The sequence below is a fragment of the Saccostrea cucullata genome, unplaced genomic scaffold, assembly GCF_032062105.1.
Source record: "Saccostrea cucullata isolate Sc308-1 unplaced genomic scaffold, CSIRO_AGI_Scuc_v1 ctg1043, whole genome shotgun sequence".
In the NCBI taxonomy this organism is placed as follows: domain Eukaryota; kingdom Metazoa; phylum Mollusca; class Bivalvia; order Ostreida; family Ostreidae; genus Saccostrea; species Saccostrea cuccullata.
This window is the reverse complement of record NW_026938107.1, coordinates 5,060-77,148: the sequence shown is the minus strand read 5'-3', so window position 1 is coordinate 77,148 and position 72,089 is coordinate 5,060. Positions and strand designations below refer to the sequence as shown.

Below are 72,089 nucleotides of genomic sequence, written 5' to 3'. Positions count from 1 at the left end.
AGTTTTTTTTTGTGTGAAGAATTTTAAGAGATCTATAAAAATGGTTATAGTTGTGGCAAATGGTAAGGAATCCAGTGGAAATCTTGGAGTATAGTTTTGCTAACATCGCATGACAACTATAAATTGTCCGCTCCAGGCATATTTCTCGCAATGTTTGTTAAGTGCAACAGTCCTTCAGTAATTATTACAAGTGACCTTTTATGCATGCAATCTTAGTTATAGATATGCACATGTTAAGGAAGAGCATTTGCATTCAAAGTACAGTCGTCCGACATCTAAGGTTGCATTTGCCTGAACATCTTGTCCCAAATTAAGAAAACAAGACCGACGTCCCTTTAGTAATTAGGTGTGTGGCGCTGAAACAAACGACAGAGGGCAATAATTCTATACGTCTGCGACATTTTCCTAATTGAAAACGAGACTTTATCACTTCCTACATTGATTTACATTTGACAGATTTCACCAAATCAACGTAAAGCATGACTGTCAATTTTACATCAATTTCAGGACTAACTACACATCGGGTCAAAAAATTCAAATTGTCCTTAACGTCTCAGTCAACAATAAGAAATAGTAGAGAGATTTACAAACACCTGCTCATTTTCTTGTTATTTATAAACGCTTTTAATTTTGTATTATTTATTCGAAAAGTTTTATTTTCCTCTAAACCCCCTTTTTATTACGAACACAGATGTCACGTCCTACACGAAAGACAAAACTGTGTTTTCAGAGGGTTTTTTTTTTCAAAGAAAAAACAACAACAAATAATAAAAAAAATAACTTTCCGCTGATAACCAAAAAATATATTTCCCGGCTTTTACCATCACATAACTTTTTGAGACGTGTAAGAAATGTATCGACTTACCACTAAAAATTTTCTTTTATCGATAGAAACAGTTTATTTCTCAGCTCACACACGAAAATACAGTAAAAGGAATGTAACAAGCAAGTTTAAATGATATTTGTTGAGAATCTGATGCTAAGACCCCTTATTATGAATACTATTTCTTGATCGTAAAATCATGTCCTTTTCCGTATCTATTATATCATGCATTCTGTCAGGTCTCAAGGAAACTGCGTTAAAGCAAGGCATATTAATTGCAGTGACGCCTAAAAAATCTCTTTAATACAGATCGGAAGATCAGTTCATCATCTTTGCTTGTTAGAAGATAGGAAAGAGCTCGAGTTTGTCTGAAATTTCCATTCCTGTAGATATCCTCTAATTTAACGGAACAGTCTTATTAGTCATTTCCAGTAGATTTACATGTATCTAGATCTATCATCATTAATTTTCTTTGAATAATTGAGATGATAATCTTTGAAAAACACAAGTCCCACTATTTTTCATCAACAATGTCTTCATAGCTAATCCAACAAATTGTTGTCCTTTCAATGAATCGGCCTTGACAGGTGAATAGCCTATGTTTTCTTTATCAAGGTTTTGCAGAAGAGGTTTATGCGTGTAGACTTTAGCTCTACTGGTTTGTACTTTAAAAATAAAAAAGAAGGGAAAAGTAGCCATTGGGACTTGAAACTTTACAATAGCATTGAGTAGAATAACGGTCCTTCATTAAGTCTCTTTTTCGAGCAACTTGTGTGCCAAATTATACTGAAATCAGACCAAAACTGTGGGAGAAGTAGTATTTTGGAAGTACTTCACAGAAATTTCTATTTTTAGTAACCACGGCAACACCGTTCATCGAAATCAAAAACCGATATTCAGAATTATGTCATTGTATCTTAGTGAAGTCTACTCGTGTGCCAAGTTATATTGAAATCCGACACATCTGCAAGAGGAGTAGCATTTTGAAATATTGTTTACAGACAGACAGACGGACGGACGACGTACACATTACTATCGCACAAGCTCATCTGGTTTCTGACAAAGAGAACTAAACACAATCAGACGAGTCAAAAAAGAAACTCTGTCTGGATAAAATGTCATCAGCATGGCCGTGCAAATTTAGATATTTTACAAAACTAATTTCGGACTCATTTCTTACCTCACTATATAACAGGGAATGTACATTGTAAGCCCGTCTTTCACTCTGCAACTTCCACGCAGTCTTATACTTACTTACTAACCAACCAATCAAAACGAGCTGAGTTTGATATTTACAGAAGATCTCATGATATACTAAAAACTCTGCAGAAAGGCTACATGTACACTTAACAAAACTTCTAAGTGTTCACTTTTATAAATGTATTTATTTAAAAACTACTTTATGGAATGGTATGATATTTTCAAATTATTACAACAAATGAGTCCTCTCAACAATTGTAGCAAGAAAAATTAAATATCACCGATGAAAACCAATGATCCATGACGAACCTTAAAAACAATAAATCCGTACTTTGTGGAACGTGTTTTGTGTAATTAGTAATTTTTTGTGATTATTATCAAATTTTAAAAACAGGTTTCACAAAAAAACACAAAATATTGGCAAAATGACCATTGTGAAAGAAGGGAGAGCCGTTAGAATGTTGATATCTAGACCATCTTTGCACCACGTTTTACTAACTTTTATTTCAGTTTTTTAATTGTCCTTGATATTACTTTTAAAAATTAACAACCGGTATCAAAACCCATTTAAAAACATTTTTTGATAGGCTGTGCGTCTTTTTCATCGTCAATTTATCACAATTTGAATGTTTTTGACAAAATTTAACCAATCCGGAAGTGACTTTGTTCTTCGTCTGAGGCCAAAATTTTGAGTCACACCAGATTTAAAGACAGTTACATTGTCCTGAAACAATCTTAGAAACATGAAAACATATCGTATGAAAAAGAAATCGGTGCTTGTGACAGTCTAATATCAGCTCATGTAGTCTGAATCATCCTTAAAGCGGTGTATACGTGATAAACGTCCAAGGATATTGACCATTTGTGTGATGATGCATCTTCAGATCTCCAGATCTGAATCCCATTGAACACACTTTTGACTTTTATAAGAAATTTTATGCCCCCCCCCCTTTTCTACTTAATTTCAACGGTTTGGAAAAATCTAGGCAGTAGGTGTGGCAGCAGATGGGTCAATCTCATATTCAGGGGTACATTGTATCCAACAGTAAAGTATGTCTTGCAGTTAAAGAGCGCATGGTGGTCTTACTCCAAAAAATATCTTTGTGTGAGTTTTCATTTTGAGGGTACATAATTTCCCTGACACTTTGCTAAAAATTCTGACGAGATACTTTCATGATATTTACGCAACATCGAACTGAAATAAGCATCATTAAGCATGAATTAACGAAATTATTAATTGTTTGCATTTGTTCTTTAGAACTTAAAAAATGTTAGGTGAACACTTAGAAGTTTGGTTCAGTGTATATAGGAAAATGTCAATCTAATAGCAATTTTCTACGAAAGAGGTGAACAAGTTTTTGGGTATTGCTTATCATTACTCTCTATATATTTTAAAATTAGTTTGACTTGTGACTATATCTGTGCAAACTAATAGATTATTTTTGCTATAAAATGTGTATTTGGGGTTTATCTTATTGCAATTCGTCTATATAGCAACTTAACCTCTTTTTCGTCCACAATTATTGAACTAAACGAGGAAAAAAATGTTATCATTGGTATTTATGGCCATTTCAGTGAACTTGGTGAACGCGTTTCGTTTGTGAGGATGCCCATTTTTTTTACTGTCTTATATAGATTATATTAAATACGCTTTACTGAGGTGATTGTACAGGATTTTTTTTATACTGAAACTCGCACCCCTCTGATTTTGAACTATTGTAAAAGATACGTTTAAATGCCTACTGGCGTATAAAATAATGATTTCCTCTGGTCAAAGTAAATAAGGTAGGCGTATTTTTGTGCATCTAAGTATCTATTTCTCTCTAGGAAACTTTTAATGGATAGATAAAATAGAAATGCTAACATAGGTATTTAAACTAACATTACGCGACCGACGAATTCTACTAATTGAAATATTTGCTCACCATTTTCCACTTGGGAAAAATGCATTTAGAACTGGCATTTAGATTACCGATTTGAAATACGACTTCCATATTTTTATCAAGATAGCTTTCTTTCAGGTCATGATAAATGCTCTCGGTAACACAAATGCTTGCATGACATTCCAACATTTAGTGCAAAAAAATGTGAACCAGGATCATAACTTTTTTTCCTGCGGGACACTTTTTTCAATTTTCTGGTTCCTGATGATTAAAATTATTGAAAATTCACTAATATGCATGGACGCTGTATTTAAAGTAAATATTACCATATGGAGATGGTCTCAGAGATATAAATTTGTGTTGGGATGTTAGCCAACTTGGTTGTGTTTGCCTCAAACGTAAATTTGTACTCGCAAAAGGGATTCGAAATTTGTTTTGAATGTAACAGTCTTTTACAAACATAAGGAAGACTAGATTTTTCAAGCAGCAAAGTTATAAGCAATATTAAAATTAAATGTTCACCCTACATGTATATGTTGTGGCCCTTTCACAATATATATTTTATAAGGAATCAACAAAAACCATCCTCAGAAGTCAATAACATGTTCCTCCCAGTCCACTTTTTTCAACAAGAAATGTTTTTAAATCGAAGATGCGATCATATCCTTTTGAATCGTGTACAGTAACGAATAAGGATAGGTTTAGAGTACGTATAATAAATTGCAAAGGTATAATTTCGTCTTATTTATGACACTTTAACAGCCAGTTTTTTAAATAATTTTGTAAATTGGGTTTTGTATCCGTCAGTTTTGTGCAATTATAAGAATTCCAAATAAGTTACTCCGTGAAGAGAAGAGACAGAGTAATAAACATATGTTTTTTTTTTTAAATTCCAAAAGCCACCGAACGTAATATTGAAAAACTTTTTTTTCTTCAAAATATGAAGAAAATATATGATATCATTGGAAATGAAAAAGAAAAGATATTGGCTTTGCTGAGCAATGATATGGGGTGTAATAGTTGTTTTAGGTAATGAAATACTGTTTACAGAACGTGAGCAGGTTTAATTTTAACGCACAACTAATAATAGAAAAATTTCTTACCTTTCAGATAGGTAAATACGAGACAAGCTTAAGATCCGCCCGATGAGGAAGTATTTTTTGTCCCTGATTAAATGTTCCTCGTACTCATTCCCACTGCAGTAGCATCTGTAAAGTCAGATGTCAAAGGCTTAAATTTGTCAAAACATTGGTCTGCACTGAGTCGTTACAATAACAGGAAGTTAACCACAGTAAAAGGGAAAATCATGCATGTGTTTAATGAAAAACATAACAAGATGTAATGATAATGAAAATGACTGCTGGTGTGCTTTGATCTTGAACTAAATAAGAATAAGATTCAGAAATAACAAACCATTGATCTAGGTTGTAAAAAAATGAAAGAAGTCGATAAAGTTGCCAATACATTAACTTAAAAATCTTTAATTATTTGCAATCAAAAAACATTAATGACTATAAAATTACGTAAACTGCATCAACATCTGAGGCTAGTTAACGATAGAATTTCCGAACAAAGTATAGCAAAATCCCAATTAGTAGTCTGACATAATATTAATAAGATCTCAAATACCTTTTATTTAACGTAAAAATAGATATCGAATCCCCTACTGCCCTTGTCTATGGCAATGCGGGACGATAAGAGAAATTGTGCTTATCTATCATACTTCTGTTCAGATCCCTTTTTATTGAGACCGGAGAATGCAAATTGAAAATTTTGCATAAGAATCTGGTACTATCTTCCGAATATTTTGCGTCCTTTTTGCAGATTTCCTGAATTGTTATAGGTGATAATAGCTAGGTCTCATGAAGTAACTGTGTTTCTTGCCCTGATTATCCCACTCATAACCTGAAATCTATGTAACAATCGGCGAATAAAGTACATTAACAACTCATTTCAGTCGTGAATATTCATCAGGGTATGGCATAAACGGATGGTGCTTTTGTCAACGAATCATAATTAACTCAGAGAATTATTCCTGTATTTACAGTGGAATGCAGAATCAAAATGTGCGCGCATATGTCTGTGACCTTTAAAGTGGTACGGTGTCACACAGACAGACTGACAGATCAACGACAAAACGTTTCGATTTCATGGGCATTTTAGTTAATATTTTGAAGACGCTCTCAGTAAATAATAGAAATCTGTAATTATTGGTAGCTCTACAAGTTCCAAGAACATTTACATGTTAACGTACTATTCATTTGAAAGCAATTGACTTCACTCAAAAGTTCATAGAGAATTCGTTAATTTGAATTTTTTTCAGATGTGTAAATTAAGGTGAAATTTCAGCCAAAGTAACAGCATGGCCTAGCATTTTTAACGGTATACCGCGCAATATCTGGTTTATCTTTTGACAAGATTTAGTCTTTATCACCAAGGTTTTCCAGGGATTGCACGTAAAACGTTGCTATATTCGATAACCTTGTGTATATTCAAAATCATGTGATGTATATTCAAAATCTTGTGATGTATGTTCAAAATCTTGTGATGTATATGCGATATCTTGTGATGTATATGCAATGCAATATCTTGTGATGTATGTTCTGTAATCTTGTGATGTATATTCAAAATATTGTGATGTATGTTCAACACCTTGTTTTACATATTCAAAATATTGTGATGTATGTTCTATAGTCTTGTGATGTATGTGCAATATATTGTGATGTATATGCAGAATCTTGTGATGTATATGCAAAATCTTGTTATGTATGTTCTATAATCTTGTGATGTATATTCGATAATCCTGTGATGTATATTCAATAAACTTGTGATGTATGTGCAATAATGGGATTGTGGGTAATATGACGCATTAGTATTCTAGTAAAGTAAGGACAGTTTTCATTGGTTGGAAATAACGAAAGTAGCGCGGGGTGATGCATACATAGAGCAATTGGACTTTGATACAAAGAAGAGAGACAAAAGATATGGATTATATATTAAGATACATTGAGGAAGATGTAAATGTAATAAATAGAGTGAAGTCCTCTAATCATCGACTCTCCTTTTCACAGCGTTCTGGTCTAATTCTGCTTTCACTTTGTAGAACCATGAAAAAAGTCCTTACAAAGGTTATCGAAATAAATCGAATATTACCCACAATACACCTATTGCATATACATCACAAGATTTATAGAACATACATCACAAGATTATAAAACATACATCACAAGATTTTGCATATACAGTGTATATCACAAGATTATAAAACATACATCACAAGATTTTGAACGAACATCACAAGATTTTGAATATACATCACAAGATTTTACACATACATCACAAGATTATAGAACATCACAAGATTTTGAACATACATCACAAGATTTAGAACATATATCACAAGATTTTGAATATACATCACAAGATGATCGAATAAAGCAACGTTTTACACGCCATATAAAATCTCACCACTCAGGTTTAATGTACATTCTTCGTGAAAAACAACATTGTTCATCGATATATGATTCGATTACTTTTTTTTTGTTTTAAGTTCGAGTGATATATTTTAGTTCTGAACTCAGACTTTTCGATCATATATTTTGCATGGAGATCTTTTGATTAGGGATTTCTACCCGCTGGCATAGCTTTGAGTAAAGTAAATATAGAAATATCAAATGTTTCACTTAACTTTAGTCGGTTAACCAGACGAAACTTAACTCATAAACACTGGGTCAATTATACAATATAAAGATGATATTACGGAATCGAATATTAGCTGAATTAAATGGTTGAAGGAAATCTAGATAAAGTCGATTGATGTTCCATTATTCTTTATCATTTACAAGATATTTTTTATTAACACTTATATTTCCAATATAATGGCGGTAAACCTGGGATATGTAATTTTGTAAACGGCTTTTAAAACTTGATTCTCTTCAGACGCAAGGAAATAAATTACGCCACTAGAAATTCAACTGACTCTCTGTTAAGTGAATTTGATTATTTATTTTTTGTTGAAGTATCATTCAATAACCATTTACACAGTAAACAGTGCTTGTTTGCTGTTTATTATTGCCTTATTACACCCTTGTGCATCTGGTACCTGCCGATCATAATTATTTTTTACGTGCTAATTGCGCAAGTGCACTGGTTAAACCATCTGTCATTTAGAATACCTGCAATTCGAGATACGGACTTTCGACATCTTGTGTTACAGCTTCTTTTTAATTACTAAATAATCAGATAACCAGAATAGATTTCTTTTTAATCTATTTTGGAATAAAGACATATAATGTCAATTCTACGAAGAAATTTCAACCCAACACTATCTGTACGTGTAAATTGTCGAGGTACATGTACCCCCAATACATGTAACACCAGTTAAGTTCTTGAGTTTTTTTAGGAGAACAAAATAGGACTTGATCCTTCCCTGATTATTCCATTGTATAATCCTCAGATCAACCAGAAACCATTTTTATGCCCCCGTAAACGAAGTTTGGGGTATATAGTTTTTGTCGTGTCCGTCCGTCTGTCTGTCTGTCTCTCTGTTTTCTGTTTGTCCGCAAAAACTTTAACCTTGCCCATAACTTTTGATTTAGTGGAGCTATGACTTTCATTGTTCACATGTTTATTCCTTGTGACAAGACCCTTCTTTTGGTACCACCAAATTTGACCTTTTGACCTTGACCTTGGAGTTTGACCCATTTTTACACTACAATTCCAAACTTTTACTTTGGCCATATCTTTTGAAAAGTAGATACCAAGACATATATCTTCACATATCTATTCTTTGTTACAAGACCTTTCCTTGGATATCAACATCCTTGACCTTTTGATCTTCACCTTGGAGATTTCCCTACTTGTGAAAAACCTTTAACCTTGGCCATAACTTTTGAACGGTAAGGGATGGGGCTTTTATACTTCACATATATAATCCATGTGAAAAGACTCTTTTTGACACCAGAACTTTGACCTTGACCTTGGAGTTTGACCTACTTTTAAAAAGCAACCTTGACCATAACTTTTGAAGGGTAAGGGCTAGTGCTTTCATACTTTACATATGTATTCCTTGTGACAAGACCTTTCATTTGATATTGAGAGCTTGACCCTTTGACCTTGGAGTTTGACCTATTTTAAATTTTTTTTAACCTTGGCCATAACTTTTGAACGCTACGGGATAGTGATCTCATACTTCACTTATGTGATCTTAGTGAGAAGACCCTTCATTGAATACCAAGAACTTTTGACCTTGACCTTGGAGTTTGACCTACTTTTAAAAGGCAAACCTTGACCATTACTTTTAAAGGGTTAGGTCTAGTGCTTTCATACTTTACATATTTAATCCTTGTGACAAGACCTTTTATTTGAAAGCAAGACCTTTGACCTTGACCTTGGAGTTACCTTTTAAAAATTGGTAACCTTGGCCATAACTTCTGAACGGTTACAGCTAGGGCTTCCATACTTTACATATGAATTTTTTAGTGACAAGACCTTTCATTGGATACTAATGACCTTGAAAATTTCCGTACTTACGAAAAAACTTTAACCTTGGCCTATTTTCATATTTCACAATTGTATTTCCAGTGAGAATACCCTGCTTTTAACTTTTAACTGTTAAAAAGGTGTAATATTTCACTGTACTTAGTTTAACAATCGTAACTGGGATTAGGAAGCGAGCTATTGAAAAAAACTCCATTTTAGTGATATATCTTAAACGCCCACACGGAGCCAGGTTTTGTTTCATCCAAAATGTACGAAATTTAAGGTAGACAGCTGGTATTGGAATAAATATGTCGATACTTTCAATTGTGTCTCTACAACAATGTTAATTTGTATCTAAACAGCCACAAGGATGTAATAACTACAGTGTAGTATGTCTTGGCAATCCAGAGCACAATGAATTACAAGACAAACTGCGTCTGGTGTACGATTTCAATTACAGATTCAAATAAAAACCTGTACATTCACATGTAATTAATTAGTATCTCTCCGCCATAAATATATTGTGTCTACAAGACGTAATTTTGGGGATAGATTAAAATTAAAATTTGATCCATCTTGTCCCAAGCGTTCATTACCATCGCGGAATCAATTCAAAAGCATTCACAGAAATGAGAAAGCCCTAACTTCATTTTTAATTTCTCAAATTGACAAATTAAGATAATTCCAAATTCTGCTGTAAGAAACCAATGATTTAAGTTAACCATGCTTCTCCCATCTTTAAATTTCACTCACCTTTAATACGTTTACAGGTGACGACCACGAATTGTTGTATTTTTCGATAAACTCAACAGATATACACATATCTGTGAATTCTTCCTTGTCAAACGCTGCTATACACCAGGTATTTTTCATTGCATTCAGTAGAGTATATGATGTAACTGTTATCAATCTATGAACATATGGTGGGATTTTAAGATAGGACAGCTTTTGTGACGAGTATTGAAACATGATACCTGAGTCCCGTCTACCAAACAGCTATTCATCCTTACGGTTTATTACATCGAAATAATATAATTGTGTAATATGAATAACTTCTATGTATAGACATTTCTATTTTTAATCATATTGGACATTTTAAAAATTAAAATTGAGGTTGTTCAACTACTGTGTTAAAAATTTCTTGTTTCATCATAATTTATTTCGTCTAATTGTGATTTTTGTAGTTATAATAGGTGGTTAAATACACTACACCATTACCTTCTTAAACTAGAGTTAACAATACATCGTGCAGGGAGGTGAGAATTTACCTAAAATGTACTGTATGAAATATTACGCCTCGCCAAGTATGAAATTTACTAACCAGGTATCATTCCATACCCTGACACTAAAAGATTATGTAACTAATAATATATGTGTTTTAAATATTGCTTGAATACAGGTGAAGGATTTTACAGTCGCCGTATGTACTTTTCAAGTAGGCTTCAAGATTCTCCATCTGTTTTGAGTCCTGTGCAAAAACAAATTCTCTTTTTATCAAACAAATGATAATCTATATAATAAAGTTCAGTTTTTGTAAATTTTCATTTGTTGCTCATTAAGTTCTATGCTTTATGATGTTTAGTGAGGTACGTCAGATAGCATGTTTATCTTTGCTTCATGGTTTAGATGCACCTTAAACCAAAACATCTGCTAGGTTTCATATTATTTTCATATTCATCTTTTTAATAACAATTTATTCCCGGTTAGAGTATTGCATTCTTCTAGACAATAGAGAAGTATACAATCGAAATCATTCAAACGTTACCTCCAAGTTACCATACTCTCAAATATACTTAATCTTCTACATATTTTTTCTTTGCAATGTTTCATTGCCATTTAACACAGAGAAATTACCTTTCCTCTCCACATAATCAAACAGGTTGTGTATAAAAGTTTGTAATAAAACACATAAATTACTACCTAGTTTTCATATTTTTGCCACCTTTGAAAAGAATATAATTACCTCTTTACGATTCTCGATCAATAATAAAAAAGAGAACCTTTAATCATACAGGAATTTCTTTATTTATTTTTGTTGGTAAAAATGAAGAAAAAAATGGGCTTCCTACAGATGTATATTGGCAGGTAATATGTTTACATACATGTGCAAGTGATCTTCCGCCACGTGCTTATGTGAACTTTTTTAGATCGACTTCAAAATGGATTAGAACGAAAAACAATAGATATTGACGTAAAGAGAAGTCAGAAAATGCTAATTGGGATTATGGACGATATGTATCGAGTGACAAAATGGGCTTATATTGTTAACATCAGTTTGTAAAAGACATATCATTATGTGGGATCACAGATGTAGTTTTATACCTATCATAATTGTGGTACGGTCCCATTAACAATCAAAAGAAGCTAGTCTAATAAGTACAAATTTATGGCATAATACCCTGAATCAATAATATTCATAACCTCAAAAATGCTGAAATCATGTTTATAAAGTGAGTGAACTTCACATTTGAGCAAGCTACAAATAAGAATCATTTCCGTTTCTTTTTTCTTACCCAATGATAGAAATTCATAATACATTTGATTTACAATTAGTTAATCTCAAACTTTGATCATCCATTTGCTCTGCATATATGTATATCCTTTTATTTGTTCCAGGTAAATCAATCAAGCTGTGTTTATATGAATTTATTTGTATTTTGGGTAAGGTTTTACATTGCTTAATATCTGTACAATATAATTGTTATAGTTTAAAAATCATACGCGTGGCCATTGCGCCTGGTCTGGTTCAAATGATTGTAATGATTTAACAAGGAGATAAACATGTTCGGTTCAAATTGGTCTAGTGGGTCTGAAGAAAAAATTGAAAGTTTACGACGATAACGACAGACAGCGGACGAATAAACTCAATTGAGCTATGGCTCAGGTGCTAACAAGCACACAGCTGAGGTTCTTATTGACAATTTCTCAAAACATCAACTGTAAACTATGCATAATACATTTGTATTTGTTTGTTTCTTAACCGCACTAAGAATTGCAAGGTACGGTGTAATTGTGTAAAAAAAATAATGAAATAAAACTCACACAAGTAAAAAAATCAAAACAACAACAAAATTAAACAAAAAATCTGCTTTCATATGCATTATTTTCAATTTAAGAATTCTGCAGTCATGGTACATAGGTACAGTGTAACAGAATTTTACCGAAAATTAAAAACAAACATTCAAACAAACCTAAAAACATAGTAACTGTGCTTTATAAGACTTTTGCTTTATTTTTAAAACTTTGCAAACCAGCTAGAATAATACAAATGTTTAAATATTAATATCTTAAATGTTCACAGAATCGTTCTGTGATTCTGTATCTGATTTGTTAGTTTCGAATTAAATACTCACCAAGCCACCGATAATCTCCAACTAAAAACTGCCGGCTGATAAGGAATCCACGATAAGACTCAAAATGTGGGATAGTAAACGCAGTGGAATGGGCTCATTTTGATGTTTATCATTTCCTACTGTATAATAATAAAGCAGCCCTCGTTTGGGCTTGTTTATTGATGCAGACTTCGAAGGAAATGAACCTATATGAATTGTCTGTCGCCTTTCGTCATGTCTTCGCCTGGCATCCCGCCAACAAAATTTGAATATAGTGGAATATTACAACACTTTCTGTGATACAAGAATTTTAGGAGTTACTAATAGTTATTTTTTTTCTTTTTTACAAATATTTTATATTGATCGAGGCTCCATGGCTTTCTAATCGTATACTGTGTATTGCTCGGTTCACTTAAATAGTGACAAAATCTGGTTACCATTAAATGATGTGTGACAGTAGCTGAAATAATTGCCTGCTAATGTGGACGATTACATAATTATCATAACTTGCAAAATGTCTGTGTTTAGTAATAACCTTGTTGTAAATGTACATATAATGCAAGTATTAATCTACAGACAACATGATTGAAATACATAAAGCCTATATTTCCAACTTTCTATGCTAAAGACGAAATATGGAGAAAACGAACAGTTTTCAAAATCGTAAGTCTATTATTAAGAAAAACAAACAAATCAGAAGTAGAGAAAACACATCAGAGGGGGGATCAGGTGCCATGGAGGAGTGAGCAGCTAACCGGTCACACCCGCCGCCTGCACATTGTCAATTAAATTCAATTTATTCACTCAAAACCATGTAAATGGTACATAAGGTACAAAAACATATATAACATATATACATATAATACAATGGGTCAAGCAGAAGGTGATAACTAAGGAGAACAGACAATATTATTAATTTTAGAACTGAATGTTCATAATTTTTTCAAAGAATCAACATCATTTTGTTACATGACTTCACAAAACTTGAAAATATTTGGATTAGAACAAAATTTTTGGTTCAAATAAACTTTCCTCAGTTGGTTTAAAGCAATACATTCTAAGATATAATGATATTCATCTCCTATCTGGTTACTACTGCATAAGTTACAAACTCTTTCATTTCTCTGAGTACCATTCCATCTACCTGTTTCAATTGGATGGTGGTGATTTGTGGTTCAAAAGTTTTTTCTAAATTTAAATGATAACAGTGTTAAATATTTTTCGCACTCAAAATTGGTTTTATAAATTCTATAATTTAAACTTTTTGAAGATTGTCACGATCGGGAAATAACAGGAAAATCCATCAACGATTTAGCGTGTAATTAATGGCCTAACATGAGTATGAAAAACGTCAGTCAGCATTGAACTTAATGATAGTTTAATTTGTACATGTATTTGCAATTGCGGACAAGGTTATTGCATCGACTATGGAACTTGCTTTAAACAATACTTTCGATATTTTTGTTTCATCAACTTGTTTTCCTATGCTTTCCTCGTTTGCGAAATTGTTCATACTTAGAACATGCTCTTGCATATCGAATCAACTGAGATTGAACATAAACCCAAAATGCAAGTAAAAATATGCATTTCTAGTACTTAACACAGATATACCTGGAATAGAACGAATCAGATTTCAGATTTTAATTGTTTTGAAAAAAAGATGTATAATTACATGTAAACAGTAGTTTATTCTAACAAATTTCTGTGTGTAATTAATAAGTTTCATTTTCTATAAATGATGATTAAAAGCAATATCTTAAAAGATGAACAGAAAAGAAGGAATATACTCACTGTTAGTTATGTAAGGTGCCAGGAACAACGCAGATGAAAGATGCATTATTAAACTAGTACATATGTGAAGACCGCACCACATATACTATAAAATTACTCGTTTTCTTATTTCAAAATTTCTTGATTCAAGAAAATTTATCGATTTTTGGAGGTTGATTGTGTCCAGAGAAATGTACATGTAGCTTTGTTACTGTGACTGCATGTATTTCAATTTAAATTTCTTTTTTTTTTTCAAAAATGAGCAAACACACAAATCAGGAGCAGAGAAAACAAGTATCTCTAAAACATCAGAGGTTGGATCAGGTGCAAAGGAGGAGTGAGCATTCCCTTCCCCTGCGAGTGTATTTGAATTTTCAAATTTCTTATTATTGATTTATGGGTCTATTCATACCACAAAAACAACAGCAAAAAAAAATCGAAAATGACTTATTAAAGCATTTTATACAATGATAAAAAGACAATAGAAGGAAATGTAAAAAAAAAAACAACAAAAAAAAAAAAACAAAAAACACTAACCATACATGTATTTGAAGAAAAGTTTAATTTACATGTACACTGTATATCAAAGATGAAAATGATATAAACGAAAGACGACCATGTATTCATCCTAGTGTTCCAATAAATAGCAATAGGTGTGTTTGATTGATCATTTATAAAATATATGCTCAAAAGGCTTTCAACAGAGAATTTCAATACATTAAAATTTAATATCTATATAAAGCTATCGATCATCTACTTCAATTTATACATTTCTTCCCAACTTCTTTAACTACAGATTTTATAAACCCTTGACCACTTTATTTAAATTTGCTCTCTATATATATTTCTTTTCCCAGAGGCATCCAATATGGTGCCCTTTTTTGATTTTACAAAAACCCCTCCCCTACAATTAAAGCAGAATGAGACAGTTTGTATTGGAGAGGGGGTTAAACAAACTAATTACACAACACATCAAAAACTACTGCTACAAGCTTACCTCCTCATTTTCCTCATCTTAGAAGCAATATACTGTTATTACTTGATTATAATTAGGGCTACTTGAACTCGGTATAATAATGAACCAATTACATACATGTTGCATCCAGTGGTATTCCAAGCATGCAGTTGATTAATATGCTCTTCGTTTCTTTACTTTCTTGTCCGACTTTTAACATGCAAGATAAAAGACATGACTTGAGTCGATTCGACAATCTGCAAAAATCTTCTTTTAGACAATGTGTCTCTTCAGTCAGATTAAACCACTTTTTTGTACTACGTCAATCTCTTTGGCCAATAATTTAGTTTTTTTATCTGGGAAAATTTCACTTGGTTAGGTCTCATTATCCAAGACTGAGTGTCAACATGTCGCAAAACAAGGTCATTTGCTTGCCATTTCTATTCATAAAATAGAGATGTGGACACATGCCATTATTGACACTTTAAATAATTATTGCAGCGCAAGTCGGAACAAAATATCCGTCAAAACTCATTTCTTGAGACTAATCTTAACAACAAAGCCAAGAACACGTACAGCCAGGCTTTACTAATGGATTCAGAGCAGTTAAAAGAACCTCTTTTATAATGACCCTACCGAACCCTCTTCGTTTACGTTAAATGATCATAACTTGTAATGTTTGGTGAATGGTTTTTTTAAATTGTAATTTTTATCAACTCATTCAAGCAAAAAAAAATTCTGCAGTACAATTTTAAGCATTCATTGTTTATTATTGATAGCGTTTTAAATATGACCAGGCGCTATGAATATAAAATTTTGCCATTCTCAACAAATACTTTGTATACATATACGAGGGACTAGGGCTGGGCAATAATATCGATATTTCAATATATTGCAATACAAATACTTTGTTTTGTAATATCGATATATTGGCAATATGCTTAGATTAAGGAATTTTGTCATTATACATGTATATAAATATAAAATTGGACTAATGAAGAATGTTATTAAGCCAAACCGTAAGTCAGATGTTGTTTTGTGGGACATTTCACAACATAGTAGTCATATGACATAAAGCTTGACTTTCTCTCATTATTGAATCTCTAATGAATTGATAACAGTTTGTGTGACCACTTTTAATCAAATTATTTCATCGTGGAAAGCTGGAAAACAATGGCTTTTCGAGACACTTCATTAAAAATGAATGGTCAAGAATCATTAAACTAGAGTAAAATCAAACGCTTCATTAAAGCAGCTGTAAAACTTGTTAATATCCCAAAAATACATTAACTGAAATATGTGAAATTAACATCAACCAATGCATTTCATCTTACCTTTATGTCAGTGCTTTATTACGTGGTGTAAAAAGTGTATAACTGTGTATCTTTATATTATATCAACACTTTATTACATTATGTCAAAACTCCATACCGTGATGTGGATATATTATAACGTTATGCCAACTCTTTCTTATGTGATTTAAAAATATCTTTATATTGTGTTAACTCTTTATCATGTGGATTTATAGACAGGTGAATACGTAGATTTCAATATAAACAAAAATTATATAATGGGCATCAAAAATAGGTACCATCCTTGGCAACAATGACTTACAACAACCGATGTAAATTTGCGAAATTTCAACAAATTATCACTGATTATGTTTTATTAACTTTAAGACATATAGCAAAATTGATAGAAATCATTTTGGGGATAGTTCATACTGTTTTATAGAAACATTTTACAGTAAAAAAGTTTAATACTCAAAGGTCACCCTATATTTTGAAAAATAAGTGAAATTGACAGCGTGTAGGAATATCCAAACAATTACTTTAAAAAAATCAAAAATTGTACTTATCCACGTTTGTCTGAAATTCTAACAGATAATGAAACTTGAATCCATTTTGCTTTAAGCTCTCAAAACAAATTTACAATAAGATGCACTTGACAAAAGTGCAAAGGCCTAAGAAGAGCAAAGAAATTGCAAGAGCATAGAACAGTTTAATATGCTACTTTCTTAAATATTAGCGGTCTTGTTGTTCAAATTCATATTAGGGGAGGAAGTTCAATTTCTGGAGGAATCTAGAAAACAATTTTTTTGCGAAAAAATTGAAAGGTTTATGAGAGGAAGGAAACAGAATGAGGAATTCACTACATTAAATGTCTTCATGAAACTGTACAAACCCACAGGCCATGAAGAGTCAAGGATTTTTGGGGATAAACAGAAAGTTAATGTTTTGTCACACCAACAAAATTTGCCAGATTTTTCCACCTTTGACTTGTTTCATTTCCTAAACTTAGAAAACATCTATCAGAGAGAAAAAAAAGTACAGCAAATCATAGGATCTGCCATATTCCAGTATACGAAGGGTCATACTTAAAAATGTGTTCGAAAAACAATTAGAAATTGATTGAAAATGTTACGGATATGCGTTTTAATTGTAAGAGAATATTTTAATTAAATCATTAAGACTAAGTCATAGAAAAGCGTTTTTTGTTTCTTTCCGAGCCCCAATGACATTATTTATTGAACATTCTTTTTTTAGGACTTGTTTATCACTGGAATTCGAAAGTGAAGAATGCAACTTGTATTCACTCTGTATAACTAATTTTTAATGATTACAATTAAATTTGATAATAAACTGGTTGTATCCATTTTTAAACAAACACAGGGAAAATAATTTATGATTTTACTCACTTAAAAGTCACATTCACGTGTGATCTAAATATTGATTGCAAAGTATTTTTTGTCCTCAGGTAAACTCTTCTTTCATGTAATACCTAATGAGGGCATCCGCATCATACAATCCATAAAAAAAGAAGAAAACGAAGATAAATCATACCAGCTGAGAAATCCATTACAAGTAGTGAGCAGAACAGCCCCATGTCCTGGATGGATCACAGACTGGATAAGCTGCCATGCAGGACCAATCAAATCCGTTACAAGCATTCGTCTTGATTGAGTAAGCGGATGAATACAATTTTCTAACAATTGATAATTTAAAAAGGCATCAGTCAAATTTCAACAAAACACTAGGTTATATTTACAAACTACATATCGGTCATTTTATGACCCATGGAGTTCTCACAATGTTGGAATTAATCGTGATTGGTGATACCATTTTAACATCAACTTATTTATCGGTAGGCTGCCTTGCTTTCGAAGATCTTCCTATGTAAAACTTTGATCGTCCATTGTGACCCCGCCCTACCCTGGTTGTCATGATTTGAACAAATTTTGATTCTACACTACCTGAGGATGCTTCCATATAAATATGGTTAATAATGGCTTTGTGGTTCTTGAGAAAAAGATTTTTCCTATATATTCCTATGTAAAACTTTGATCATCCATTGTGGAACTACCCTACAAAAGGGGGGGGGGCGGGGGTCATGTTTTGAAAAAAAACCCAAAACTACGCTACCTGGGGATGCTTCCATATAAATATGATTAATCATGGCTTTGTTGTTCTTGTGAAGGAGATGTTAAAAGATTTTTTCTTATATTCCTATGTAAAACTTTTGACTGTCCATTGTGGCTCCACCTATCCCCGGGGGTCATGATTTTGAACAAAATTTTATCTTCCCTATCTGAGAATGATTCTATATAAATATAGCTAATAATCATGGCTTTGTTGTTCTTCAGAAGAAGATTTTAAAAGATTTTTCCTATATTCCTTTGTAAACTTTTGACTGTCCATTGTGGCCCCACCTTACCCCCTGGGGTCATGATTTGAATAAATTTGAATCTACACACCTGAGGATGCTTCCAAATGACTTTTATCTTTCCTGGCCAAGTGGTTCTTGAGAAGAAGATTTTTCAAAGATGCCACAAAATATTCACTATTTCTGAATCATCTCCCCTTGAAAGAGGATAGGCCCTTCATTTGAAAAAACTTAAATCCCCTTCACCCAAGGATGCTTTGTGGCAAGTTTGGTTGAATTTGTCCTGTTGGTTCTGGAGAAGAAGTCGAAAATATGAAAAGTTTACAGACGGACAGACAGCCAGACGGACGCCGAACAAAAGCTTTCAGCTCAGGTGAGCTAACAAACGAGCTGATTTCAGTTATCGCCTCAACATTTCTTATTTATGTAGTAATATTCCACTATCACCCGCAAATGGTAACGTTTAATCAGAAATGTTAAGGACAGATGATACAAACAAATTTTTTTTCTTTGGAATAGATTTAATATCATGTCATAAGATTAGAAAAGTGGATAATTCATAGCATTTTTTCTCCTAAGAACTGGAAAATGAAATAGACTTGAAAATATTGCTAATATTTCAATTAAAAAATACATATAGACAAATAACACTCAGTAAAGGTTTACAGGTGAAAACAAATTTCAGAATATGTTACCTTGGTGCTAAAAGTGAAATATACTGACACGCAAAAGAAACGCAACAAGCAGTAATCTACAAATGTTTGATTTTTTATCTTATGATTTTCAAAAGTGAATAATGTAAGGCTAAACTCACTTTTCAAAACATCAGAGATTTGATAAAAATGTTATATGATTATCTTTTTACTTTACTAAGAAACAATTATGACTGTTAAAACACCACCTCCCAGCCATTCAAGTAAAACGTGCAAGACTGCCCTAAACAACAATTGCAGCTTAATTTCTACGATACAGTAGGTTCACTATTATCGAGATCTGAGCGTAGGAATTATTCTTTGACATTTTAAATGCCCGTTTTTCAGATGATTATGTCGAATTTTTTCTAACTTAGAGCAGTGTAGTCACCCTTGGACTTCCGGTACAAGGACTGTCCTTAATGCAGATGATACGTAAGACCATGTCGAGGCGTAATGTAGTGAAATTTCGCATCAGCAACTCTCCATCACCTTTACATTGAAATTTTCCAGCTAGAGCAATGGAAATGCGTACATAAGCCATTTTCAAGTAGCCTTAGCATCGTTACGGGAAACGAAAGGAGAGGTTATTCTTTGAAATATTGCTGCATTACTTATGATGAACAGTAAAAAACCCTTAAAACTCCATAATAATGCCAAATGTTTTGTTAAACATGCAATTTTTTATTTATATTAAGCAGACTTAAACTTGACTTCCGGTTATGGTATTGAAATCGTTCAACCGATAAATTAAAATGTTTACCAAATTGAAAATATTGCATAATTTTCAATTAAAAAATTCTTTACTTTACAAATAACCCTCAGTAAAGTAGGGTGTTGCGTTTCTTTTGCGTGTCAGTATATAAACTTTAGAAAAATATACCAAGCCAGGTGAATTTTATGAGGAAATACAAAATATGACAAAAAATCAGCAATAAAACATAGGCTGATTTTTACCATTTTGCTTTTCTTAATAAAATTCATCCGGCTTGGTATATTTTTCTAAAGTTTAAATTACACTTTTTGCACCAAGGTAACATATTCTCAAATTTGTTTTCGTCTGTAAACCTTTACTGAGTGTGTTTTGTCCATATTTGTAATTATATTGAAATATTACTAATATTTTCCAAGTCTATTTCATTTTCCAGTTCTTAGGAGAAAAAATTCTAAGAATTATCCACTTTTCTAAACTTGTGATATGATATTAAGTCTCTTTCAAAGAAAAAATTTGTTTTTATCATCTGTCCTTAAATGTTGAGATCGGATAAATGAATATTGCTGACAATTCAGCCAACATCAGATGTTACCATTCTTTCTTAACAAGAGTAGGCTACTAACAAACAAGTTGGTAATACAGAAATTTCAACAACTGTGTTTAAAATCCACATTTCTCTAATTTTATGGTCGTTATTATGACATTGTTTGCACAATGGAAATGTGAACCTAAATGTACTGCTTAGGCAATTAGTATGATGGTGATTTTTCTTCATACTTTCTAACTTTTAAAGACAAATTGGAATAGTCAGGAGAATAGTATTGCTGGTAGAGAATCAGTTATCTTCCGTTCTATGCCCAGATATTCTGTTGTTATGTGTCCCTTTGATTTTCGGACGTATATAAATCCTAAAAAGAACACGTACATATGTATGACTTGCATAACCTAGAATTAAACGAAATAGTTTTAGAGTCTGCATTTTTCCAAATTTCGGAATAGAAACATTGTACAGTTAGGTTATAAATAAATGAACACATAGTATGAAAACACAGTGTTATGTATTAATGCCCATGTAGTCGAAGATTTGGGAGTATAAAGTTTTTGCCCTGTCCTTCCGTCTGTATGTTGGACCAGCTGTTCACAAAACCATGTCTAACCTTGTCTATGACTTTTACAGGTTGGAGATTTGGCTTACATATATCACAGGTGTATTTATATTTATTTTGATAAGAAAGATAAGACTTCCTTTGGGTACCAACATATTTTACTTCTTGAACTTGAAGTTTTACCTACTTTTGTGAACATTCAAATCAAACGTTAACCTTTGCAATAACTTTGGAATAGTTGATACTTAGGGTTAAGCCCTTTCTTTAAGTAGCATCAATTTTTAAATTCCTTCATATTGACTTGGGAGTTTTACTTGCATTTGAGAAACTTAAACCTTAGCCATAAACGGCAATACGGGGCCATCAGTGTTTTACAAAAAACATCTTGTTTTACTATTCTTAGACTAACTTTCGTTCATATTTGCATAAATATCAAAATGTCTTTTTTTCTGTTGACATTTTGTAGACAAAAAATGAGTAATAAAATTAATGAAATGTAGTGACGATGTGCAGAACATAAATCATGAATGTTTTGGTGCTGTTGGAATTAGGATTACCGGTAGGAACCCTATGCCGAATGCAACTTAACCTCTTAAATTATATCCAAGAAATAGTTGGTATTCATTCGTTCACCTTAGTCAAAGGATCAATTGTGCTGATCAAAATTGTACATTGTTTGTCGTTGTAACTTTTTCATAGTTTATTGTTCCCAAGAACCAGTAGGTCAACTAAATATCCGTTGGTGATTGGGAATTGAAGGGCTTATAAATCCTCTTTCTGGTTATGTAGTGGTAGTGTATGAAGAAAACTTTCAGCAACACGTATTGAACGTAAAGACTGACCTAGTCCGAAATATCTGACATTTTCCAGGCTTTTTCAAGATTTTGATATTTTACGTGCTGGGAAAACGTCAGAACCGACGCCATTATGAAAACTGGAAAATTCGCCGTTTCCGATCAGAGACTATTTTCGATACTTTCGAACCAAATTAAATGCCGAACTTACAATTTTTCAATAGCACAATGCCTCGAGTACTAGCCAATATCGATGAAAAGAATATATCAATCCCCATTTCGATACAGATCCTGAATGATTTTATGTACCAGTCCATATAAAAATCATGCAAAAGGTGATTCACTCAGGTTCTATCTCAGAATTCAATGATTTTTCACAAATAGATTTCTCTTGACCTATGATCTATGTATGTAAAATAAAAAATGTTTTGAATCATGGTTACTATGGAAACCTGATCAATGTAATTTCCTTTGCAAGCAGCCAATTTTTCTATGTGAAGGATCTGAAAATCACTGATCTTTTAACCCTGAAAATATATATATAAATTTAACAATAATTCTCATTTTCTGGTATGATAAAGATACACGCTTTATTTGTTGAAAACACACAAGACATTGATATTTTATCTGAAGCTAGTACTATGGTAGACATTAGAATATATGTATGTTTTCGCATTTTTTGCTGATTCAGCATTTTCCTTGATTTTTACAATATTCAAGGTCAATTAAAAAAAATACCAAGCTAATACAGATTTTGCATGACTTTCACATAAAAGTAGAGAACTTTATCTTTTATAGATTGACTTTGAAAGCGTGTTTTTTTTTTTAAATCCTATTAGTTAACTAGCAACAAAACTGGATGTTTTGATAACAAAAAAGTGAAAAATGGTAAAAGGTTAGGTAAAAAATCTTATAAATTTTTATCTTTTTGTGGCAGATACAATTTTTCAAATAATAGAAAATAACTTTCATTTGATTTTAAAACAAAAGAATAATTCATAATTATTTATCTCCATGGCAACAGGAAATTTTCCGTAGCAACAATACGAAAACAGTTATTTTTTGGCGTTTTTTTAAATATGTATATTAGAAACAAATCGATAGTTATTCTCAAAATTGTAATTGGGCAAATTGTCAATTTAATATGGGTTTGATATAAGTAAATTTTACTTTATTAACCCATGGCAACAATTCTGAATACCTAGCAACCAATTTTGTAACCACTTTACCTTTTTACGTACAGTCATTTATTTTGGAGGTTGAAATGAGATTTTCCGTAAAAAGGCCTTCTGAATCGAAAAATAAAAACAAATAGATACAAATAGTATGTATCAAAATATCTCTGTTGATGTAAAGATTCCATAGAGTAGGTAATTCTTGGGTTGCCATGGTAATAAGTTGCACACTTTACATGTATTTATAAGAAGGCACGGTGGTGTAGGGGGTGGTGGTGGTCTCAATTCAGAATAATGAATTCTAGTGTGGACTTGACAGTGACACAGCTCTATAACTCTGCTTTATAAGCATTCTGTAGTTTACTGTTATTTCATTCTGGGGTGAAAAATATGAGACCAATAGAACAAATGGGCACCTAGTTTATAATATTCCAGTGCGGTACCATTTTGTCATTGAATCTTCTTGGGTCTTTCCAGCAAGATAAAAATAATTATGAACTTGCCAGAATGATCAAGTGAAGTAGGAAAAGCTAGGTATTTATTATAATTTTAGAAATGACTGATCTCTTCAGTCTTGGTATTATAATAACTAAGTATATTGAATAAAAAGACTGAAGATAATTAATATAGAAGAATATCTAATAATATTTGAGTAACTGTTACTTCATATACGTTTTTATGCCCCCGTAAACGAAGTTTCGAGGGTATGTAGTTTTTGTCTGTCTGTCTCTGTTTGTCTGTTTGTCAACAAAGACTTTAACCTTAACCATAACTTTTGATTTATTGGAGCTATGACTTTCATATTTCACATGTGTATTCCTTTTGACAATACCTTTCTTTGGGTACCGCCAAATTTGACCTTTTGACCTTGACCTTGGAGTTTGACCCACTTTTACACAAAAATTCCAACCTTTTACTTTGGACATATTTTTCATTTGATATCAACAGCTTTGACTCTTAGACCTTAGCATTGCATTTTGACCTACTTTTTACAAACTTTAACCTTGGCCATCAATTTTGAACAGTAAGGGCTAGAGCTTTCATTCTTCACATATGTAATTCTTGTGACAATCTTTCATTGGATATCAACAACTTTGACTTTGACCTTGGAGTTTGTTCTACGTTTTACAAACCAAACTTTAACCTTGGTCATAACTTTTAAACGGTAAGGGCCAGCACTTTCATACTTCCCATATGTAATCTTTGAGACAAGGCCTTTCTTTAGAAACCAACAACCTTGACCCTAGAGTTTGTCCTACCTTTAAAAACGTTAACCTTGATCATAACCTTAACAGGTGGTGCTAGGGTTTTATATTTAACATTATTATTGTATTGTATTTTTGTTCAATATTTTATCCCCAGAGAACTACATTAGTTCCATATGCACTACATTACTCTCTGTGCCTTTGTAAATAAGGAAACACTTATAGAAATACATGCTTGATTATTTCTTAATTTGATAATTATATAAAATTAATTCGTCTAATCATTTGGGTGATTATTATTGAAAAGTGATACTCGATATATCTATTCATGTACTGTCATTTTCAATATGCATTTTGATTTCATATCAATTTCTTCATTTTTAGGAGAGAGAAGTGTGTTATTTTGTAGAAAATGGTACCAAGAGGCCCACATTACACACTTAAGCACATTTGCCTTGAAAGAACAGAAAGCAGATCAGTTTGAAATGTCTATATGGAACTTGTATTTACACTACCTCAAGATGCTTCCATTTCAGTATTACTAATCATGGTTACATTGTTCTTGAGGAAGAATTTACAAATTACTTTTTCCCAATCTATTCCGTTGTAAACTTTCACCCCTTGTTGTGGCCCTGATCTATCCTTGGGTGTCATTAAATCTACACTACGTAAGGATACTTCTGTATCAATATGACTAATAATGGCTTTGCTGTTCTAAAGAAGAAAAAATATTTCTTATATATTTCTATGTAAAACTTTGGGCCCGTTGCGTCTGTGCCCAACTCCAGGGGTCATGTTTTTAAGAAACTTGATTTTATACTACCAGAAGATACTTCTCTATACATGTATGTCTATTTATGGCTTGGCGGTTCTTGAGAAGATTTTTAAAGATACATATCATGTATTTCCTATATATTCCTATAAACTTAACCAGCTATTGTGGCACTGCCCTACCCGCAGGGGTCATGATTTGAATAACACTGAACCCGAGGATACTTCTATGCCTAATCATGGTTTTGCTGTTCTCGAGAAGAAGACTTTAAAAGACATTTACTATACATTCATACGTTAAACTCTGAGCTCCTCTTGTGAAAAGTTTGAGTGAAATGATTCTTAAGATTTTATAAATGTGAAAATCTACAGACAAACAGACAGGCAGATACCAAACAAAATGTAAAACAGAAAAGCATTTATACACCAATGAAATATTTATAGAATGTAAAGCTGTAGAGCTTTTAAAATAAGAATTTTAAAATAATGAATAAATCTCAGTGATAAAAAGTTTTTTCACCCCAAACATTAGAAAATTTCACAATTTGATTATATTACCCAGTTGATAGGCAACACTAGCTCAAAGTGTAATCATGGAAACCATGAAAATATACAGTTTCTTAAATTATGAATTTTAAATTTTTCTCAGAGTGTTTGCTTATTGCAATGCTAGCAAAAGTACCAGTTATAATTAATGGAAGCTAAAATTTCAAATATTTTGGTCACAGATAGTTTGCTTTCTGATCATTCTGCAATAAGTTGCCATGGCAACCCAAGTATTATTTGATTATGGAATCTCGTCACCCATACAAATGTTTTGATACATAATAATATTGTATATTCTGTAGCTACTTATTTTTCATTTATAACGTCCTTTGTGGAAGATCTCATTTCAGCCGTAAAAATTTAGCGAAAAAATGCCTGAATGTAAAAGTATATTGTGGATAAAAAAGTGGTTGTTACGTGTTCAGAATTGTACACATTGGTAAATAATGTACAAAAAATACTTTATCAGACCCATATTAAATTGACATTTATGCTTAATTGCATTAAAAAAAATCTACTCGTATCTAACATGATCTATACCAAAAAGGCCAAAACTATTTTTGCATTGTTGCTAGGGAAAATTTCCTTGCTATGCAGATTAAGAATTATTAATTATTCTTTCGTTTTAAAATTAAATGAGAGTCATTTTCCATTACTTAAAAAAATTGTATCTGCCACAAAAAGACAAAAATTTATAAGATTCTTTACCTAACCCTTTACCATTTTTCACTTTTTAGTTATCAAAACATACAATTTTTTGCTAGGTAACGAATAGGATTTTTCAAAAAACCCACGCTTTCAAAGTCAATCTGTAAAAGATAAAGTTCTCTACTTTTATGTGAAAGTCATGCAAAATCTGTATTAGCTTGGTATTTTTTTCAAACTGACCTTGAATATTGTAAAAATCAAGGAAAATGTTGAATCAGCAAAAATGCGAAAACATGCATATACATGTATTCTAATGTCTACCATAGTACTAGCTTCAGATAAAATATCAATGTCTTGTGTGTTTTAAACAAATACATTGTGTGTCTTTATCATACCAGTAAATGAGAATTATTGTTAATTATACCCCCCGCTTGAAAAGCGGGAGGGTATATAGTAATCGTTAATTCCGATAAAATATCAATGTCTTGCAACTCCTCTCATACCACTGAATGTTTGATAAACTTTCAAATACATTGTGTGTCTTTTTACTTTTTGATTCATATTTTGGGTTTCCTGGCCACAGGAAAACATAACCAGTTATAACCATATGGGAGGCGGGGGGTATCATTTAGTGAGCTCATCGCTCACAGTACCTCTAGTTTTTTTATATATAATTTCAGGGTAAAAAGATCAGTGATTTTCAGATCCTTCACATAGAAAAATTGACTGGTTGCTAAGGAAATTACTTTGATCAGGTTTCCATAGTAACCATGATTCAAAACATTTTTTATTTCACATACATGGATCATAGGTCAAGAGAAATCTAGAAAATCATTGAATTCTGAGAACCTGAGGGTATCACTCAAATATCACTTTTGCATGATTTTTGGTACTTAAAATGCACGAAATGACAACAAAACTCGACGGTATCATAAAATATTTTCATCGGACTGAATATTTTATAAACAACACTCTGTACCAATAAAAAACGATGTTGGTGAGTACTAAAAGCATTGTACCACTGATAAATTGTGAATTCAGCATTCGGTTCGCAACTATCGAAAATCAACCCGAGAATGCCGCCTCCAGTTGGTGGCGGCGAATTCCCGGTTTTCGTAATGGCGCCAGTTCTGACGTTTTCCTGGCACGTAAAATATCAAAATCGTTAAAATGCCAGGAAAACCTCAGATATTTCGGACTAAGACTGACCGAGGAAGAGGAACTTCATGTAACAGACAAACATTTCTGTGACATACACACTTATTTACCACTTGGTTGGGAACAACAACATTTCAATTTGTTTTTTTTGTTTGTACTCTACTGAGAAAAGAACTCCGCGCAATATGTCTGATATGTCTGTTTCGTATCAAAAATCGCCAAAACGTTTCGCTGCAAACATCTGTCATATTTTTGGTCGTTGTCTTGTTTTTTAAGAGATTAATGTTCTGTGACTTGTGGGGAATGAAGCAATCACCGGAAAATTGGTTTATATTTATCTTCATATCAAATTATGTATATTCTCACCGGGGTCTTTCACATTCCACCAACCGTAAAGCTTGTAAAGCCCAGCAATAAATAATAGCTAACTTCAAAACAATTTTCACCCTATTTGAGTAACTAGATATTCATAATTGGTTATACTCTAATCCTGTGTTCTAGTATCTAGAACAGTTTTGTACATTCTATTGACAAGGGAGTTTTCACTCTCTCTATCCAAAATTAGAACATATTTTATAAATTAATTTTAGATTATGTACATCGTGTATTAGATATATTTTTCAATTAATTTTTATTAATTAGACAAAAAAGCCCATTTACGCATATCCAGATTTTGAATGCTTCACAAGTTGCATGAGTTATATCTTTTAATGGACCTTTGTAAGAATGTGTCAATGTCTTGTGTACCTTTATTTTTAATCAGAGATAATTTTTTTCTTATCGAAAAAAAAAATGAAGAAAGATAACTCTTGCTGATGGATGTTATCTTTTCTTACACAAGCGCACATAACATATTTTTATCTAAAAAATCTCATATTTATGCCCCGGGATCAGAAGATCCAGGGGATATATTGTTTTGCCCTGTCTGTCTGACAGTGTCTGTTTTTCTGTCTGCCTGTTGTCAACTTTGACCTAGCCCATAACTATTGAGTGGATGGGGCTATGGCTTTCTTATTTCACAGATGCATTCCTTGTGACAATACCTTCTTTGGGTACCACCAAATTTGACCTCTTGACCTTGACCTTGGAGTTTGACCTACTTTTACAAAAAATACCACACTTCAACCTTGGCCATATATTTTGAACAGTTGGTGCTTTCATACTTCACGTGTGTATTTATTCTAACAAAAGCTTTCAGCTGGTTTAAATATTTTTGACCTTTTGTCCATGACCTATGAATTTGACCCACTTTCTAAAATCTTAAAACTTAGTTATAACTTTTGAACTAGGGTTTTCATATTTCACAGGTGTATTCTTTGTTACAAGACCTTCCTTTCGGTACAAATACTTTTGACCTTAACCTTTGGAATTTGACATGCATTTGAGAGAATTAAACCCTCCCAATAAGCTGCCATATGGGGGCATCAGTGTTTCATAAACACATCTTGTTTTAGTTTAATGTTGTGATAATTTGACTAATAATTACTCTTCATTTTTCTGTTTAAAAATTTCTTTTTATCACCATGGTTCTAACATGAAAATCATTTCAATCTGTGAAATATAAAAGCCTTACCTCTTCTCAATCGAAAGTTATGAGGAAAAATAACATTTTTTTTAAAAAAAGTATGTCAAACTTCAAGGTCGATGTTACAGTGTCAAAAACAATAGTATACATTAATTCACGCTTATAACGAAATACCATGGACGGACGATTTTGCTTCGTTAGAACCGTGTTTTATTGTATACTATGAGTTCTGTTTTTAGAAAGGTCTTGTCACAAGTAATAAATATCTTTTCTCGTTAAAAAGTAATGACCAATTTAAAGAAATTAAAACTGTATGAAAAGTAGGCCAAACTTCAAGTGAAGGTCACTGAGTCAAAAATCATAGTCTTATCACATTTCATGTGAAATATATACATGTATGAAAGCTGTATCTTTTCTCATTCAAAAGTTATCACCAAGGTTAAAGTTTTTTTGACAGATGCACTAGACTGACAGACGAGTGAGATTTTTAAAATGTCCCCTCGCTTTGGCGAAAGCAGGGACAAAAATGGTAATTAAGAAGTAAGACAAAAGTCTAGACTGAGGTGAGTGAATATTAGCACGATGACTCGACCTTCTTCACCACAAGATACTTCTATTGGGTACACTCTGTAAAAAATGAAATAAAATTGAATACCCAGCAGGTGGAGCTGCAGAGAATTGGAAAACAGCTCAATTAAAATAAAAATTGACACGTACGTGTAGAGAGATGGCAAGAAATTGAAGTGCTGTCACGTAATATGAAATATCTCATCAAGATTTCTCTGTAACACACACCGCTCCGATCTATAATTACCTGGTGTAATCCAATCAGAGAGATTTCATAACCATGATTAAAATGTTTATTTTAAATCGGACTTGTACACATATTTCATATCGACAAGGGGAAATTAAACCTCGTTTTTGGATATACATAACACAAACAAAAATTTGATGCATGGACTGATATATATTTATGGACGGATTTTAAATGGAAATGACATAAATAATCAATCCCTAACATCCCTAAAATATAAAGTAAAGAAATCGTAAGTTTTCTTTGGTGATTAGGTAGGCGACTTTGTATGATATACTTGTATACGTTATTCTTTACAAAATGTTGCACATAATTCTGTGACAAAATCTAACAATTCCCCCACTTTACCTGGAAAATATCATTCAGGTGAACTGTTTGAATATTGATTTATGAAAAATATTGCTGATGCTTATAGTATGTCTATCTCTGAAAAAAAAAGTGGGGGTGGGGGGCTAAGCCTCCCTAGCCCCCCGGTTCCGACGCCTATGAACCACATTACTTTTTTTAAAAATATGTTTTAGAATGTTAGTTTTTTTTAAATGCGGGAAAAAGTACATACAAAAATACCTGGGGGGGGGGGGGGGGGGGCTGCCTCCTCACTTTTTTCCAAACAATACTTTATAACACCCCCTGGGTGCAGTATTGTCAAATTCGAATTGAACTAATTCACATTAAATTCTCCGTGTGAACATGTTCAAATTTAATTCGCAGTAGCTTGCGTTTACTTCGAATAAAACTCTCCGTGTGAACAGTGCATTACAATGTATTATCTTCGCAATTGCACATTTATTATACCCCCTGCTTGAAAAGCGGGAGGGTATATAGTGATCGGGATTTCCGTCCGTCCGTCCGTCCTTCCGTCTGTTACGCTTTTTCTCTTATCCGCAACTCCTCTTATACTACTGAGTGAAATATAATGAAACTTTCACAGAATCTTTATTACATATTGCCATTGTGCACCTCCTATTTTACTTTTTTATTCGACATGTATTTTAGGTTTTCCAGAGCAAAACATGGACATTGCCATTTTTTGTTTACCTATGACGTCACATAATAGAAGCTTCTGGATAACATTTGATAGGACGAGTTATTCCTCTTTACACATTACCGTAAAACAATATAAAGCAACACATCGACATTATGGGAGGCGGGGGGTATCATTTAGTGAGCTCATTGCTCACAGTACCTCTAGTTGTTTATGTTATACCGTAGCTGCAGAACTGTAGCTCTCCGAAAAAAATATTTTGACAGACCGGACTTGCCAAAATATTTTTTCGGAGAGCTACAGTTCTGCAGCTAGTTATACCGGTAATATAATGGTAAACATTACCGCTACATCGCAAGAAATCCCTATTCATTATTACCGTTACTTTTTGTTTTATTTTCATGTAAATGCTCATTACCGCTACATGATTACTTCTCATCGTCGCTACATACTAGTAAATGAATCTGCCATAGAAGGCACAGATCAAAACTATCTTCTGAGTTTTATTTATCTGTTTAAATAATTCACCCACAATGAAGTCCAGCTACCATCAAATTTGACATCTGTTCAAGTCAGATTATAGGCCTAAAGACTTTCTCAAATTCAAAAGTGTGAAGACGTACAGGGAAAAAATCCTTATAAGTCGAGGAGTTTATATAAAGTACAAATTTTATTTCTTTTTTAAAAATAATTAACATATTGAAATGAATTCGCCAGTAGGAGCGTTGCACTTTGCACTCATGATTCCTACTTTGCATATTAAAGTCAGGACCCACAATAACAACGACAGTACTGACCAATCACATTGAATGTTTGTGTACAAATAACTCGTCTCCCACGGCATTTGTATTAAAATAAAATGGTCAAAAGTGGCCAGTCAGAACCCAATTTTGCTTCAAATACCGTGTCTGATTGTAACATAGCCGATTAGAGGTTAAAAAATCAACATTTAAATTAGTTCACCTACACATGTATTTAACCCCCCTACCCCCCCCCCCCCCAAAAAAAAAACAAGCTCCTTACAAACTTTTATTTATCCAAACTGATTTTTACACTACTGTAGTCTCACACAGTATTCGGAATAATCTGCCGAAAAATAATACACAAGAGGCTTTTGAAAGGTTTATATTTATTACAAAAATTTGAATTACACATTAATTATAATTTTTAATCTCTAGCGTTTCTTCGACGGAAGATGGGGAACATCAGCTGAAAAAGATGTGTGTTTTTATTTTTAATAAATGTATATATATTTCTGAAATCTGAATTTTTATGTTGAGTTCCCAGTTATTGCACACTAATGGTTAGAAATTAATACGGTAAGGGACATAATTTTGGATCAGTCACACTACATGTATACCTCTGCATAGTTATATTTTTTTTATTAGACTTTATTTAGCGTACGGTGTGTTAATTTTAAAAGCTTATACTAATAAGTTTTTTTTTTTTGGTTGAGTTTATGGCCTGATAACCTTGTCACACAGTACACATCTTTGTCCTTGTATCTGTTGTCTGGGTTTGGGTCCGTAGAAGCACGGGTGTTCTTCGGAAACTTAACTAAAAAAAACGCAATGCCTTTCCAATATACACCTAGCTGGGTTGTTTTTTTCAGAAGTTTGAAATTTGTTTGAGTGATGCTTATCAAAATTTGATATTTTAATAAGCCCACCCCCCAAAAATAGATAGTTTATCTAGGTTTTCAGCAGTACACAAGCCCTCATATATGTACATGTAGCTTTGATTGCCATACAGCTCATGGACTGGCTGTTTGTTTCAAGTCATTGAATCCTACTTTGCATATTAAAGACAGAACCCGTAATACCTACGACAGTACTGACCAATTGTATTGAATGTTTCTGTACATTGGCAAGTATTCCCACCGTGACGGCATTTTTGTAGTGAAAACGAGCGCGTCGGTTTTTTTTCCTTTCCATAATCTACTATTACTGCATATTATCATTGTACTAACAGTGTGACAGTTTGCTTGATGCGGCGTGCTAAAATTTTGTGTGCTGATTTTCATTTTACTCATCGATTGGATGCTTTTTTTCAATGGAATCAATAATAATTTGCATATGAAACCCAGAATTCAACAATATCCTGATAATATCGGCCAATCACATTGAATGATTGTTCACTAGTGCGGCATTTGTACTCACCAGCAACACGTGGTCAGTCAAAGCCCGTTCTCTGTCCTCAAAAAAGCATATATAATATTTGTTATGATTTGACCGGATGGTTTTATATACGTATAAGAAAATTCAGAGAATGGAATTAGTAAGGCTACTCTGCTACTGCTGCACTATGTAGCTATAAACATCATCATTATAGGTTGTAAAACTTGCTTTGTCCGTACGTCCACGTGTAATTGTTGTTTACTGCATGCTAGTTAACATGTGATTCAATACGCTTGTTCAGTATTGTCAGTGGTATTGTTGGGTTCTATGTTTCATATGCAAAGTATTTTTGATTCCATTGAAATCAAACATCCAATCGATGAGTAAACTGATAATCAGCATACAAAAGTTTAGCAAGCCCTATCAAGCAAAATGTCACGCTGTTTAAAACGATAATAATTGCATATCTGAAAAAGAAGGTAATGAATATAAAGATGTAGCTTTAGATCTCGAAAAAATATATTGACAGACTGGACGTCCATTCAATTTTTTTCAGACCGGCGAGCAACGTACAGATCTGCAGCTAATTAAAGGCAAATTTAATTTTTTTAAATATAAAAGTGAGGCATATATTTAAACCTACCCTACCCAGGTTTAGGCTTAGGCAAACTTTAGAATAATATGATGTATGTTCTAACTGGTGCCCTCTTCCGATTTAACCTGAAAAAAATTGGGTCGGTGGGTCGGTGAAATTTTTGTCCTCGGAAAATTTCAATTTCAGTGCTTATTTTGTTTTTTTTTCTATTTTCCAGAGTATGTTTACATAAAAAATAATTCCTTCCTGGAAATTTATAATTTTTTTTGAGTCGTACAATTTTTGGCCAGTCGGTTCGGAGAGGGCAACCAAACATTTTTTTAAAGATGGCCTTAATTACCTTAACCTTTGAGCTTAGCTCAATTATTAGAAACAGTTATGAAAAATAGTGAGCTGTTTTAGTGGTGAATAGAGGTGTGAATACGGGAATTAAATTGGGCGCAGTGTAGAGAGGGTCTTCAGGCAATCAAATCCCCGCCTACTACGATTTAATTGGACGATGATTTGTTGAAGCGCTGTCGTACTAGTCACCTATTGTCGTGTTTGTTTTCATCCAATCAGCATTTAGGAAGACAGTCAATGACCCTATATCCAAATTCCAATATTTTTCTACAAGGGATTGATTTTAACTTTCTTCGTAACAGAATATTTTACATAAATTACCACATTAGGCTATCTTCAAAAGGTTATTTATTGCCCTCACCTGACCGACTGAATAAAAATGACCCGACTCAAAACATTTTTAATTCATTCCAGGAAACGATATTTTTTTTCTTTTTATTCCTTTCATTCCGTAAACAAATATATTGAAGTTTTCCGTAAAGAAATTGTTTCCACCTACCTTATGACCAAATAATTTTACTCTAAGTCGCAGACAAACATTATTTTAAAGATGACCTGAATTTACATTTTGTTTTTTATTTAATTTTCTTTCCCCTTCTTTTTAATAAAAAAGTAAATTAGTGTTGTAGAAAACTACTTATTAAAACACCTTACGTGCCAGAATCATGGAAAGCCTATAGATGTATATAGTTTTATTATAATCATAAATGAAATACTGATCAAGCCACATCGTTTGCAAATTAACTTTCTTCTTAATTTTCCAGAGGAAAAACATTAATTTTATGACTGCAACATTTTCAAGCTTTTCACATAGAAATTTGTAAACTTAAATTGGAGCTTTGAATTCATACTATCATTCCAATAATAGCATGTCAATCTGGTAGACCAAGCGTGCTGAAGTTTCACTATTGACCATCGTACTTCTCATGGATTGCATGTTTGATTTCAATAAAAGAATTATACTATTTTGCATATAAAAAAGAAAGCCGACAATGGCTTTGACCATGTGTTGTTGCTTATTCGAATGCTGTCCTCATAAAAATATTTTTCTTTGCAATTGATCAGTATTATTATCGTTTTACAAACAGCGTGACAGTTTGCTTGATAGGGCGTGCTAAAATTCTGTATGTTGATTATCATTTTACTCATCGATTGGATGTTTGATTTCAATGGAATCAATAATAATTTGCATATGAAGCCCAGAATACAACAATATCCTGATAATACTGGCCAATCACATTGAATGATTGTTCACCAGTGCGGCATTTGTACTCACCAGCAACACGTGGTCTGTCTAAGACCGCTTTCTGTCTTCAAAAAACGCGTGTATTATATTTGTTGTGATTTGACCGCATGGGGTTTTATGTAGGCCTACGTGCATGTATAAGAAAACTCAAAGAATGGAATTAATAAGCAAGGCTACTCGGCTACTGTTGTACTAATGTAGCTATCATTTTAGGTTGTAAAACTTGCTTTGTCCGTCCACATGTAATTGTTGTTTACTGCATACTCGTAAACATGTCGTTCAAAACGATTGGTCAGTATTGTCGGTGGTATTGTTGGGTTCTCTGTTTCATATGCAAAGTATTATTGATTCCATTGAAATCAATCGTCCAATCGATGAGTAAAATGATAATGGGCATACAAAATTTTAGCACGCCCTATCAAGCAAACTGTCACGCTGTTTGTAAAACGATAATACAAGTCTTTGCTGGATTTTCTATTTCATATGCAAAGTAGTATCCACTTTATTGAAATCAGACATCCAATCGATGAGAAATACGGCTATCAACATGTGAATTTTTTTTTTCATATGAGCGGTTGAATTAAAATTCTATGTTCCCAAAAATATAAAGCCTTTTGCATCTTGAAATTAATGAATTTTAAGTATGACCTTAAATTTTAAAATATCAACAGATACAAATAGCTTAAAAATTTAAATTTTGTAAAGAAAAGATACTACAGTAGTATTAAAAATCAATATACAAAATTAAAAATATAGAAATCGATTTCTTAGGTTTGTTATTGTTGATAAAAATTCAAAAGTAAAATGTATTGGAAGTTAAAATTTAGACGGCTAAATCTTTGAATTTTTAAATTAAAATTAATTTTTATCATCAGTTTAATTTAAAAATTTTGAAACTAAATATCAAATTCTAAAAACTAAATAATTTTCAATATTTAAAGTGTTATGAACAGAACAAACTGTTTATCGCAGATTTTCTTTACAAAAAAAGAATTTTAGAAAAAATGCAAAAATTCGTTGTAAAAATCAATTTTTTAATTTTTAAAATGGTGTTTTTTTAGGCTCGAATGTTTTTAAGGATGGATTCTTCTCATATTTCTTATAATTGCAGAATCTTGATTTTCTGAATACTCAATATTCAGACTGTGAACACTTATTTAACATCCAAACAAACCGGTGCAATCGGCCTTGATTTTCGGTCAAGGTCATTTGAAAGTCAGTCCTAAAAATAGTATTTTTACACAGAGAAATTTTGAAATTTACGCATAGGAATAAATTTTGCTGACAGAAAAAAATTTCTTGCTCAAAAAAATTAAAGTTGTTACTTATTTTTGATCACTAACTAACATGAATTGAGATGGTGGGAAAAAAAACATGAAATCCTCAATATTCAATAAAAACATTTAATCCGAATTTCCTCGATAATTTCTTTCAAATTTCTCAGTTTTCATTAATTTACATGAAATTTCATCTCATTTTTTTCAATTGATCATATAATGTCAAATATTTAGATTTTTGTCGGATGAATATTCAAATGTTGAAGATTAATTAACAAGGTAGAAAAGATATGGTATTCGTGCTAATTATAGAACAAATTTAGCCCGAATTTACTCTACAGTTTCTGAAATCTTCCATTTTACAGAGTAGCGTTTAAATCTATAAGAAAGATTCTTAACCCCTCAAAATAGGCAATTTGGTGTAATTGTGACACATATATACATTCAATTCTTCCAGTTATACATTTCATTTTATGATAGTTTGTACTAATATAATATTTAAAATATTTATTTCGAATTTCCTCTGTCATTTTATTCTTAGGAAAAAGTTAGGTTTTACAATTTTATAAAATACATTCTGGATTCTTTTCATATTTTATATATTCAGAAAATAATGAAATTATACATGGAAACAATTCAAGATATGCACAATTAGATGACAAGAAAAAAGGTGTGGGTCATACTCCTTGATTTTGCTTGAAGATCATTTGAAAAGTTGATGCTAAAAATAGATTTTTTCCTCCTGTGGAATTAAGAAAATCCAATATGGTATTTTAAAATTGATGTTTTGGAAAAATGGAGATGAATAGATATGAAAAAACAATTTAAATCTTAAGTTTTATGTTAAAGCAATGTACTAAAGTAAAAAAAATAACAAACTTTTGATCACAAATCACACAAAATATTTATTCCGAATTTCCTCTGTACTCTTTATAAAATGATATTTTAGTCTTTGACAATTGCTCATTTTCATTTAACCTTTTTAATAAAATCATATATTCAGAAAAAATTATTTTTACAACCATAGGAAAGATAGATGTTGAATGAATCATTTAAAGCACAAAAATGAAGGGGTATTCATATTCATTAAATTGCCAGATTAGCTCGAATTTCCTCATTTTAAAAAATATCATTGAACAAAGAAAATGCTGTCAATATATCATATAGGCTAATAATTTAAGAGACAGGACGGGCGGTTAGATATATTTTCTCTGAAATGTGATATGATGTATTATTGTGGAAATAATTGTTGAAATTATTGCCATGTTTCAAAAAACCCAAAAAATTTCAATCCGAATTTCCTCTGTTATAAAATATACTGGTTTCATTATTTACAAATAAGTAAAGGTTCTCAATCAAAATACATGTATATTTTTGTAGAGTTAGGCCAAAACTTTATGTTCCCATGGAAAAGTGAACTGCCTATATAGGCAGTTATTAGGCAGTTCTTTAGCAGTTTCAGAAATTTTGAACAGTTTTCAAATAGTACCAAACAGTTTGGTTTTTATTGCTCTTAAGTAACTGCTAGGGCGCTGGGAGTAAACAGTTTTCCTAAGCAGTTTTAAAGCAGTTACAAGTTTCCCTAGCAGTGCTGCATATGCTTGAGGACAACACAGATTTCCTAAGCAGTTTTGTTAGCAGTGCAAAGCGGTTTCCTTGTATAATTTGATTGGGTTCAAGAGAAATTTTAATGTTGGGCTCAATGTTCCAACAAATATAATCAACAGGAACCTAGCTTACAACTGCCCGCCAATTTTTTTGAATTCTGACTGACTGTCATGTGTATTGTTGGACAAAAGGCTATTAGCCAATATAGAGGGAGCCTACTGGCTACAAAGCTTGAGATCTATTGAAATAATGATGTAGACATTTAAACAAGTGGTAAGTACAATATATATGTGGCCTTGAATGAATAATGATCGATATATTGTAACGGTCCAGTGATTTGACAGATAAGTTTTATACAGAGTTATGGAACCTGATTATTGTTGACAATTTACAGTAGGAGAGTTGAGATGAATTTTGTATGTGTTCAAGTTACTTGACAATGCAAGGATATGTATTAATTTATGCTTTGCAGTTGTAGTTGTCGATAGGTGATTATTGACAAGTTTAAGTGATTCACATGAGTTGAAATAGTTGTGCACATACTTTGCTTTGAGTTACGTAGAAATCAGCTGATTTAGTGATTATATAGCAGTAAAGTTGTGTTATTATTTGAGCTTACTTCATGTGTCAGGGACTTTAATTGGTTTTCCGTAGTAGATTAACCATATATTTGTGGACGGAATTCTGTTTTCTTGCAGTTTAAGCTGTTTTTAGCAAACTATTGAAGGTTTATTGCCTTGTTTTAAACTGGTGGCATGTTTGCGAACTTGGCGGTCGTAAATTGTGTAGATTGAGCCCGATCGTAAAATGTTACGATATTTTTCGTATTTTTGGAGTTAATTGTGTAAAAGAGAGATATTTTAGGAATTTTTGCTTTCTGCTAGGTTGATTTGATTAGAGAAGTTGTGTTTTAGGGGTAAGGAATTAGTATGGGTTGGGCGTTTTGATTTAGATTAAATCATTACTTTTTAGCTCACCTGAGCCGAAGGCTCAAGTGAGCTATTCTGATCAAAATTTGTCCGTCGTCTGTCGTCGTCGTCGTTGTCGTAAACTTTTCACATTTTCATCTTCTTCTCAAGAACCACTGGGCCGATTTCAACCAAACTTGGTACAAAGTATCCTTGGGTGAAGGGAATTCAAGTTTGTTCAAATGAAGGGCCAGGCCCTTTTCCAAGGGGAGATAATTATGAATTAGAGAAAAATTAATGGCATTTTTATCACTGGGCCACTGGGCCAGGAAAAATGAAACTCATATGGAATCATCCTCAGGTAGTGTAGATTCAAGTTTGTTCAAATCATGACCCCCGGGGGTAGGGTGGAGCCAAAATGGCCGATCAAAGTTTTACATAGGAATATATAGAAAAAATCTTTAAAAATCTTCTTCTCAATAACCACTGGGCCAGGAAAGATGAAACTCATTTGGGATCATCTTCAGGTAGTGTAGATTCAAGTTTGTTCAAATCATGACCCCCGGGGGTAGGGTGGGGCCAAAATGGCCGATCAAAGTTTTACATAGGAATATATAGAAAAAATCTTAAAAAATCTTCTTCTCAAGAACCACTGGGCCAGGAAAGATGAAACTCATGTGGGATCATCCTCAGGTAGTGTAGATTCAAGTTTGTTCAAATCATGACCCCCGGGGGTAGGGTGGGGCCAAAATGGCCGATCAAAGTTTTATGTAGGAATACATAGGAAAAAATCTGTAAAAATCTTCTTCTCAATAACCACTGGGCCAGGAAAGATGAAACTCATTTGGGATCATCTTCAGGTAGTGTAGATTCAAGTTTGTTCAAATCATGACCCCCGGGGGTAGGGTGGGGCCAAAATGGCCGATCAAAGTTTTACATAGGAATATATAGGAAAAATCTTTAAAAATCTTCTCAATAACCACTGGGCCAGGAAAGATGAAACTCATTTGGGATCATCTTCAGGTAGTGTAGATTCAAGTTTGTTCAAATCATGACCCCCGGGGGGAGGGTGGGGCCAAAATGGCCGATCAAAGTTTTACATAGGAATATATAGAAAAAATCTTAAAAAATCTTCTTCTCAAGAACCACTGGGCCAGGAAAGATGAAACTCATGTGGGATTATCTTCAGGTAGTGTAGATTCAAGTTTGTTCAAATCATGACCCCTGGGGGTAGGGGGGGACCAAAATGGCCGATCAAAGTTTTACATAGGAATATATAGGAAAAATCTTTAAAAATCTTCTTCTCAAGAACCACTGGGCAATGAAAGATGAAACTCATGTGGGATTATCTTCAGGTAGTGTAGATTCAAGTTTGTTCAAATCATGACCCCTGGGGGTAGGGTGGGGCCAAAATGGCCGATCAAAGTTTTACATAGGAATATATAGGAAAAATCTTTAAAAATCTTCTTCTCAAGAACCACTGGGCCAGGAAAGATGAAACTCATGTGGGATTATCTTCAGGTAGTGTAGATTCAAGTTTGTTCAAATCATGACCCCTGGGGGTAGGGTGGGGCCAAAATGGCCGATCAAAGTTTTACATAGGAATATATAGGAAAAATCTTTAAAAATCTTCTTCTCAAGAACCACTGGGCCAGGAAAGATGAAACTCATTTGGGATTATCTTCAGGTAGTGTAGATTCAAGTTTGTTCAAATCATGACCCCCGGGGGTAGGGTGGGGCCAAAATGGCCGATCAAAGTTTTACTTAGGAATATATTAGAAAAATCTTTAAAAATCTTCTTCTCAAGAACCACTGGGCCAGGAAAGATGAAACTCATGTGGGATCATCCTCAGGTAGTGTAGATTCAAGTTTATTCAAATCATGACCCCCGGGGGTAGGGTGGGGCCAAAATGGCCGATCAAAGTTTTACATAGGAATATATAGGAAAAATCTTTAAAAATCTTCTTCTCAAGAACCACTGGGCCAGGAAAGATGAAACTCATTTGGGATTATCTTCAGGTAGTGTAGATTCAAGTTTGTTCAAATCATGACCCCTGGGGGTAGGGTGGGGCCAAAATGGCCGATCAAAGTTTTACATAGGAATATATAGGAAAAATCTTTAAAAATCTTCTTCTCAAGAACCACTGGGCCAGGAAAGATGAAACTCATTTGGGATTATCTTCAGGTAGTGTAGATTCAAGTTTGTTCAAATCATGACCCCCGGGGGTAGGGTGGGGCAAAAATGGCCGATCAAAGTTTTACTTAGGAATATATTAGAAAAATCTTTTAAAATCTTCTTCTCAAGAACCACTGGGCCAGGAAAGATGAAACTCATTTTGGATTATCTTCAGGTAGTGTAGATTCAAGTTTGTTCAAATCATGACCCCCGGGGGTAGGGTGGGGCCAAAATGGCCGATCAAAGTTTTACATAGGAATATATAGGAAAAATCTTTAAAAATCTTCTTCTCAAGAACCACTGGGCCAGGAAAGATGAAACTCATTTGGGATTATCTTCAGGTAGTGTAGATTCAAGTTTGTTCAAATCATGACCCCGAGGGTAGGGTGGGGCCAAAATGGCCGATCAAAGTTTTACTTAGGAATATATTAGAAAAATCTTTTAAAATCTTCTTCTCAAGAACCACTGGGCCAGGAAAGATGAAACTCATGTGGGATCATCCTCAGGTAGTGTAGATTCAAGTTTGTTCAAATCATGACCCCCGGGGGTAGGGTGGGGCCAAAATGGCCGATCAAAGTTTTACATAGGAATATATAGGAAAAATCTTTAAAAATCTTCTTCTCAAGAACCACTGGGCCAGGAAAGATGAAACTCATTTGGGATTATCTTCAGGTAGTGTAGATTCAAGTTTGTACAAATCATGACCCCCGGGGGTAGGGTGGAGCCAAAATGGCGGATCAAAGTTTTACATAGGAACATATAGGGAAACCTTTTAAAATCTTCTTTTCAAGTACTTCAAAGACAGGCTTCGTTATATTTATAGGGAATCATCCTCAGGTAGTGTAGATTCAAGTTTGTTCAAATCATGACCCCCTGGGGGGGGGGTGTAAAATTCAAGTGCCCCCCCCCCAGTTTACTTTCAGTTCTGATCTGATCTGTGTTTTTTCCGAGCCAATTGCTCAGGTGAGCGATGTGGCCCCTGGGCCTCTTGTTTAGTTTTATTTAAGAAGAGCCAGGGTTATTTTAAGGATTTTTGAGGAACTGTTGGAATATTTGTGGAATTTTGCAGGAATTAAGTTTTGATCAGATTTTAGTCATTTTGGCTGAGAAATTCGACTTGGTTAAAATTTACTGGTTGTTTGAATTTGTGATAAATTGCTGATTAATTTTAGAATTACTTGAAATTGTTTTGGTAAATTATACATTCTAAGGATATTTGCTAATGTATTTCTAAATTTTGCTAGTGTTTTTAACTGGAATTCAGACTTGGGAAAATTTGATAAATAATTAACTTACAATTTTGTTGTTAACTGTATTTCATGGATTATTATTGTTTTATGCCAAGTTGGAAATATTTTAGACATTAATTTTGACAGGGTTTCAATTTGAAATTGTACGTTTGTGTACCAGTTTCAGCATCATCATATTGCTTTGAATATTCATTAGCCACAACCATAAATGGAAATGGATTAACAGTTCTGAAGTAGTTATTTGCAGGTTCAAGCAGTATTTTTAAACTCATTTAAATATTTCGCTGAAAATAACTGCTTCACAACTGGTTGAGAACTGGGAAGGCTAAGAAAAACTACCTTGAAGTGCCTATTTCTATGAATATTAAATCAACTTGTTTGAGGGACAAGGAAGGCTAAGGGAACTGCTAATAAACTGCTTAAAAAATAAAACTGGGAAGGCTAAATAACTTCCAACAAACTGCCTTCCACTTTGACATGGGTTATATTATGGAATCTTAATTAATAGATGTATTGTACATGAACAAATATATCACATGCATGTATATATACCAGAGAAGTATAATTATGTATATAAATATTTATCGGCGCTAACACAATTACAATAATTGTTAAAGGCGCAACATACTGGTATAAGAATCAGCAATTATTCATAAAATTTTAAACAATACACTGTTTCTAGATTTTGAGGCTATACATAAATCATACAATAAGATAATTTACACAATAATACACAATAATTATGTATAAAAATGATTTCTAAATATATGATATTTCTTAATAAATAAGTGTTATTTTCAGTATTTCTGGACATGACTATCAAAGGTATATGAGACAAATTTGATACTTTTCCTTTCAAGAAAAAAATACATCAACTTCCTTTCAAAAGTTATCTTATAATTATTGTATTTTTGGTAGCTGAATTGAAAATAAAAACCATCTTAAATCTCCCCTGTGTTACAAATAATTTATAAAATCTTTCATTAGGGAGTATTAATAGGCAATTCTCTCGATCCCCTTTTCTGTGGCAAGGTTATGTGCACTAAGTCTCAAGCTGTTAATGATTGGTCTCTCTGTTCTTTTTTTCTTTGGGGGGGGGGGGTATATCAGTGTAATCTACAGCATCTGAAATCATCAAAAACAACAGTAACTTGATAAATTTTAGTTTGGTGAATTGTGAACCTTTTCTCTTTTGAATATTGATCTGATATTATTTGTTTAAATGCTTTCTCAGAAATGATTTTTAATGACTTTGATGAAAAATCTTAACTTGCTGAAAATTGAGAAAATCTTTTTAGTTCATCACTCACTTGATGTGAGAATTTCTTGCTGAACATCTGTTCACCTGCTGAGAGTCCAATGTTTTTGCCTACAATTAAAAAAAAAGTATTAAATGTATCCGGATATCTGAATCAACAGTTAAACAAAACAAAATAACATTTAAAAATTTGGTTCCATTGAAAAATCGTCCGGATACTGAAGCATCCGGATATCTGGCGTCCGGATATCTGAAGGTCCACTGTAATGTCTTATATTATAAAATTTGTACTATAAAAAAAAACATTTTAAACCTAAAAACACAGAAAAAATACAATAATATAAATAATTTCTGAACCATTGTGTTTCATTTTCCTCCATAAATTAGACAACTGTTTGTTTCAATGTTATTGATATTTCCACATGCAATATCCCTATTTTTTCACTTTGATTTGTACCCCAGCGGAACACCTTACTTTTCTGGCAACTTCATAATTGTTGTGTCTTTAACAAATAAGGCTAGTTAGTATTATATAACTTGTTGTAATCATATACAAAAAATGCTATTTTTGTGAATAAATAGGAACCAATAAATAGTATTCATAAAACTGACATACAAACGGAAATGATAAATTTCAATCCTCAAATGTTGAACTGTCGATCGCGAGAACAAGCATACGAAATACATCGATCTATAATATCCTTGCGAATGCCCATTTATCAATAAAAACTATGTAATTCAATTTCAATTAAATTGCCAGACATACATAACTTACTTACATGTAAAATCTCACTGCACAGTGACACGACATGACATCAGGCGATCGAGGCAATGTGGGTCTGCAATCTCGCATGTTTGTGACCTTCAAGTTTCTTTTGGTTGATCGGGTGTCCCGGGCATAAAGAAATGGGTGACTTAAAATTGGTTTAATCATCCCTGGGCTTCTACAATGCTTCAATAATGATCACAGCCTGTAGATTTTACGAAACAATCCTGTCGGGGTTTTCTACGGGAAACGACATGTTGACATTCGCTACGGAACTGCGCATTTTATGGCAATTGTCGCAAATCAAAGAAAAAATTACGAACAACTTATATTTTTTAATAGAAATAGATTCAAAAATACATAAACTGATAAATTAATCAATAATTTTTCATTTAGATTGATTAAATATATAATTTGCATTTTACGACTTACAAAATCTATGGAGACCCATTGACGACGTAAAATGCTGACAAGAATCCATCCTTAAAACAACTTTATAAATTTCAGAGAGTTTGAATTGTTTTTAATATTTAAATAAGCAAAAATTAACATACTAAATAAAATATACTCATATGTAGTAGAAAACAAATAGCAATAAGAAATGAATATTTATGTGATTTTCAAAATTTAGCAGAAATTTCTTCAAAGTAATTTTAATTAACGAGATAAAATTAAACATAATAAAAAAAATTCATTGCATAAAATTACAGTTTTCACATTCATGTATAAGTATTAAAGTTAAAAAGAATTTATGAAGAATTTAATAAATTTCAATAGATAAGCATTAAATTAAATAAAATCCGATAATTAAGCATAAATAGCAATGAATTTGAATAAATTAGCATAAAATTATCCTCATTTACATAAATTTACTTTCATATCGAAAATGCATAAAATTAGCTTCATTTGCATAAATTTACATAAAATTAGCTTCATTTGCATAAATTTAGCTTCATTTGCATAAATTTGCATAAAATTAGCTTCATTTGCATATAATTAGTATATAATTTATGCAAATGAAGCTAATTTTATGTAAATGAAGCTAAAATTATGCAAATGAAGCTAAATTTATGCAAATTTATGCAAATGAAGCTAAATTTATGCAAATGAAGCTAATTCTATGTAAATGAAGCTAAATTTATGCAAATGAAGCTAGAGTTATGCAAATGAAGCTAATTTGATGCAAATTTATGCATAAATGAGGCTAATTTTATGCTAAATCTATGCAAATTAAGCTAATTTTATGCAAATGAAGCTAATTTTATGTAAATGAGGCTAATTTTATCCAAATGAAGCTAATTTTATGTAAATTTAAATAAAAAACCTTGTATATTACGCATATCGTATAAATTCAGTTAATTTATGCAAATGAAGTTGATTTTATGCATTTTTGATTTTTTTGGGCAAAAATTTTATGCAAATGGGGTTAATTTCATGCAAATGAAGCTAATTCTATGTAAATGGATGCAAATAACGATTAACGTTATTAAATTTATTCCAAAGAAGCTAATTTTAAACAAAATTGTGCTATTCTTTGAAAATTTATAGAATTCTAAGCAAATTTATGCTTTTTTATTTAAATTAAGTTCATTCAATTATATTTTAAGATTAGCTAATTTTTGTAAATGAAGCTAAATTGATACAATTTCAATCATTCTTACAAAGTATTCAATTATTTTTTTTGCCTTTATATATGTATTTTTTTTTTTAAAACTAGAGTAATTGATGCATTATTTATGGTAATTTATAATAAGAAATGCAAGTTTATTACTACCTATGTAAGTTCAAGGAAATTGGTAATAATTTATGCTTATTAATGTATATAAATGGTATTATGTTAGTTTACTGCAAAATATGCAAATGTTTTGTAACTTTATTGTTATTATGTAAAATTCTATGATAATTTTTCTAAACTTAGTACGTGAAGTTTTGTGCATTAGAATACATTTAATTTAATTACTTAATAGTTTTGCATTTATTTAAATGGGTTTTTATCTGAATTTTATCTGGATTTGTTTTATCTTAAATATGAAAAAATATGTCCCTAAATCCGCTCTTCATTGTATTTTATCATAAAAATACACTGTATATCTGTGTTTCATTCTTTTCCGTGAGTCACATGTTTTTAAATGATTTTATTCAAAGATTCAAATATATTTTCTAAATTTCTAAATATTTTCCACGTACATTAAGAAAATTTTAAACTAGAGGCTTCCAGCAGATAAATTATCAATATTTTCATCATTAAGTAAAAAAAATATATATTAATTAAACTTTTTTTTTCTATTTCAATTTTTAAACTTTTTTATGTTTGTCTAACAGGAATGGAATCACCGACGCTAATAGTAATCAACCATTCCTATTTAGGGAATTGGGATGTGTTGAGTACTTTTGTTCGTGCAAATGTTAAAAAATTATCCTGAAGGACAGTCGAACAGTGGTACTGCTGGCAGCATACATGTATTTGATTTGACTGCAACAGTGTAAAATTTATAAACTCGGGTAGTATCGACAATCCATTGACGGAATTCGAACAACTCGACTTTGCTGATTTATTCATCATTTCGAAAAAATCTTTTAAAAAAGTTTTGGCAAATTATAAATTGTTACTGAGTACATGTATATACCACTAAATCATTTTAAAAAATTAATCCTAATGTGATTACTTTAAAAACATTTGGCATGTATGAAATTATTTATCGAATGCACCGTCCGTGAATGAAAAGTAATACATTTTGATTCACAATATTATTCAACACGGTTCTTGAATGTGGATACGGGGGCGGCGGAGGAAGGCGATACTGAAAAAAAAACACATTCAAATTCAACTTAACTGAAAAACGTTTGATAAGTTTTAAAAATGGCCAAAATCGAAAATATCAATCCTATTTCGTAACTGGTCTGATGCCCGCTGATGGTTGGTGGACTAAGACTAAAATTTCACAACTTTGTAACATTTTATGTAATAAAGATATTTTTCTAAATAATCAATTACAATTTAGCAATAAAATATTAATATGATGCAATAGAAAAATAAGATTTTGCAACTTAGCTATTTGTTGTTGAAGGGGGGGGTGTCAGTCTAAATCGTAAGATTATTTGTGAAAAGGGCCACAGAGTACGTATACATGTATACAAAAAAATTGCTTTCTGATGGTTAAAAAGGTTGGGTTTTTTTATAGTCTGATCATGTTTAGCCAATCGGTCGGGAAAGGGAAACCAAACATTTTTTTGAATGGGCCTACTATCATTCCAAAAACAGCGTGTCACTTTGCTTGATCGACCATAGTAAAATTTCACAAATTGATTATCATATTATTAATCGATTGGATGTTTGATTTGAATGAAACCAGTGCTACTTTGCTTATGAAACAAAGAATCTAACAATACCCCGCTAGCACTGGCCAATCGTATTGAATGATTGTTTTCCAGAGCGGCATTTGTAGTCACCAGCAAAACGTGGTCAGTCAAAGTCTGTTTTATTTTCACCTCAAATCTTAATCTTCAGTTGTTGCTCAATTTCTTTTTAGTTCCTTTTTATTTATTTATTTATTTATTTTGGTATTGTTCTTCTGTTTTAAGTTTATTTCTGTTTTGTTTTTGCTTTAAAAGTGAGTAAATTTAGTAGTCATAAATTTATAGTATTAAAAATATACTTTTAATTAAACAAATTTGCTATATTTTTATCAAAATATAAAATATTTTTATCAAATATATAATTCATAGACTATATTTTTAGAGCATAAGTGCTACTTGGACACTCATTTATATTTATTTTCTGTGTTGTCTTATTTATATGCATGATATATATGTGCTTTCTGTGTCGTTTTGTGTGTATATGTGTCAATATTGCTTGTTGTGATGCATGACAATGTAATTCTAACTGTTTTATATGTGTAGATAGTGTAGTACTAATATAATGTCGGTCAAAAGCTCTACAGAGCTTATGTTTCTGTTTAAAAAATCCGACTCGAAATAAAATTTTCTGATTCTGATTCACCCTCGTTTCACTCCTCCGAAAATATTCCGAAAATATTATCATTTTACTAACAGCGTGACAGTTTGCTTGACGGGACGTGCTAAAATTTTGTGTGCTGATTTCATTTTGCTCATCAATTGGATGTTCGATTTCAATGGAATCAATACTAATTTGCATATGAAACTCAGAATACAACAATATCCTGATAATACTGGCCAATCAGAATGAATGATTGTTTACCAGTGCGGCATTTGTTACTCACCAGCAACACGTGGTCTGTCAAAGCCCGTTTTTGTTGTGATTTGACAGGATGGGGTTTTAAATACGTATAGGAGAATTTAAAGAATAAAATTAGTAAGGCTACCCTGCTAGTGTTGTACCATGTAGCTATAAATATCATCATTATAAATTGTAAAATTTGCTTAAATTGTCCGTCCTCGTGTAATTGTTGTTTACTGCATACTCAAAAGTCATTCAGTACGATTGGTCAATATATTATCAGTGGTATTGTTGGGTTCTGTGTTTCATATGCAAAGTATTATTGATTCCATTGAAATCAAACACCCAATCGATGAGTAAAATGATAATCAGCTCACAAAATTTTAACACGCCCTATCAAGCAAACTGTCAAGCTGTTTGTAAAACGATAATAGTAAATACCATAGATTGTCATTGGTCAGTGCGCTCCTGGGTTTTGTGTTTGATATGCAAATTACCATTCATCTCAATGAACTCGAACAGCCAATCGATGAGTAATATGATAATCAGCTTACAAAATTTTTAGCATGTCCCACAGAGCAAAGTGTCACGCTGTTCTTAAAACGATAATAAATATTTTCTTGACTAATTTATTGAAACAAAGAAAAAGAATATGCTGTAGGATTGTTGCGTTCGTTACAAATCGCATTTTTATTCAAATAATACAATTCAAAAGCATAAATTTTACAAAATGAACAATGCAAGGGCTGGGTGGGCAGGAAAAGCCAAGGACACAAAACAACCTGCGATTCGTTGTAACAAATGTCGCATTAATCGAACATTCCCCGGTAAATGTATCTATAGTGAATGCTAAAGCGCTCGTGCATGAAAAACCAGTTTCCTTAGATACGAAAATTCATGGAGAGTACCGAAGGAAAAACGTAAAGAAATAAATTTCTCTCCTCAAAACAGCACCTCTCATATTTGTTGTGATTTGACCAAATGGAGTTAATTTTGATACGTATGAGAAAATTTAAAGCATGAAATAAGTATTAAATATTAAGCTATTATACTATTTATTATATTATATTCATAGCAATCAGTATCATCATTTTTAGGATTAAAACTTGCTTTTCCTGTCCATATGTGATTATTGTCTACTGCATTCTCGCCAACAATCATTGAATACGATTGGTCAGTACTGTAAGTGTCATTGCTGGGTTTTGTATTTCATATGCAAAGTAGTTTTGCTGTCATTGAAAACAAACGTCCAATCGATGAGTAATATGGTAATCAACATGTGAAACTTTAGCACGCTGGATCAAGCAAAATGACACGCTGTTATTGGAAGGATAGAGATTAACCTGTGAGCTAAGCTCAATTCTGAGAAACAGCTATGAAAAGGGTGAGCTGTTTTTAGTGCTGAACAACACAAATGTGAGTACGGGCATTTACTGGGTGCAACGTAGAGGTTTCTTTAGGCAATCAATAATATTAGCCCCGCCTACTACGATTTAACTGGAAGGCAATTTGTTTAAGCCTTGTTGTAATACTTGGTACTAGTTACCCGTTGTCATTTTGTTTTCATCCAATCAGCATTTAGGAAGGCACTAAGCCTTTGGTCCTGTATCCAAACTCCAATATTTCGAGGAGGGATAGATTTCAACTTCTTAATTTTCCGAAGGAAAAAGATTTCTTAATTTTATGACTACGACTTTTCTAAAGTTTCAAAACACAAATTCTAAAAGCTTTTTTGTAAACTTTAATTCAAACTTTTAATTCATACTATCATTCCAATAATACCGGTAGCACGTCGCTCTGTTAGATCAAGTGTGCTAAAGTTTCACATGTTGATCAGCGTACATCTCATCGATTGGATGTCCGATTCAATGAAATAATGATGATAATATTTTGCATATAAACAGAGAAGCCGACAATGGCTTTGACCACGTATTGTTTATGGCACGCCAAATTCACAAAAATGAGCTAAACATAGTTTCACAGTCGATAAATTAGGTTTATCGGTTGTAAACTATAGTTTACGGACTGTAAAGTATAGTTAACAACGTTAATCTACATTTTACATCTGTAAACCATGATAGTTAACGCGATAATCATGTTTCAGAACCATAAACTATACTTATCACTGAAAACAATCATTTGCGAAAAATCATTGCAAAACATAGATTTGAGAATAATGTCCGCCGGTTTCCTTTGATCTTTACAATAATCGTGGTAGAATATCTGATAAATACAGTTTCACGATTTGTAAACTATGGTTTACAACTCTCAACTATAGTTCACGATTGTAAATTATAGTTTACAGACGTGAATCTATGTTTATCAACAAAATATATTGTAAACAGTACGACATTTAACTCTGGACAGAACATAGTCCCGACTTTTTACTACCATTTCTAAATATGATATCAAAAATATGTTTATATCACTTGAAGTTCTAAAACTCAGAATCCCATGGGAGAATGGTGGGATTTTCAGTCCCATCAACTATCCCACCATTCTCCCATGGGAGAAAAAATGTCAGTTGGGATAACTTTTTCTCCCATGACTGTGTTCAAATGGGATAAATCCCACGGATATTGACAATGAATTATTTTCTCCAATATATTGTTATAGTTGGAATATATTCTATATATTATGATGAGAAATTTGTCATCTTCGTAATGTATGGGATTGGGATATATTCCATGTTTCACGATGTATGGGAGAAATTGCTTTATTGTCAATATCCGTGGTATTTATCCCATTTGAACAAATTGTGGGAGAAAAAATCCTGATGGGAGAAAATATCCCACCTGACATTTTTACTCCCATATATGGGAGAATGGTGGGATAGTTGGGGGGACTGAAAATCCCACCATTCTCCCATGGGATTCTGAGTTTAATTAAACAATAAAATGCTTTCTTTGTTTGTTATTACTGGAATGAACGGAAGCAGCTGTTGCAGAAAAAATACATAACCCGCGTAAGCGGGTTATGTAAATTTTTTCTGCAATAGCTGCGACCGTTCATTCCAGTAATAACAAACAAAGAAAGCATTTTATTGTTTATATTTATATCTGTTTAAGTAATCATTTAAAGTTTGAATAAAAAGGTTAATTATTGTATTAATGATGCAAATGTCTTCATACGTTTCATTGATGGAACAGCCACTGATCAACAAATCTGTACTGGCGACATGCCTAATGTAGTTCATGCAGTGATGAACACAATGGGTTTTTTTAAGAAATAAAGGAGAAATTATTCAGTGGATGTAAATATAACTTCATATCTTTAGAAGTGGAGATGTTTGTGACCTCAACATAAAACCCAGGTATACTGCTAAGAAACCCCACCAAGTTATATAAGAATATTTTTGATATCACAATAAGCAAGAAATGGTAGTAAAAAGTTTGATGCAGAATGTTTATCATTTTGATTAAAACAATTTCTGCACTCTTTCATATAACGTAGATTTAATTCATGTGTTCTCCCCACGGCTTCCGTTTTGGAAAAAGAGTACCAAAGACCCAGATTTTTACATCATTTCCTGGTTGAAAGCAGAGTAATAAATGGGTAGGCTTTAGCTGATTGGCTGAATTCAGGTATGTAAATATTTTCATTTTAAAGTAAAAATATTAATGTTTGAAATAAATGATGGAATGTGAGAATATTACAGAAAATATAGAAATACCAGGGGAGATTGTAGGAGGGGGGATTGATATTTTTGGCAGGGTGTCATTTACTGCCGATCGCAGTAAGTTCTAAATAACTGCAAATTTGACCTATAAACGCCGCGGCACGGTATTTTTTTCCCGTGTTTTTAATAAGTGCTTAGAACGAACTTTCAAATGATATCAGAGATTTGTTTGAACGGGATATAGTAAATTACTGGGAGGGCATAAGGTTTGTATAGAGTTCTATGGGAAATTAATTGGTACTCTTTTCCCTATAGAGGCCTCTGACAGTAAACTAATAGACGAGGTCACGTGACCCCGTATTATCGGCCGCAGCTATTTGTTTGTGATTGTGTTAGAAAGTGCACAGGGGGAAATGAGATGTTATTTTTTTCATTAGTTCAGTAAATTACAGGCACGTAGCATCGTTTTTGAAAGGGGGGCAACCAGAGAAAAATTTTTTTTTACTTATCTAAAAAAGTTGACAAGCAAAAAAAAAAAAAAAAAAAAGAAATTGCCCAAACTCGACAATCTTGTTTCGTGGGGGTGGGGAGTGGGGGGGGGGGTGTAGTGGCTACCTTTTTTCAAGGCCAACTTCCTTTCACTTACAATTTTACACAAACAGCACTACATTTCCTTAATATCTTTATACTAAGGTAAGAAGTGGGGGGGGGGGGGCAACCAACCTTTAAATAGACATTTTCAATAGTAAAAGGTAATGTTGGGGAAAAAAGTGGGAGGGCCAGGCCCCCCTGCCCCCCCCCCCCCCCCCCCCCCGTTGCTACGTGCCTGAATTAATTCTTAATGATAACCATACACTGAATTAGTAATAAAACATATCTTATCTTATCTTATCTATATGGGAGCGTAGCGGGAACGACAACTCTGGATAGAGAATGAATGATAACATGCATAAAATCAAGATTAAAATATTTTAAAAACTTGCTTTAAACTAAGTATTTATTACTGTTATTATGTTTCAATATAATTATCATTTCTCATCAGATAATTGACAATTTATGGCTATACAAAAAGAATTTACAATAGATACTCCCCAGCCTGGGAGTGAATAAGATCTGTGAAGAAATCGTCATGGTTTTCCGGATAATAACAACGTGGTAAAAGTGCAAGGTAAACATATTTGGTAAATAACAAACTTAAAAATTGCCCAACTAGTTAAAATTGTTATGCTACAGCTGTGAATGACACATGGATATTTTTTTTTTTTTACATTTTGCACAATCTAATTAGATTGCAATTTGCACATCGCCTTGCAGCAGTAACCATGGGTATTATCACGTGACAAAGATCCAGGGTGGTTCTTGAGAAGCATACATCTTCAATTTGGAGACAATTCTCTTCATTTATCAGTGACTCATTTACATCGATGAATCCATTTGATGAGGAAATGCACTTCTATTTATTTTGTATTTTTATAAAAACTTTTTATTTTGCTGAAGAGACAGCTTGAAAGAAAAAAATGATCACATGTTAAGGGTTTGAATATGTGGTGCTTTCCTTACATAGTTGCTTTTAAAATTGCAAAAGTACTTTTTGAAATGCTTAGTCAATTTTGTTTGCGGCAGATTTGATGCTTTGCATCAATTTTACTTGTAGACGGGACAATGACATCGGGTTCGATATTCATGTGTGCATACCGGAAGCACATGTAAACAAAGAAAGTTGTTTACAAATATATGACGGGAAAAGTGCTCAAAATGGGTAAAAAAATCTGTATATTTATTATGCAAAATTATGTTACAAAAATATACTTACTGATTTCCTTGAAAATTTCAACTGGAACATGATGATTTTAATTATCAGCAATTCCGTTAGCTTAGTAGTACGTGAAACTGTTTTAAACTAGAAAAGAACACTAGAATCTATAGACAAAAGAAATTATCAATATTAAACAATATTCTTAAAATGTATCTCAAAGTTTGTTTAGTTTTGTGCATTAATCTATCCATATTTTTTCACGCCCAATCGTCTACACATAACTGCACCCTCCACTGAAAGTTTGATTATAATTTGTTTTAGGCTTAATACACATGAACAGGATTGCTTACCAAGGTATTTTTCAAATGGAAAAAAAAGAAAAGGGATTAATCTAACTTTGGGGGAAAGTACCCTGTTGGGAACGACTTTACTTTACCGGTCCCCAGAAAAAAAACATGCTAAAACGTAGTGTTGCCGAAGGCGACTTAAGTATATATGAGATCGCGTGAGCGATCGAAAAAAAATTTTAATACGAGGTTTTTTGGCCTTTTGACCCCAAAATCGAATTCTATGGTTAAAAGGTTAGTTTAAAACTTCGTTTTTAAAAGTAGTTTTTAACCTCGATCTCTGAAAGAAATTAATAAATATTGTTTATTCATGGAAAAAATCGACAAAGAATAATTCTAAATGGAGCATGTGGGGCCCATGCTTAGTGCTATTTCTTTCAGACTTAGCCATTCTTCCATATAAACAAACAAACGAAATGTCTTTAAAGTTGAATTTTATGATCTTGGAAAAATTACAGAAACGACTGAATTTCTTAACTTATGTAAAAGAACGAGTTACTACCTCTAATTCATCGACGGTATGCAAGGACTGAGACATTCAGACGAAATCTCCCAGGCAGATGCTAAACTAACCCTAATCAGTCGAATAATGTGCGAGGACTTACCCTAATCTCTCGGATGGATGCGAGACTAACCCTAATCAGTCGAATACTAGTGCAAGGACTAACCTTAATCTCTCAGGTGGGTGCAAGACTAAACCTAATCAGTCGAATAGTGTGCAGATTTAACCCATTTCAGTTGAGTGACGTAAATGTTACGTCATAGTCCAATGAGCGCGAGGATCTTGCGGATCTGGGGACCGGTAAAGTAAAGTCTACCCCCCTTGTTGGAGAAAGTTGGAAAATCAGCTGTGTGCCCAAGATAAATCCCTGAAGGAGCATGCTGAACTTGAAAATAATTTTTTCAGAATATAAATAATAAAAATTTATTTTCACTGGAGAAATTTTGTAACATTTGTGTCTGTTTCTATATGTCAGTTATATTTGTTTGGAAATGATGTGTGGTTCATGTATATCATCTTGCTAAATGTTGCTACAGTAAAACTCGTTTAGTACAAACACGGATATTGTGAATTCACAGATATAACAAAGTTATCTTGGATACCCAACTATATATATTTATGAATTCCTTATATAGATATAACGAATTACGGATATAGCAAAGTAATTTCAGAGGTCCCAGTGACTTCATTATAACCGAGTTTTATTGTGTAACTAAAAAATCTTTCTTTCAGTTGTTTATGAAAATAAAATTAACATTAGTACATGTATATAATATACAGCACAGGAAGCACTGAATCACAGAGATGAAATGGAAGAAGAAGAATTAGAAGATAGGGATGACAGTATGGATGATGATGATGTGTCTGAAGAAGATCATGAGGAAGACAAGCAGGGATCATTGGCTAAGGCAGCCATTACAGGAAGAAGTGTCACGTTACAGATGCTAATTTCAGAAAAAATCATAGATCCAGGCCCTGCTCTTCTTTCTTTGAAGTACCTGGTAATGAATTTGTGTTGGTTCGAAGACATTTAGCAACCAGATTATATATTTGCATATCTAAACTCTGAGATTGATATAAAATGCTTGCTAAATGTGAGGTAATAAATGTAATTATTATCTGAAAGTTATGATTAACATTTAACTCCACTTTTCAGGGACGTAGATTCATTGCTGACTTGCTTCCAGATGGCAGAATCCAGATGCCTGGAACCAAGGAGACCTTCACCTCACCAAGTGCCTGGGCAATTCACTGCAAGAAACAAGTTAATCCTCACAAAAAATCAGGATGTGGTTGGGCTTCGGTAAGTGTGCATAACATCAAGATGATATTAAATGGAGTATAAGATGTTATAATGGTTTATACTTGGCAATTGTGATTATCTAAATGGCACCTGATCCCACCTCTGATGTTTTGAAGATCCATGTGTGCGCCGCTCCTAATTTGTAATGTTTAATGGACTTTTGAGCTCAAATACTGTTTGTTATCTCCACATGTTTCATCTACAATGTACTAGTATCATGCAAGCCTAGCTCTTGGGTTTCCTTAAAAGATACTTGAAGAATTTCTTGGAGCTTAAATCGTTAAGCATTGTTCTGCTGTATATACGATGCTGTAAGTACAAGTTATCTCTCTTACATTATATGTAAGTTTACTCCATCAACTTTATACTTTTAGGTTTTATATAAGGAGAGAAAGCTTGACATTTGGAAGGCAGCTTGGTTTCGTAAGCATAGAACATCCAGTCCTGCCCGGAACAATATTGACTCCTCAAGTTCTCAGGTTCCAGTTCACTGAGTTTGTCTTTTTGAAATATCTTAAATATAAATTCTTCTGAAAATAATGAAAAAAATGATAAATGTATTAAGTATATCTAATCTAGTTATTGATGAAGTAATAACTGAACCATTAAAGTTTATTTAAATTAGATTACTTTTACTGGAAGTTTTATTCCCTTCAAAGTCACCAAGGTCTCCTTGGAGTTCTCGTGAGGACACAAATGACTCACGACCAGAACCTCAGACCAATGGGAAGCTCGCAGTGTCACGATTGGCTGATGAGAGACAGACAGAGGACTGTCAATCACTCCTGATGCCCCGCCCTGCTCACACCAGTACACCTAATCAAAATGGAAAAACTGAGTCCAAAAGGTAGTAGATAAAAACTCAAAACAGTTCTATTCTCTCTATGCCAGGGTTCAGGTGAGTTTTTCTGATCAAAAACTGTCTTACAATCAGGACACAGGAAGCCTTATTGATTTGCAAGTATCATAATGCAGTGTCATTCAATTTTGTATAAACCATGACCTTGGGGGCAAAGATAAGAACATAACAGAGGGTCAAAGTTTGAAGGCTATACATGTACGTGTAGTTCGAAGACTTGACTTCAAGTCTTAAGAGAGTTCAATAAAAATCTTTATTGTTATGGAATTTCATCAATCATTGGATATTACAAGAAGTTCAAATGTCTATGTACACATGTGTATACTCAAATGAGTGTGGTGCTTTTTGGCTATTTGTTATTAGCATACCTGTATTAAATTGAAAGAACTGTTAAAATTCAACTTTAAGATTTTGATCTTGAGATAGAAATCTGATTAAAAAAAAAATTGAAGATGTTACAGTTGTCATTCTGTAATGTTAATTCTTTTATTAATTATATGGCATAATCATGTTATTCGCTTCGCGAATAGAATAAGTTTGACGTTGTACACGTTAACGTCATTTCTTGTATAAGAGGGATTCTAATGATGTTATACAGTTTATATTATCATTTTCGAATATTTAGTAGTATTGACTACTATTTCAGGAAATAAAATAATACGAGAGAGAGAGAGAGGTCCAATGCTAGATTCTTTAGATAATCGTTCATATATATGAAGAATGGGTGACGAATGAAATACCATGGGTATATATATACAGAGAAAACATTCTAAAATTTTATAAAAGGGGAGATTTTCAAAGGAAAAGGGTTCGTTTTAAATATATATGAAGAACAGGTAGCGAATCAAATAACATGAGTATATATATACAGACGCAACATTCTAAAAGCCTCTGAAAGGGGAGATTTTCCCCGGAAAAGGGTTTCTTTGGGGGTCATTCATATAAAAATGGGGATTGGATTTTTTGGGGGGGTTCATTCTTAAAATGATCATTTTTCAAATGATCAAGGTAAATTATAGGGAGCGAATCAAATAACATGAGTATGTAACACACCCCTTTTAATACTTTTCACGTAAACTGAAGTATATAATACCACAAAAAGAGAAAATACATATAAAGAAGTAAGTTTTAAGATACGCTATTAATTCCGTATGAACAGCAGACAATTAATTACAGGTAGTAAAATAAATTTTGCTATTTATTCCGTTAAATTTTATATCTAAATTTATATCATTTACAGAATAAACACAATTTTATTTTCCCCTTTTAATGCTTTTCACGTAAACTGAAGTGTATAATACCACAAAGAGAAAATGCATATAAAGAAATTAGTTTTAAGATACGCTATTAATTCCATATGAACAGCAGACAATTAATTAATTACAGGTAGTAAAATAAATTTTGCTATTTATTCCGTTAAATTTTATATCTAAATTTATATCATTTACGGAATAAACACAATTTTATTTTCCCCTTTTAATGCTTTTCACATAAACTGAAGTATATAATACCACAAAGAGAAAATGCATATAAAGAAATTAGTTTTAAGATACGCTATTAATTCCGTATGAACGGAGACAATTAATTAATTGCAGCTAGTAAAATAAATGTTGCTATTTATTCCGTAAAATTTTATATCTAAATTCATATCATTTACTGAATAAACACAATTTTTTTTTATCTAGCTTATTGATGACTTAATGAGAAAATAAATAATTGAATAAAGTTTGTTATTTATTCCGTTAATTCTATTAGAAATTTATGGATACGGTTTAATTGACTCTCATGCAAGGAAAAACAGAACTTGCGGTGGTATATACTCATGTTATTTGATTCGCTCCCTATAATTTACCTTGATCATTTGAAAAATGATCATTTTAAGAATGAAACCCCCAAAAAATTCCAAGCCCCATTTTTTATCTGTATGTCCCCCAAAGAAACCCTTTTCCGGGGAAAATCTCCCCTTTCAGAGGCTTTTAAGAATGTTGCGTCTGTATATATATACTCATGTTATTTGATTCGCTACCTGCTCTTCGCATATATATGATCGATACAGTCTAGTTGACTCTCATGCTAGGAAAAAACAGAACTTGCGGCGGTATATACTCATGTTATTTGATTCGCTGCCTATAATTTGCCTTGATCATTTGAAAAAATGAACATTTTAAGAATGTACCCCCCAAAAAATTCCAAGCCCCATTTTTTATCTGAATGACCCCCAAAGAAACCCTTTTCCTATACAGGTTTTGACGTTAACGTCAAACTTATTCCAATCGCGAAGCGAATAACATGATTATGCCAATTATATAACTATTGATTTTGTTTTACATATAAGAATGAAAGAAAATTTGGGTATTAGGATTCAAGAAGAGGGTGAGTTCCTTAATTACATTTCACAGTTTTATTTTGTCAATGATTTCATGTATCATGCAAATGTGACATCTGTTATTAACTGTTTAGAAAAATAGAATATATTAAACTTCAGTTATTTCAAACTCAGTGGGACCCCCCCCCCCAATATTTGAAGATACATGTATTAGAGATATCGAAAATATTGAGCATGATTAAGGTCAAAATTAAAAAAAATGATAATCTGTAGTTTTTCCTTACAGTCTTTGAAATTTAAGAAATGTGCTTTTTCTCTGATTTACATGCATGATTTTTGACAAATTAAATCAAAATTGCTGTATGATTGTTGTACTTGAAAGTTTATTCTGTAATATTTAGCAAGAGAAGGAGAATTAATTTACTTAATATCATATGATACTATGTACTCTCAAATCCTCGTACTTAAAAATGGTAGAGTGGAATATTTTTGTGTGTATGATATTTGTTTTCAACCTATTTACAGATTTTTTTGATTTTTTTAGCATTAAATTTATCCCTCAAGGCACCAAAGTCACCTTCTAGAAAGGAATCGCATACTTTCTCTGAGTCTGAATCCTTCACTGAGAAAAACAACAACCACAGTGAGAGAAAATGTATTAGGCACGCATCTCTAAAATCCCGCAGCCAAAACATGTAAGATAATGTGCAAGACACGCATCTCTAAAATCCCGCAGCCAAAACATGTAAGATAATGTATCAGAAAGGCATCTCTAAAATCCCACAGCCAAAACATGTAAGATAGTTATTAGGCATGCATCTCTAAAATCCCACAGCCAAAACATGTAAGATAATTATCAGGCACACATCTCTAAAATCCCACAGCCAAAACGTAAGATAATTATCAGGCTCGCATCTCTAAAATCCCACAGCCAAAACATATAAGATAATTATCAGGCATGCATCTCTAAAATCCCGCAGCCAAAACATGTAAGATAGTTATTAGGCATGCATCTCTAAAATCCCACAGCCAAAACATGTAAGATAGTTATTAGGCATGCATCTCTAAAATCCCACAGCCAAAACATGTAAGATAATTATCAGGCATGCATCTCTAAAATCCCACAGCCAAAACATGTAAGATAATTATCAGGCACACATCTCTAAAATCCCACAGCCAAAACGTAAGATATATCAGGCTCGCATCTCAAAATCCCACAGCCAAAACATGTAAGATAATTATCAGGCATGCATTTATTTCCCGCAGCCAAAACATGTATATAACTTATTAGGCATGCATCTCTAAAATCCCACAGCCAAAACATGTAAGATAATTATCAGGCACACATCTCTAAAATCCCACAGCCAAAACGTAAGATAATTATCAGGCTCGCATCTCTAAAATCCCACAGCCAAAACATGTAAGATAATTATCAGGCACGCATCTCTAAAATCCCACAGCCAAAACATGTATGATAATTATTAGGCACGCATCTCTAAAATCCCACAGCCAAAACATGTAAGATAATGTATCAGAAAGGCATCTCTAAAATCCCCCAGCCAAAACATGTAAGATCATATACAAGACAAGCATCTCTAAAATCCCACAGCCAGAACATGTTAGATAATTATCAGGCACTCATCTCGAAAATCCCACAGCCAAAACATGTAAGATAAATATCAGGCACGCAACTCTGAAATCCTGCAGCCAAAACATGTAGGATAATTATTAGGCACACATCTCTAAAATCCCACAGCCAAAACATGTAAGATAATTTTCAGGCATGCATCTTTAAAATCCCGCTGCCAAAACATGTAAGATAGTTATTAGGCACGCATCTCTAAAATCCCACATCCAAAATGTAAGATAATTATCAGGCATGCATTTCTAAAATCCCCCAGCCAAAACATGTAAGATAATGTACAAGACACGCATCTCAAAAATCCCACAGCCAAAACATGTAAGATAATGTATCAGAAAGGCATCTCTAAAATCCCACAGCCAAAACATGTAAGATTATGTATCAGAAAGGCATCTCTAAAATCCCCCAGCCAAAACATGTAAGATCATGTACAAGACAAGCATCTCTAAAATCCCACAGCCAAAACATGTTAGATAATTATCAGGCACTCATCTCGAAAATCCCACAGCCAAAACATTTAAGATAATTATCAGGCAAGCATCTCTAAAATTCCACAGTCAAAACATGTAAGATAACGTACAAGACATGCATCTCTGAAATCCTGCAACCCAGATATGTAAGATGAAGTACAAGACACACATCTCTAAAATCCCGCAGCCAAAACATGTAGAAAGTTTAGTAGGCACACATCTCTAAAATCTGCAGCCAAAACATGTAAGATTAAGATTAAGGGACATATCTCTAAAATCCAGAAGCCAAAATATGTAAGAAAGAGAATAAGGCATGCATCTTTCAATCCCTTAGTCAAAATAGATAAGAAAATTTGTAAGCTTTAATTAGTATGTGTCTCAAAGATTCTGCACCCAAATTATAAAAGAAAATGTACTAGACACACATCTATCAAAATCTGCAACCAAAACATAAAAAAAAATGAATTAGAAAAAAAATGTTAAAGTTAATCACAATGTTTAAAAAATTGTAAGTTGGGCGTACTTAGTTGGTCAAGAGAGGACAAACAATTTTTGAACAATGGCCTTATTGCGGAAGCATTTTATTTCATGGGGACTAATTATTGAGAACTATTATAAATTCATGGAGATGTGCTGAATTTTTTTTTTATTTGAGAAGCCCTTGTCATGAAAAACAAGTACATGTTTCATTGAGATTAAAATTTTGACAAGAATTGAACAAATCTGACATTTATATTGATTCCGAGATAATACTCTATGTATACTTGTTAAACAAGCTTCATATTGTAGTGGCTTTGGTGTGGACAAGAATGTTCCAATTCATGAATACCGCTAAGAAATCATTAATATTAAATACAATATATGACATGTTGGTGTGTAGCACTAATTCATGATTATGCCAACAAGTGATTGCACTAAATTTAAAACACTCAAATTTATGTGTGCATGCACATTGTGTTTTCTATACATTGTACGTAAAGAAATTTCTTTATGGAATACTTACAGAAACTGTATTGTTTTTTGTCAGTGACCCCCACACCCTTGTGGAATGTGAGTCTTTTAAGGAATTGGACAAAATTCAACCATTTACAGTATCCATTGCCAGTAATGCGCTTCTACTCATGGTAAGTTATCTTCATATATTTTAATCATCTTGTTGATATTTAATATCTTTTACAATTTTTAGCTTAATTGCAATTTTAAAAATGTTTATTTAACTTATCACTTTATAAGTCAATTCCTAGATTCAAAAAACTTTAGGCCAACGTTCTTTTATTTACCGTTTTACGGGAGCGCCGACTCTAATTTGGGCTAAAATGAAATAAAAATAAAAGTCTCTTCTTCAAGTTTTATTTTTGTTTCTCCCGCCGATAGCTTATTTATAGTCACTGAAAAAATGAAAGAAACGTCAACAAATTTTTTACAAGCCTTTCAAAACGTCAATTGTCATTGGCTACGGTAAATATATCCATCCAATCACAGTTGACAAAACTAATGAGCATGAATGTGAAGCGTGGATAGTCACTGAACTGCATAACAGTTAGCGGCAAAATGTCAGAGTCGTAGTGTTTAATATATTTTTAAATCGACTCAGTCATTTTAAAAAGTGACATGTCATTTATTAGAAAAAAGTATTAATTTCAGATAAACTTTTAATGAAAGATTGAATAAAATAGACGAAACAGTAATCAAAGTGATCAAATGTTATGCGGAGGGCCACGACTGGAAAGTTAGGTTCTGCCACTGCCCCTTGTTTTTAGAGGTTTTAAGTATGTATTATCGTTGACAATTGTTTCAAAGCATTGAAATACGACTTGAAGATTGTTCTGAAACTTATTTTTAAGACAGTCATGTTTTATTTTACATGAAACGACTGAACATACACTGCAGAAAGTGGCGTGACTGAAGAAATTCGAGTCACAACTTTCACTCCTTAATATCATATTAATCAAACATATTACGATTCAAAATGAAATTTCGCTTGTTATGTAACAAATTACTGAGTAATAACAACTTTCTTTACCAAAAAAGAAAAAAAAAAAATTCCAGTTAGGGAAAAACAAAGCTGCAGATGATACTTCCATACAAATATGACCTTTTTTTTTATTCAAAAGTTGTGGATATTTGAATACGTTTTCAAGAGAAATATATAATATATTTTATCTACCTATGTGTATATTAATTTGAATTGCATTGAAAAAGATACACAGATTTTTTTAATTAGTCTAACTTGTGAAATAGTTTAACTGATCCATTAAAAGCCTTACTATATTCTTGCCATATGATAGCTACTCATAAATACTCAAATCTTATACATGTAGTTTATTGAATGCTAAAAAAAGTATGATATAATTGTTTTGCATGCTTTATTTTTTTCAAATAACACCCTTTTCTGCCAAAATAAGGTGAAAAAACATTTCCATTCTTAATTTAAAAAATAAAAAAGATTGTTACAATTTTTTGTTTTATTTTTATTTTTCTGACCGACTGCTTGAATTTGAAGATTTTATTTTTATTTCGACCCCCCCCCCCCCGACTCAATTTTTTGAAAAAAATTCCGGTAAAACAATAAATACAAAAATGTTGGCCTTATGTACATTGTCTTTTCATCTGACAAAGCAAATAGGAAAATTTTTTTTTTTATTTAGCACTCTTATCATTTGTTACTGTAGGACTTTCACTGTCACCTGACTTCCAGTGAAGTGGTGGGGTACCTCGGAGGAAAATGGAACCAGAACACACAACGTAAGCATAAAACAAAATACCTGTACAGTATAATACATGTATATAAGAATCTGCTACAGGCTTCAGAATATTTTGCTAAATATGCCAAGACCCTGTCCAGCTCATAACTTGAAAGAAAATTATTTGGCTTAGAATTATCAACTTGGTCAATCCATTTGTCACATCCTACATTAAGGCATCTCTTCCTTAAAGCTTATCACAAATAACATGATAATAAATGTATCAAGCATATACTCAAGAGAAACATTCGATCTCATTACATTTTCATGTCTTTTCATAGATTTAACCATTGTGAATGCATTTCCGTGTAAATGCAGACTTGCAGACAACAAAAACGCAGCCATTGTAGAAGAAGAGGTGAGCTTCTTTTTAAATGTTTATTGTTACTTATTTTATAACCTTATAGCACTTCTGATGTCAAAAGACCCCTATGATAAGAGATTTTGAGTTTATTAACCCTCTGATTGTACAGATCCGCCAATCTATGAATGAGCTGGGTCTGATTTTGGTGGGGTGGTACCACAGTCATCCTTTCTCGGAAGCTCAGCCCTCAGTGAAGGACATTGACAGTCAGATGTCCTATCAGCTCTGTATGAAAGGATCAGGATCTAATTACTTCCCTTGTGTAGGAGTCATCATAGGTAACCACACTCTATATTCAGTGTCTGATGAATCATACTCGAAAAAAAAAAATACACAGTACATGCATTGGGGGGGGGGATGTTATAAAAATCAGAATAAATATTAATTCCTCGTATTTTTAGAATGTTTTTTTTTCTTTGACACTTTATTTGAGAAATTATATAATTTTACAAGTTTTGTATCTGCTATGCAGGTAATGTGATTTGTTTGGCATGATAACAAAGTAGTTTATTTTATTATTTTCAGCTCCATATAACAGACAGAGAACAAAGAAGGAATCTGATTGCAGAATGTACATGGTCATGCCACCTCTTGATGTAAGCATTTAAATAAAAGAAAATGACTACTAACTGTTGGTATTTAAATTGAATTCTCTTGATTTAAATGAAGATTTCTTTATGTAGGAGCAGCCCTCAGATTATGGTATACCGATGATTGTCAAATTCTCCCTGCAGAAGAATCTCTCTGTCACGGAGGAACTTCTTAGTGAAATGGTAATTTTTTGTGTTTTATTAGTAAATATTTGTAAACTAAATGTTCAGTGAAGAATTATGGTTCATTAAATTTAGTTCATACATTCACATTTTCGAGGGGTGATCAAAAAGTTCGCGAACTATCTCTAAATTTACAAAACCACAGTTCAGATCAGAATGAAATTTTGCACACATAGAGTCATATACATGGTCCATAAATAGCATTTGTAATGAAACGTTTTGCCCCATGTTTGTGACGTCACAATATGAAAATAACATCAATATGTAGGTCACTTGGGACAAAAAATGGTTGACTCAATTGAATTCGAAAACCAAACAGCTGTAAATTAAAGATAAACATACAGTATATCTTGGAAATTCCTTTGCAGAATCTTGTAATAATTTGTACGAGGTTTATGAAGACAAAAGACTTTCCAGAAGTTTAGTTGTTAATTGGATTGATTGTTTAAGTGCAGCAAGGGAGATGTTAAAAAATAATGATGTTTGTTCTTTCGCCCAGTGAAACCAAGCTGGGGAAGAGATGTGTCCTTTGTTTAGCAATTTGATATGAAAGATCGCCAACTTATAATTTGGAAAATAGTTGGATATCTTTACAATAACATTATAATAAAATCCCTAAAATATCATTTACTTCAGACTTTAAACATATCAGATATGTAAAAAAAAAAAGGCACCCGTAATTTATCCACATAGAAAAAAACAACGCTCCGAAGACAGAGGACTTGGGTTTTGATGGTAACCATGCTCATTCTGGAAAAGATATCATTATCCATCCATACTATTGCCAAGATTTGGCTATTTCTGACAAATGGACGGTTTTTAGCTCACATTGACAAAGTCGAGATGAGCTTATGCTATACCCCCGGCGTCAGCGTCCCGGTTAAAGTTTCAGGAGCAGGTCCATTCCCAAGTAACTATAAGCCTACCTGGACCAAACTTGCATGGATGATGCATCTAGGGATGGACACTACCAGACTTGCTTCAGATGCTGGATGTGACCTACATTTTCCAGTTGAGTGACCAGGTTAAAGTTTTTGGAACAGGTCCATTCCCAAGTAACTATAAGCCCTACCTGGACCAAACTTGCATGGATGATGCATCAAGGGATGGACACTTTTTGCAGATGAGTGACCAGGTTAAAGTTTTAGGAGCAGGTCCATTCCCAAGTAACTATAAGCCCTACCTGGACCAAACTTGCATGGATGATGCATCTAGACCTACATTAACCACATTAACCAGATTATATTAGTGACTAGGTTATTCCCAAGTAACTATAAGCCCTACCCTGACCAAACTTGCATGGATGATGCATTTAAGGATGGACAATGGAAACTTGCTTCGGATGTTGGATCTGACCCGCATTTTCCAAACGAGTGATGAGGTTAATTTTTTTGGAACAGGTCAACCCCCAATGAATTTTAAGACCTATTTAAACAGCACTTGCTTGAATATTGTTGTCAGAATAAATACTAACTGTTAAGAAAAATGATGTGAAATTTGTATTACCTAAATTGATAACATTCATCGAGGTGAGCTTTGTAATCTTTGATTACCTATGTTATTTGTAAAAAATAACTTGCATGGTAGGAAATACAAGAGTCTGAAAAATCTTTAAGCTTCTGTGACAGAACGCTTTGGAGCATGTTCCATGACTGCCTATATCATGTGATACGCACATGGGCAGAACGGTTGTAGATGTGCATTAAAATCGGAGAGGACTACTTTGAAAATTTTGAACACTGAAACCCTATATTATTTCATTTTTGGAAGTTATTCAATTAGTTTGCAAACTTTTTGATCACCCCTCTTACTGTTTCCTCTACTGGAGATAAAATCATTTGAACAATGCTATATTTTCCTTACAGAAAACAGTGACAGATTTTTATAGAGGTGCCCCTGATTGGCTGAAGTTCAGACAATGCTGGCAGCCAACCATAACGTACTTAGACAAATTGAAGGTAAGTTTCAGTACCAAAGAATGTACAGCATGTAGGTGTAAATGTGTTAGTACATACTGGCTGACATCAATGTTAATCTTATTACCAAAGTAGTACCAAAATAGTACATGTATGATCATAATGACATACTGCCCGAATTCAAAGTTAATCACATTATCAAAGTATTACGATTATTAACACATATTGCCTGAATTCAGTAAGTATCTTGCCTGAGGTCAAGGTCAAGCTCCAAATCTGATTTCAAGATAGTCATGTTGCTAAGGACATAAATGTATTGCATATACCTATATAAAATATGTTTTAATTAAGGATGTCTCATTGAATGTGTACTGGTAAAATGCTGATTACAACATAATTGGTTGCACTGAAGGCAATTCTATGCATTAACACATACTATACAATTTAAAGGTCAATCCAATGAAACTCTTACATGTACTTGGATACTTACATGTATTAATAATTTGTTAATAACACTAAGACACAATTGATAAACTAGGCAAAGAAAGATGTAAATGATATAAAACTAATTAACACTCATTTTTCTTAAGTACATGAGTAATAATCTATCCCATTTTATGAGAATGTTTTTCTGCCCTAAATCGTGAATACATGTATCATTCATTCATCAATTTTTAAAAAGTTGAATCAACAATTTGTTCCTTTTAAAACATTTTATAAACAACATAGATATTGTGGTTTAGATTTCAAAGAAGCTGCGTTTTTTTCTAGGGTTCTCTTGCCACAAAACTGCCCGAAGATCAGATGGAGAATGGAACTTTCCTGGAATTTGTTCAGCATTTGATTCTGTCAAAATGAATCTTCTGAACTTTCAGAACTTAAAAAAATTAGCTTTTTAAAACCTATCAAAGTTTAAAGTTCATGTGTTTTGTTAAACAGTTAGCAGGAGTACAGTGTACCTGATCCAAGCATCAAAATTTGAATCCAATGAACAAACATATAGCAGCTAAGTAAATTGTGCCTAATGTGTTAGTATGTAGGTTTACTGGTGCTGTTTGATTAACTGTATGGAATATTTTTCTCTGTGTGTTCCAGTTTTTGTCTGTTAATGATGATTCAACATGTCTTCCCAATATTATGAGAACATTGTGTACAGATTAATTTGATGAATCGTGTATGCTTTATAGATGAGAGTGTTGTGTAAACATAATACTGGATTTATGCACTGTAATAAGAATATTAGAGTACTTTGTTTAAAGGTTCAATAGTTTTAAAATATGTATATTGCAACATATATCTTAAATGTTTCTTTCTATCATTTAAAGGTATATAAAGATATAATATGCATAAAACAATACATAAAAAAAAACATGTATAATGTATATGAATTTCTATTATTTAAAGGTTGTATATAAAGATATAATATGCATAAAACAGGACTGAAAATATCAGTATTTTCAAAATTTGATGAAAAATTTCTTCAATTTTCATTGAAGCAAAACAGGGACCTATGGCCGACCAAAGTTTTACATAGAAATATAAAGGAAAATTCTTTAAAAATCTTCTTCTGAAGAATAGGAAAGCAAGAATATAGAAAGCTTTTTTATTTAACCATGGGGTTTTCCTGACAGCTTTATGTCATGATGCAACTGATTAAAACAAACATTTAGAAGCATTATAAATAATTCATATCAAGGCAGCAGCTTTCTGATTTGTATTGATTAATAGGATTATACATGTAACACTATGCACAAGGTATATCAGGTGACCTACGATTTTTATGGAATGTTATATTACTGTCCTATATAAATATGCACCCACCATTGTAACAAGATATGAAACCTTTTAAGCAGTAGATGAATTTATCAAATTCACTTAAATGAGAATATCCACTTTGGGAAAATACAGAATATGATATTAACTGAAAGCTTTGTTTTTTTGATTTTATATTGTCACAACCAATATGCATTATAAAGCATTGTTCTTTGTAATTTCATTATTAGTTTTTTTTTCCTCTACCATACATTTACAGTAGTCAAGGGCATATAAGCCTATGTTTTTATGATGATTTTGCTGTATTCCATTTTCATGGAATGTTATATTACTTAAGTAAATTTTGGTAACTAATTTTGACATTGACAAAAGTTAAGATTTCAGGAAAAACTGATTATATTATTTATTGATTGTGTATTTTCTATAGCTCTTGTTAAAAATAATGTTAAACTCTACATTTTAAAAGAAGTATGTGTATTTATGTATATGCAATAAACTATGCAATATTTCCTTTCGAGTTATCTTAACACACATAAGGCTCAAAAAAAAAGAATATGAATATATAGAAATATATAGAAAAAATGTCAATAGGGCCCTGGTTAGTCATTACATGTAGTAGACTAATATCCTTAAGAAGTGTGAATTCTTTGTTCAGGATCACAATAGAAGACCAATAATTTACAAGGTACATGTATATAGAGGAACAGAATTTTACCAAGAACAGCAACAGTAAATACATTTTCACTATGTGATTAATAGAAATCTACTGGAATACCAGAGTCCCTGACCAAGGAGGTTATAAATTTATAATTTTAGAAAAAAAGGGCTATTACTCATAATCAAGTTTGTCTTCACATACCGAAAAAGCAGAGAGTATTTTAGAAGAATAAATATTATGGATTCATTATAATGAACTCGGTTATTATAAATAATGAAATACTTTCTCCATATTTTATTTAGCAAGAAAGCTTTTGCAGACAATAAGCTTTTGAATAATTATCTCATGGTGAAAATTCTTTTAACAGCAGTGAATGAGAATCTTTTTTACAACAATATATTATATATTCAAGAAGAGGTGTAAATCAGATGTGAATAAAAACTTGAAGGAACTTTAAAAAAAAATTGAAGTCACAAAATTTTTCTTAACTGAAAAGCATCAAAGTGCTGCACTTTTCATTGCTTTTCTCAAAAAAATTGAAATTGAAAATTTACTGACCGTGTCAATGGTCACTTGCAAAAATAATTTTTAAAAATCCGACTCGATATATCCCGGAAAACTTGAAATAAAATATACAATAGTTTCTGATACATCTGCTTCATATTTGGATATTTGACTAGAACATACGTTAATCCTAATTACGGTAATCTAACTAAAAAACGTTATGACTTCAATTTTTTTTTAATGTCATCATCCCTTACCCATGTATCACCTGCATATGAAGGGTAAGCTTTTGACAAACAGGTTGATAAGACAAGGATTTCTACCGTTTCGTATATCGACAGGGGATGCTTACTCCTCTACCTAATCCCACCTCTGATGATTTAGAGGCCCAGGTTTGCTTGCTCCGAATTTACATTGTTTTCATGGACGTTTGAGTTTGAGTGCTTTTCTTTTATCTACATGTTTCATTTAGCAGACAAGCAAGCTTTTCAATATTCATCTTAAAGTTTTATGCTTCATATTATAATATTTTATTACCATTTTGTAGATCCGTTACAGGGTTGCATTAAAGTCGAGTGAGCAATATAAGGTCCTTGAGCTCTTTTAAAATAATTTATGCTAAGGGAATGAAAGTCAACATTGAGATATCTACAGGAAAACATTTGTTATATTTCTCTTTAAGACTGTAATTCGACTGATCAGACCAGGATTTAATAGTCCGTCTTGCGAAATGGAAAATAATCTTCTCCAGAACAGCAGAACTAAAACAGTCTAAATCATTGCGAAGCATAGAACTGCATGTTGTGTGGATTGGATTTGGTTAAGTCATGGTCCCTTGGGCCACCAAATGCCATCAAAATTTTCTTGAAATCTAGCTGAAAACATTTAAATATCTGAAAATAAATTAAAGCAGGACAAAAGTTACCCGGCTGAGCATTATGGTTCATCGGCCTCTTGTTTTCTTTAGTCAAAGGACATTGACACAATAATTTGCAAGTCATCATACATGCAGCTTCGATCTGGGCATAGGTATCTAATTCCACGATTTGTTAACATGTACAGATTTAATAATAGAGAAATGATGTGCGAACATTTATCATTTCCAACGCACAGCTAAAAGGTTTGTATTATAAAAGCAAATCTGATTTTATTTTGACATATTTATATTTTACGTCGATGTACATTGTAATATACAATGTAGCAAAATGTAATTAAAATACTTACTGGATTGTTACATTTTGCATTGCTTTATCAAGCCATCTTTAAAAGAATTTTTGCTTGCCCTCTCCCGACTCAGGGTAAAATTATTGGGTCGATAGATAGGTAGGTGGGAAAATCTTTTTCCCAGAACATTTCAAAATATTGTTATCCGTTTCTGGATAAGAGGATAAAAAGGGTGAAAAAATTTCGTGTTCTGCAATTAAAAAAAAAGTTTTGAGTTTGGCCACTTTTAGTCAGTCGGTCTGGAGACATCCTCACAGTGTCGAGGGTTTGTGATTTCTCGAACTCAACACTTTGTGTGGTGTTCGAGAAATCACAAATCCTTGACAT

At 32.5% G+C, this 72,089-nt stretch overlaps 2 protein-coding genes and 1 long non-coding RNA gene across 5 annotated transcripts in view; 1 reads left to right on the top strand and 2 right to left on the bottom strand.

Moving 5' to 3' along the window:
* Positions 1 to 12,925, bottom strand: part of LOC134249441 (ovarian cancer G-protein coupled receptor 1-like) — a 39,775-nt gene extending 26,850 nt beyond the window's left edge. The window contains exons 1-2 of one of the 3 annotated variants that reach the window (XM_062731795.1): positions 12,741 to 12,925; positions 5,010 to 5,114 (exon numbers count right to left, since the gene is read on the bottom strand). The gene's annotated coding sequence lies outside the window, so the exon portion shown is untranslated. Of the gene's footprint in view, positions 1 to 5,009; positions 5,115 to 10,140; positions 10,243 to 12,740 lie in introns of those variants that run through there. The other 2 variants (XM_062731792.1, XM_062731793.1) reach the window with 2 other exon arrangements.
* A 30,322-nt stretch (positions 12,926 to 43,247) lies between these two features.
* LOC134249442 (uncharacterized) lies at positions 43,248 to 45,158 on the bottom strand. The gene is made up of 3 exons (XR_009988282.1): positions 44,798 to 45,158; positions 44,071 to 44,129; positions 43,248 to 43,885 (listed from the first exon to the last, which is right to left on the bottom strand). It is a non-coding gene; the product is annotated as an uncharacterized LOC134249442 (long non-coding RNA).
* Positions 45,159 to 54,295: 9,137 nt separating this feature from the next.
* LOC134249440 (MPN domain-containing protein-like) lies at positions 54,296 to 68,866 on the top strand. Its single transcript, XM_062731791.1, has 15 exons — positions 54,296 to 54,360; positions 55,987 to 56,207; positions 56,363 to 56,509; positions 56,884 to 56,988; positions 57,169 to 57,356; positions 59,704 to 59,741; positions 60,239 to 60,389; positions 62,834 to 62,930; positions 64,479 to 64,551; positions 64,832 to 64,908; positions 65,024 to 65,192; positions 65,440 to 65,510; positions 65,598 to 65,687; positions 67,553 to 67,645; positions 68,375 to 68,866. The coding sequence occupies exons 1-15, from the start codon at positions 54,336 to 54,338 to the stop codon at positions 68,459 to 68,461; spliced, it is 1,632 nt and encodes a 543-aa protein (XP_062587775.1). The 5' UTR covers positions 54,296 to 54,335; the 3' UTR covers positions 68,462 to 68,866.
* Positions 68,867 to 72,089: the final 3,223 nt, after the last annotated feature.

Bases quoted from the DNA above. Each gene is read 5' to 3' on its own strand.
- LOC134249440 (XM_062731791.1), top strand. From the start codon at position 54,336: ATGACGGGAAAAGTGCTCAAAATGG. The intron at 59,742-60,238 runs GTGAGTTCCTTA...TGATTTTTTTAG, and splicing joins TATTAGGATTCAAGAAGAGG to CATTAAATTTATCCCTCAAG. The intron at 62,931-64,478 runs GTAAGTTATCTT...TTGTTACTGTAG, and splicing joins GTAATGCGCTTCTACTCATG to GACTTTCACTGTCACCTGAC.